We start from the raw sequence: 60,948 nt of genomic DNA, 5'->3' as shown, positions 1-60,948 counted from the left end.
CAATCTTTGAGGGTGTCTGTCTCTCCAATTTGTACAACTGTTTAAATTGGTAGTATTTAGTTTAGTCATTCAGAGTTCCTCTGTTTTAGCACATTTTCCTAACCGAAACTTGAATTTAATCAGAATCTTCAGCTATTTCTTGTGTCATGTAATCAATTCAAGGACAAACTCTAGTTGCGGACCTTAATCAAAAGTGAAAGTACTGTTCATCTTCCTCCTCACCTCTGCCACTAACACATTCAAACTGTTTTTTTTTGGGGGGGTGGGGGTTTGTGAGTACCTTTTTTGACAGGTACCTGCCCCCGCTCCCACTTTCTCAATTCTTGTCTAGGCGAGTGACATCTATATATGACTGTTTATAAATATAATCAGTGCAATCACCTTCAACTAAATACGTGTAAAATCGTGTAAAAAAACTAAAACATATGCCTCACAATCCAGGCTGAGATCGCCGCTATCACTTGATTGAATGTGTCCACAAAATTCATAAACATATAGTGCCTAGTATAAGTGCAGCGCCATCACATATTAATTTTACAACATTGCAATACCAAAATATGTGAATCAAACTCAATAAAAAGTGTAGTTCTAAAACAGCATAAAAATAGTGAATCAGGATCTAAATCCTCATGAGGACTCCACCACAGTGTTTATAATTGGTGACAGTTCATATAACGACTTCTAGTGTGTCCAGTGCCCATCACCTCCAGATAAAGTGCCTGCTCACCTAAAGTAGCTGACCCCACTACAGAGTCATAACAGCCTTAGTGAACCCCCACTCTGGATGGTACAGCAATACTCCTCTTGTTCATATCACAAAGGAAACTTCCCCTTTCTCCTTGCTCCTCAAGCGTCAATGGGACATATTATAAAATAAACAGAAAGACCATAGTGCTCTCTGCTACCAATCATTTATTAAAAACATCAAGGGATTAAAAACACTCAGGGAAATATATGAGAAACATGCATAGATTCAGCTCACCATGCTGACATAACACCAATAGCTAATGTATGATGTCACTGGCTTCGGCTCCTCCCATACGTGTTACGCCCACCCAATGGGCTTCATCAGTAGGTAGGACATCTATATAGGACTCCCCCCCCCCCTTTCCCCTGCCTGCAGCCTGACAAATCACACATCCCAGCTTGCTGCAGGACCAGTCCCACAATTTGGCCGTGCCTTGTGCAGACATCAGGAAGTCACAGCCGGCTCCTACATCTGAAAACAGAAGCTCTGCATAGAGTCAACTCCATGGGCTTCATGGGCTGGTAAGTATTTCTTTTTTTTTTAATCAAAAGAAATCTTTATTGTGCCGATAATTATACATCACTGGTTACATAAAAATAATTAAAAAAAAAAAAACTTTTTGTTAACACCAGCAGGTATGTAAAGAACCAGAAAAAAGAATAAAATTACAGCACAGTATAAAATACATCGTCATGTCTTATAGAAGGAAATATAGGCGATATCCTAGCATTAACATCCTATTACTACAATCCATGATCAAGTATTTCTTTTTAAAAGTCAGCAGCTGCTGAATTTAATTTTTTTTTCCAACAAGAGTGGAGTTCCTCCTTAATCTGTCTTTTTATTTATCTTTATTGTAACACAAGAGCAAAGGCAAAGTCTAAAAACATTTGAAGTGCATTAGTATTTTTGTTAAATCGAGGAGAGATTAATGCCACGCCTGCTCCTAGAGGCTCTTCTTGGATCGCATACTTGGATTACAATAGTGCAAATCACATTGGCACCTGTGGACTGACACAGAAGATAAAATTGCACTTTCACTTCTGAATGTACAGTATATACATCCGTCTTCATCTCTCTTGGCTGAACTGTATAAGTGCCACACACGTTTTATTTCACGCTTCTTCTGTCATGACACTAATACATAATTAGTGCATTCCTGGATGTGATGGGGTTACATTGTGACACGGGTACTTTAGGGGGGGGGGGGGGGTGATGTGGTCTTAACAAAAGACCCTGATCTGGACATCTGTGCCTGAAGCCTTTCAATAGAGAATTAGAAGGGGGAGCAATTCACATGCTAATAGAGGCTTGTATAAAATGCTAGAGCGGGAAAGTGTTGAAGAGGCACAGCAATAAGAGTTCAGGCAGTGTGAGGATAGAGAAACACAGTGCAGTTACTGCTGAACACCAACACATTGCAATGTCTGCAGAAGCCAAGAACACCCTGAAACCATCCATGGCCAAACAGGAAAGGAAGGTAAGAGAGGCTTTCCACTGCTCTATACGATCAGAAATGTCTCATTCCCAGATATCATCACAATTCAGATGCACAGTCATTTATTTGTAATTCTATAGTGTTTTCACCATGGAGATTCAAAGTAGAGTTTACATGTGTCTTCACTCTAAGCTATTGAAAGCTGATTTCTGAGTGGTCCCTGTGGGTTTCTATACTTAACACTCAATTCAAACACATAGTTAACACTATGGGATAAGGATACTTAGTTTAAAAAAGTGACAGTTACAGTTTGAGAATTACAATTACATGACTAAAAAAAAAGATTCATGCACTAAACCTTTGTGAACTGAACCTCATGCATTGAGAGTAAAAAGGAGAACATGATAATAACTGGAAAAGTGAAGAGTATCCAGTAGCACCTCATTTCCTGATGAGGCAGTACACACTTTGCTGTTTCCGGTGATGTCACACTTCATTGCGGTCTATGAGCGTTCCAGCCCTCCTCCCTGGATCTACCATCACACACAGAAACAGTGGACGACTCCTACAGGGATACGAGCGGCACAGCCTGCCGAACCAGCGTGCTAAGAGACACACTGCTGCAGGACTTCTTCCACATGCTGACACATATTTACCTCAATGTGAGTGTTTTTATCCTTTGTACCATCAAATTCTACATTGTCTGCACTTAGAAGGCACCTCTTCCTTTGATTTTTTTTTCTACATGTTTGGAGTGTGCTTCCGCTTCCTTCAAGAGGCCTGCCCTGAGCTGTGGACTGTCCACCCATTCTGCTGGATATCATCATCCATCCTACCCAGTTTATGAACTATCCCTTTCTTGCCCCATGCCAGTATATCCCTACACTGACTTATGGTTTCTGGCATCCTTGATTGCAGTTTGCGCCATTACTACTCCCTCCTTTCACATTTTGCTGTTTGCATGTTATCATTTCACCTTATGATATTTTCACAAACATAATTAGGGCTTGTTCACACCAGCCTGCATGCTAAAACACATGTGGGTTGGCGTCTGTTGTGTGGAGGTCCTGCTATCCAGGAAATCTCATTGTACTGAGTTTATCCCCCTCCACAGATACCACTTTTGACATGTCTGGCGGCAGTTATTATATTATAATGCATAAAGGTCCCTGGACGCCGCAGAAACCCTGCCCTGCCTATCGTCAGCCTGTTAGCAAATCACATGAAGTGATTGTAGATTCCCATATGGAATACCAGTGAGCGCACACGTGGTCGGTGACAGACATCCCAGTGTCTGTGCTACTGAATGAAGTGACAGCAGTCTATGACAGGAAGGCTGGTCTAGAGTATCTGAGGAAAACAACCAATCAGATTCCAACTGTCATTTTTTCAAGTGTAGTTTGGAATAAGTAAATGATCATTTACTTCCTTTAATTTACTATGTATATAGTAGAGATATACCCAGACTAAGAATTCTACCAACTTTTATCCAAATCTTCTAAATATTATAAAGGGCAATGATGTCAGCAACCAATCAGCTTTTTGAAGAGAACTGCATGACCCAAGAAATTGTTAATTACACAAAGTCACCAATCAGGTTTCCCCAAAATGGCAATTACAGTCTAATGCCCCGTACACATGAGCGGAAATTCTGCCAGCAAAAGTCCGATGAGAGCTTTTGGGCCGAAAATGTGATCGTGTGTATGCTCCATCGGACTTTTGCTGGCGGAATTCCAGCCAGCAAAAGATTGAGAGCATGTCCTCAATTTTTCAGTCGGAAAAAGTTCCGATCGGAAATTCCGATCGTCTGTACCAATTCCAATGCGCAAAATTCCTACGCATGCTCTGAAACAATTCGACGCATGCTCAGAAGCATGGAACATTTTCTCGGCTCGTCGTAGTGTTGTATGTCACCGCGTTCTTGACGGTCGAAAGTTCAGCGAACTTTTGTGTGACCGTGTGTATGCAAGGCAAGCTTGAGTGGAATTCCGTCGGAAAAACCATCCAAGATTTTTCTGACGGAAATTCCGCTCGTGTGTACGGGGCATTAAACTTTCATTTCATTTAAATTTGTGGCTACAACAACAGATCTTTTTACTGACATTTTGATATATGAGGTCAGTGTAAGGATACATGCATTGTGTATTGGAGTATTTTTATGTACATTTGTAAAAAAGTTCAGTTTTGTAAACTGTACTTGGCTGAGCTTTACTTTATACATGTTGTCTCTGTATGGAATGGCATTGCACTGAGTGTATAGGCGAAATGCAGAATGAAAGGTAACCAGATATAACCTATGACCTTCCACCCTGTGCTGAACTTTGGTGCAGGGTGGTAATTGTCTCACATATGCTCTTCTTGCTACTCTTTACACTACTATATGGATGTAGGTGTAAAAATTGTATGGAACATTATGCATATTTATTTATTTATTTTTTCCTTATTTTCATCTTTTGATCCAACCAGTAAGTCTGTTATTTCTCAACTTCCTCCAACAGACCAAGCTGTCCAGAAAAGGAGCAGTTACAGGATTCAGACAAACCATTTAACACTGACAGGGGTGCTTACAATGATCAAACTTACATAGTTACATAGTTACATAGTAGGTGAGGTTGAAAAAAGACACAAGTCCATCAAGTCCAACCTATGTGTGTGATTATATGTCAGTATTACATTGTATATCCCTGTATGTTGTGGTCGTTCAGGTGCTTATCTAATAGATTTTTGATATTATCGATGCTCCCCGCTGAGACCACCTCCTGTGGAAGGGAATTACACATCCTTACCGCTCTTACAGTAAAGAACCCTGTACATAGTTTAAGGTTAAACCTTTTTTTCTTCTAATTTTAGTGAATGGCCGCATGTCTTCTTAAATTCCCTTTCGCTGAAAAGTTTTATCCCTATTGTGGGGTCACCAGTATGGTATTTATAAATTGAAATCATATCCCCTCTCAAGCGTCTCTTCTCCAGAGAGAATAAGTTCAGTGCTCGCAACCTTTCCTCATAACTAAGGTCCTCCAGACCCTTTATTAGCTTTGTTGCCCTTCTCTGGACTCTCTGCAGTTCCAGCACATCCTTCCTGAGGACTGGTGCCCAGAACTGGACAGCATACTCCAGGTGAGGCCAGGCCAGAGTCTTGTAGAGTGGGAGAATTACACAGTATACAATGTACAGCACAGTGTATAGATTTGAGCCGTGTGGAATATAGAATGTATACTACAGTGTATAGAGTGGAATAATATAGGAGCAATGTATAAATGTACAGTAAAGTGCATAGAGTGGAGCCACGTGGAGTATAGAATTTATAACAGTGTAAAGAGTGAACTCCTTTAGAGCAGTGTTTCTCAACTCCAGTCCTCAAGGCGTCCCAACAGGTCATGTTTTCAGGATTTCCTTCAGATGAAACGGTTGTGGTAATTACTAAGGCAGTGAAACTGATCAAATCACCTGTGCAAAATAATAGAGAGCCTGTAAACATGACCTGTTGGGGCACCTTGAGGACTGGAGTTGAAACACTGCTTTAGAGTATAGAATGTACAGCACAGTGTACAGAGTAGAGCAGTATGCCGTTTAGTGTACAGTTTACCAATTTTCCTTGAACCCTTGAAATGTTCACATGACTATTCTTTAATATCCTCTTCACAGCTCAGAAAGCCACTCATAGAGCGCAAGAGAAGAGAGAGAATCAACTCCTGCCTGGAACAACTGAAGGAAACTGTAATCCAGGCTTTCCATCTTGATGTAAGTATTTGGGTATGCATGTCATACTGCTGCATCTGATGCATACTGTATGATTTTTATGTATTTACAATATTCCTGTTTTCACATTGCCAACATATTACACATATGGAGTGCCCACAAGAGACATTTACAATGAAACATAGATAATAATACACATAAAAGCCGGGGCAACCATTGAAAAGCACACAAATGCATGGAGATAAACATAAATCTAAAACATGCCCCTAGTTAGAAATAAGAAAAGACTGCAGCAACATAAAGCAAGAGTGCTACCTGTACCACCTTGCTGCACATTTGAAAATAGAATTGTGCTACCCTAGACATTGTCAGTGCCTCATTTTAGAAAGTAATACCCAAATAAAGTAATCATTTTCTAACCAATAAAAAGGACAACACTGCCCATAAGTTTTTATACTCTTGGGACAGATTTAAGAAAAGTAAAAAAAAAAAAGCAAATCTGCATGTATTCAGGCAGCACGTTCCAACACTCTTCTACTGCAGATTAAATGTTGGTTAGTGTTAGGTAAAATAAGGAAGTGTTTGAATCTCTAACAGGTTTTATTTATTTCTGCCAGCTAGGGAGAATTTGCTTCTCCTCCTATATAGTCACTGGTAAGGAGATGAGGGGAATCTCACCAATGTGGACAGACAGTGCAATCAAAGCTTTTTTTTTTTTTTTTTAAGTATAGTGGGGAAGGGTTAGACCCTCTGTCAAGTGTTTATTCCTGCTCGTGTTCCTGTTGGCAAGATTACAATTTGCCTCTATATGGTTGTCCAGAAAAAAGTCAAAGGAAGATTTCTTCAGAAGGGACACAGACAACAATAAGAACCTGACAAAGGTTTTAACTCTTACCCACTTTATCCTAAACTAACAATAGGTTGTGGCTGGAGTTTCAGTTTGAGGAAAAAACAGTGAACATAATCTACAGCTTGCAGCCATATACAGTGGGAACGGAAAGTATTCAGACCCCCTTAAATTTTTCACTCTTTGTTATATTGCAGCCATTTGCTAAAATTATTTTAGTCCGTTTTTTTCTTCATTAATGTACACACAGCACCCCATATTGGCAGAAAAACACAGAATTGTTGACATTTTTGCAGATTTATTAAAAAAGAAAAACTGAAATATCACATGGTCCTAAGTATTCAGACCCTTTGCTGTGACACTCATATATTTAACTCAGGTGCTGTCCATTTCTTCTGATCATCCTTGAGATGGTTCTACACCTTCATTTGAGTCCAGCTGTGTTTGATTATAGTGACTGGACTTGATTAGGAAAGCCACACACCTGTCTATATAAGGACTTACAGCTCACAGTGCATGTCAGAGCAAATGAGAAGCATGAGGACAAAGTAACTGCCTGAAGAGCTCAGAGACAGAATTGTGGCAAGGCACAGATCTGGCCAAGGTTACAAAAAAATTTCTGCTGCACTTAAGGTTCCTAAGAGCACAGTGGCCTCCATAATGCTTGAATGGAAGACGTTTGGGAAGACCAGAACCCTTCCTAGAGCTGGCCTTCCGGTCAAACTGAGCCATCGGGGGGAGAAGAGCCTTGGTGAGAGAGGTAAAGAAGAACCCAAAGATCACTGTGGCTAAGCTCCAGAGATGCAGTCGGGAGATGGTAGACAGTTGTAGAAAGTCACCCATCACTGCAGCCCTCCACCAGTCGGGGCTTTATGGCAGAGTGGCTCGACGGAAGCCTCTCCTCAGTGCAAGACACATAAAAGCCCGCATGGAGTTTGCTAAAAAAACACCTGAAGGACTCCAAGATGGTGAGAAATAAGATCCTCTGGTCTAATGAGACCAAGATAGAACTTTTTGGCCTTAATTCTAAGCGGTATGTGTGGAGAAAACCAGGCACTGCTCATCACCTGTCCAATACAGTCCCAACAGTGAAGCATGGTGGTGGCAGCATCATGCTGTGGGGGTGTTTTTCAGCTGCAGGGACAGGACGACTGGTTGCAATCGAGGGAAAGATGAATGCGGCCAAGTACAGGGATATCCTGGACGAAAACCTTCTCCAGAGTGCTCAGGACCTCAGACTGGGCTGAAGGTTTGCCTTCCAACAAGACAATGACCCTAAGCACACAGCTAAAATAACGAAGGAGTGGCTTCACAACAACTCCTTGACTGTTCTTGAATGGCCCAGCCAGAGCCCTGACTTAAACCCAATTGCGCATCTCTGGAGAGACCTAAAAATGGCTGTCCACCAACGTTTACCATCCAACCTGACAGAACTGGAGAGGATCTGCAAGGAGGAATGGCAGAGGATCCCCAAATCCAGGTGTGAAAAACTTGTTGCATCTTTCCCGAAAAGACTCATGGCTGTATTAGATGAAAAAGGTGCTTCTACTAAATACTGAGCAAAGGGTCTGAATACTTAGGACCATGTGATATTTCAGTTTTTCTTTTTTAATAAATCTGCAAAAATGTCAACAATTCTGTGTTTTTCTGTCAATATGGGGTGCTGTGTGTACATTAATGAGGAACAAAAATGAACTTAAATGATTTTAGCAAATGGCTGCAATATAACAAAGAGTGAAAAATTTAAGGGGGTCTGAATACTTTCCGTCCCCACTGTACATCGCTGTCATAGAATAGTCAAAGTTCTAGTTGGCACACATGATCAGTACAGTTCTTGGTGTGACCTGCGGCTATTAGATAGGCTCATGGTCAGAGGCGGCTCTCTAATTAGGCAAATTAGGCGGTCGCCTAAGGCCTCGCACTCACAGCCTAATTTGCCTAATTTGCCTGTTCTCAATCACTGAAGTTGACGCCAGCGGCTCCGCCTACCCCCACTGGGACTCTGTGGCTTAGGAGCTGACGGACAAATCAGATACTGCCCGCAGCCTGAGGAATAGCGGCCTCATCACGGAGCGTCCCAGTCCGTGGGGCCTCATGTGTAAGTTTTGCCTAAGGCCTCACAAAGCCTAGAGCCGCCTCTGCTCATGGTCCTGGTATGTTAGTAAGGTAATAAGGTGATAGGTAATAAGCAGTAAACTGACAATCTGTGGTAGTCGTTATTAATGTACCATAGGTGCGGAGACCTGTGTTCTTAGTATAAATAAATCTACCTACAAGAAGTCCTATTTGATAAAGGGGGGAATATCAGTTTCTGAGGCCAAGAATGTACTTACTTTTTCCACAGCACAATGATACAACTATTAATATTTTTATTGAATAAATGATTGAAAAGGAAATGTTTAATTCAAATATATCACCTTTTTTTGTAGTCTCTGTTTAAATGGAGGTTACAACACAATTTTAATGGGATGTACTTACTCTTTTTTTACATGACTGTATATTTACTCCAATCAAATAAACATCCGTTTGATCTTACTTTTAGGCCTCCTCATTCAGATGGGTGAATAGGCTGCTGCGTTTGTATATTGCTAATTACCGCCTCTAGACCAGTGTTAATTTAGTCGACTAAAATATTTTTGTTGACTAAATTAATACTATTTTAGTCGACTAAAATACGACTAAAACTAAAACAAGTGAGATGACTAAAATACGACTAAAACTAAAATGGCATTTTAGTCAAAGGACTATGATTAAAACTAAATTGAAACTTGACATCAACATTAACACTACACTACCACATAAGAATATGTAGGGGGCATCTACTAAGCTGCTAAAAAAAGGATTTTCTTATTTTTTTTCTTGATATTTAATGTTGGTAATATACGGTATTCAGGTAATATGTGCAATGGCATTACAGTCAATAGAGTTTACAGTTTTTTTTAAATATTTTCAACTTGTACTTCTTTTTGTCAAAATGCAATATTTCTGTTTGTTTATGAGCCTTGATTTTATTTATAAAGACGTTATTTATCACAATGGCTAAATATATGTCCGTTGTGCATGTTCAAACCTTAATACTATAAATAATATGTTATTAGATTTTTACTCCAGGAGTACATAATGAGTTTGGCAATTCTAAAGAAATGCTTAAAAGAGAAGTATGTTTTTTGTTTTTTTTTTCTAGATTCATACTTGCCTAGATGGATGCAGCATCAGACCGATGCTGCAGCTGTCTCCCGGCATCTCTACACTTAGAACCGAGCCACCGAACATCGCCGATGGCTCAGTTCTCCTCCCCGAGCGGAGAGCTGCTGCCTGTCAGTCATCATCTCTCTTGTTCTGCTCCTCCATGCTCATTGGAGCGCTGAGCTGTGGAGGGGCAGAGAGCGGCCGTCTCAGCGGCTTGCTGAGAGGCTGAGACAGCCATCAGTCCAGACAGCTGGCGGATCCAGACTTCGGAAGTCGGGATGATGCGGTGCCTGGACTGATCTTGGTGATGTCAGCAAAGAGTGGACTTCAGACCTCTCTCCGCTGAAAACGGGTCACAGGAGTGCAAAACTAATGGAACTCCTGTGACCCTTAGGAGAAACCCAGCCTAAAAAGCTCAGGCTGGACTTCTCTTTTAAATAATGCATTACAATTCAACTAAACCCATTTGATTTTAGTAGACTAAAATGTACTGGAGATTTTAGTCCACTAAAATACGACTAAAACAATTCAGATGACTAAAATACAACTAAAACAAAAATGGCATTTTAGACAAAAGACTAAGACTAATTTGCTGCCAAAATTAACATTGCTCTAGACCCAGCAGCACTCTTCGTTATGGCGGCATACAAACCGGGCGATTACCTGCAGCCAGTTTGTATGCAGCCAGAATGCTGTCCTTGAATGCAAACTGCCTGTGTCCAGGGTCGGTCAGAGTATCTAACCACATGTATCTGCTCAGAAAAGCTGTTACATCTGAACAGCGGCAATGCTGGCTATTGATCTGAGCAAGGTACTGTGCGCATGCAGCTAGTCTCTCTGACAGCAAGAATCACTGATACTTGGCCATATGCACCCACCTATTTGAAGGAAGCCTTAATGTTTACCGCAGCCCTAAAGTAAGTTCCAGAGTGTGTTCCAGATGACAAAAGATTAAATTGAAAGTGTGATTCAAATCCCTTCCCAGAGTTTGCATGTTCTCCCTGTGCCTGCATTGGTTTCCTCCAGGTACTCCGGTTTCCTCCCACACTCCAGAGGTACACTGGTAGGTTAATTGGTTCCTGTCTAAATTGGCTTCACGCTGGAGGCGTTTTTCAGGCGATTTAGCGCTAAAAATAGCTCCTGTAAAGGCAGAAAGTCAAAAAAAGTTCTTCAAGCAGCTTCTTTGAGGCGCCTTAGGAGTGGTGTATACACCGCTCCTAAAGTGCTCCTGCCCATTGAAATCAATAGACAGCACCGCCAAGGCGATTTGCGGGCGCTTTTAACCCTTTATTCGGCAGCTGAAAAGCGCTGCAAAAATGATGATAAAGCGCCGCTAAAACTAAAAGGGCTGTGAAAGGGCTCTGAGGAACCTTAGATTGTAAGCTCCTTGAGGGCAGGGACCGATTTTAATACACAATATATAAGTAATGTGCTGCATACATTGATGACGCTATATACGTACCTGTAATAAATAAATAAGTAAGATAAATAGGCATTAAGCTTGAGCAAGGGAAAAAAGGTGACACTGTGTTGAACATGAAAACCCAATTATGTGCAAGGGAAATTTTAAAAAAATGATCTAGATGACTGAAATGAACAAACATTCAACCTTTAAAAAGAGAAAAAAATCAGCTCCTTCTGTAAATCACCCAAACTGTGAGGTTGATTTTATAAAATTGGAGGGTGCAAAACTTGGTGCAGCTCTGCACAGAAACCAATCAGCTTCCAGGTTTTTTTGTCAAAGCTTAATTGGACAAGTTAGAAGCTGATTGGCTACCATGCACAGCTGCATCAGATGCTGTACTATCCAGTTTTAGGAAATCAGCCCCAAGGTGCCATGTTGTGTTTAGATATAGCAATGTACTAGTACAGTATGTGCATTTTTGTGTTAGAGACAGACACCTATAGAATAGTGACTTCTGTTCTGAGAATCACTTGAGTTTTACTAATATACATTTTTGGACACTAGTATACACTAAAATTACACAGCAATGACAGACAACAGTTATGGGAATTCTTTAAACATTATAGAGTTAGTAACACGATGTAGCAATATAAATACAGACAAGCTTAGTAATTATGACGTACTTTAGAATCTTTTAAAATGGTCCTGAAATAGTGTATGGGGTGCATTACACTCCATAATAGGTTATCTGTAGCCTAGTCCCAGGGTGCTTTGAAACAGTAATATTTTTTTACACCTTATTATATTGGAAGTACAGAGTGACATTGGCTCTACTGTCTGTTGTCTCTTCAGCAGTCCAAGTTGGAGAAGGCGGACATCCTGGAAATGACTGTGAGACATCTGGAGAACATTCAGAGAAGCAGAAGCTCAGGTGAGTGTCTGATCATGAGTTCTTCAGCACTTTTCTTTTTTGTCACTAGAGGGAGCTCTGCAACAACTAAAGACAGATGTAATATTAACTACTGGTGACTGTACCAAAGTGGTGCAGTTCATAATCATGCTTTTTCCTCTGTTCTATACACAATAACGTCCTTCTGCAGGCAGGAACGACAGTTCATTTTTTTTCCCCATCTGTGTAAAATGGAATTGCAGCATACCACCTACGCTAGCTACTACTAAGTTTTATGCTAATGGGGCACATAAACTGAATTTCACATTTCATGTGTGCAATGGAGTCTTGCTCCACTAGGTGTCACCATTTCAATGTCACTGCCCCTCTAGAGCAGGTATTCCATAATTGTTTTTCCTCTGTGTACAACCATCATAAACCAGACCTGGGAACTAAAAGCATAGCTCACCTTTACCAAAACACTGCCTATGCAGATAAGAAAAGAACAAACTGTACAGCTTTGACCTTGCTATAGGAGTAGGCCATTTACGTACCACATAAAGCCTGACTGAAATACTCCCAGGACGTTGCTAAGTACCCCCAGGACGTTGCTAAGTGAGGCCTAGTCATCACTGCTCACCTCCATCATCACAGAAGTCAGCTCTTTCTCTGATTCAACCCCCCTCACATCTGCTTTCTCTCCCCTGATGCAGTAGCTGTAAGCTCAGTGTAGATGAGCTCACTCCTGTGATGGTAAAAAGTGAACAGTAGTTTTTCAGTCAGGCTTCATGAGATATGTAAATGGCCTACACCCATAGCAAGAGCATTATTCAACTTTGGTCAAAGCTGCACAGTTTGTTTTTATCTACAGACCTTCCTTGTCTGCATAGGCAGTTTTTGCTGAAGGTGAACTATGCCTTTAAAGAACTCCTTGAGGGAGGTTGGAGTTTCAAACACCGTGCATGTCATGCTATATCAGTTGTAGGGAGCATTATTTATTAGGCAGATACAAGCAACACATTTAAGGGTTGAGTTTATGTGTGGGGCCAAAATATTGCAGTTTTTATGGGTTTGGTGTAATATTGACAGGTCTGCATAGTATTAAATCATAGTTAAATGGTCCCTTAGAGAAACAGCACTGACTCAATAATATGTAGGCAAAAAGCTGGCAACCCTGACAATATATGAGCTACAAGCAGGCAATTATTGCAATACCTGGTCAAAAAATTCTAGTCATGGCAATATATAGAAATCCAACAGGCAATTACTACAAAACATGGGAACAAATGGGTAATTGTTAGACTTTACATGGAAAACATACAGGCAATCCTTAAAATTCATGGGCAACAAACAAGCAATCTGTAAAATACATGGGTTACAAACAGGCAATCCTTACAAAACCCGGGTTACAAACAGACAATCCTTATAATACATGGCCAACAAACAGGCAATTCTTACAATAGATGGCCAACAAACAGGCAATTCTTACAACAGATGGCCAACAAACAGGCAAATCTTACAATAGATGGCCAACAAACAGGCAATCCTTACAATACATGGCCAACAAACAAGCATTTTTTAAAATAGATGGCCAACAAACAGGCAATTCTTACAATACATGGCCAACAAACAGGCAATCCTTACAATACATGGCCAACAAACAGGCAACCCTTACAATACATGGCCAACAAACAGGCAACGCTTACAATACATGGCCAACAAACAGGCAACCCTTACAATACATGGCCAACAAACAGGCAATCCTTACAATACATGGGCTACAAACAGGCAATCCTTACAATACATGGGTCACAAGCAGGCAATCCTTACAATGCATGGTCAACAAACAGGCAATTCTTACAATACATGGGCAACACACAGGCAATCTTTACAATACATGGCCAACAAACAGGCAATTCTTACAATACATGGCCAACAAATGGACACGCCATACAATGCACAGGCAACAAATTAGCAATTTTCACAATACATAGGCAACAAACAAGATTTCCCACCTATCAGTATATACTTAAAGTGTATAAATGCTGTAATCACAGCAATTATTGAGGGCATTACTGTCTCCAAAATATCAACTGGAACCAATAGCGGCCCATGCTTCCACTGGTATCTCATACTGTTAACTAAATATAGGTTGCATATGTCTACCTGTGGAGCATTTCTGTAAAGTGATGCTGATCCCTACATTGAGGGCAACTCCCACCAGTGGTGTATGTGCAATACTTAGGGAAACACTATTCTAGGGGACTCTCCATAGTACTGAACTTTCATCACTCAGGTGTCACAACCAAACCAGGGGGCAAGGAACCAACACTAAACCAAGCAGGAGTTCAAACTCTGGCCCACTCCATGAAAAATTGAAAAAAAAAATGTCTGGACTTATGCATTACTGTTTTATATATTGGTGAGTATTGATCTATATTTTTATTCACTGTACTGTTTTCCCTTAGGTGAAGGCTCTCAGTGTGTGGAATCCCAGCAGAGATTCAGCACAGGATACATCCAATGTATGCATGAGCTCCACAACCTGCTTCTTAACTGTGATTGGATGGACCAAGCTCTTGGTGCGCGTCTTCTCAACCATCTGCTGAAATCCCTTCCTAGGGTCAAGGATGCCAACCCTGAGCTGCCCATAAGCTTTGAGGAGAATGCTGGGGGGACCCTGTCACCAGCTCTGAAGCCTGATCCTGACCCAGAGCCACATACTGATGTCCTGAAAAAACACTGTCCCCTTGTGGGCTCCCTACAGATGTGGAGGCCCTGGTAATCATACCACTTTAGCGACTCAATCGTCATAGTGCACACTTGGGTAACCCATAGGCAGACTCGCTCTGCTCACCTCTGTCTCCTTAACATATATTCACTGTTACTATGTATGTCCCCCATCTTCTGCAGTTACACTGCGTGTAGGAGCAGAGAGTGACGCTGCTGTCAGTCCTAGCGTTTCTTTTGTACCAATATGTATCTTATAGATATGCTTTGTTTAACACATTGGGGTGCACACCCCTTTAGGTGTACTAAAGACCCAGTGCTCCTGGCTGGAGACCCGTGTTTGTAGCCTGCATTGTAGAAGGCTTCTTCTCCCCCTATTTATTACAGATCTCTTCATGTAACATTTCTATTCATTTAAAGTAATTTACACTATCTTATTACAAATAAATATAATATATACAGTAAACCTTTCCATAGTTTTATTTCTGGTAAAGCTTATTATTACTTAACAGCTGACATGCTACATCTTCATGTTATTTATGTGAAGGAAATGTGTTTGTAAGTGTGTGTATATCTATAATTAAAGTGAAACACAACTGTTTTCAAACTCTTTATTTTAGTTTTATACATGACAATACATTATGTAGATACACGTAGCAGAAGAAAATGCAAATCATTACAATATTAAAGCAGTATTAATCCCAAAAGCAAACACTTATTATTTTGCAGCTTACCGATTCTTAGATGTTGTGGCTGCAATTGTTTTATTTTTTAGGCTTTCTAACTTTTATTTTCAACTGGTGATCCTGACAGTAATTCTGTTGTTTTCAAACAGTACAAGCTCTCCTGCAGATGTGTCAGTTTAGAGTGTTGAGACAAACCATTTACCACTGACAGGGGTGCTTATAATGATTTTATTTATTCAAATTGTTGCTGTAACCACTTGTGTAACTGCAGTGTGAGCTGGAGTTGGCTTCAATTTGTTAGTGTATCTAAAACTGCTGATACATTTACACCCCCTCCAGCCCCCAGATTCACAATGCTGCTGTCCAAAGGTGCGCCTGTGCTCCTTCATGCAAAGTGGAAGCACTCTAACACAAGAGGTGTGTTACCGGCCAAATCACTAGAAGAAAATAGAGAAAAAACCTGGAAATAAGGGGAAAAAGAGATAATATAAGCTGCAATTCATTCCATTTTTGGTTTCGGGGTTTAATATCACTTTATTAAGAGGCTCAGATGATTGCAAAAACAGGTACAAACAAATCTGGATACTGAGTACAATAATGGTAAGGCCATTAATATTTTTTTTTTCTTTTGCTTTTGTTTTAATATACTGAGTACAATAATCGTAAGGTCATTAATATTTTTTTTGTTTTAATATTACATGCAATAATAAGTAACTAATTTGTAACATTGTACTAGAGGCAGATTGTTCTGTTAAAGTGGTTCTAGATTCTAAAGGCATACTTTTTTTTTACCTTAATGCATTTCCTGCATTAAGGTAAAAAATCTTTCTGTATCAGCTCTCCTAGACTAATTTGAGATAAATACTGCATTTACTTTTTTGCAACAAAGTGAAACAAGTTGAGGAGTTGTCAAGCCTGTAAATGTAAGAAGCAAATACAGCTGCCCTGTATACATACACAAGAAACAAGGCTTTAATACATAATGCAATTTGATAAGACTATTTGCATAAATCAGAAAGGAAAACAGTTCACATGCAGTAAATAAATGACATCCTCCCTGGAATTGATAAGGACTGATGCAGGCAGATTTAGCAAAAGTGTCTTTCATGCATTCTAAAAGTGGTGCAGACTGTGCCAGATTCATGTACCTGTCTAGAACTTTGAATACCACTTTAAGGCTGGCCATACAGTATACAATTTTCTTCTACAACTTTCCTTTAGATTTACCAAAACCATATAATATGAGGTCACACCTAAACACTTTCAATTGTATGCAATCAGACAGGCTCTTCCACTACATAGTTGAAGGTAAATCTAAAGGAAATTGAGCAAGAAAATTGTATAATGCATGCAGCTTTAGAATCCATGGGAAACACATTCACAAAATCTGTCTCAGTACGCCAAATGAAAGTTGGTCTTAATTAGCTCCACTTTTGTACGATACGAAGTATCGGTATTTTCGTTTGAATTTGGCTCATTCATTGTGTCACAATGTAAAAGTGATGCATTTTAGAACTACCTTAATTTATTTATTTATTTATTTATTTCAGGTACTTATATAGCGCCGTCAATTTACGCAGCGCTTTACATATACATTTTACATTCACATCAGTCCCTACTCTCAAGGAGCTTACAATCTAAGGTCCCTAACTCACATTCATACATACTAGGGACAATTTAGACAGGATCCAATTAACCTACCAGTTCAGTGCAAGAATCGCTGTCAGAACCAAAGGAGTTGCAAATGCTTCATGAATTTGGTGCAATACATTAACAAGAAGGAATAACGCCAGAAAAGTGGTGCAGCAACTATTGAATTCCCCCCTATATTGGAAATGGTTAGACAACAGCATATGAAATGGAGCTTGAAGGTCCAGATTAAAAATGTTGGCTGCCTAAGTACACTTAGTTATTATTATTATACAGGTTTTATATAGTGCCACCAGTTTGCCTAGCGCATTACAAAAAGAAGGCAGACATTACTGTTACAATACAATTTGGTACAAGAGGAATCAGAGGGCCCTGCTCTTAAAGAATGACCATGAATTATTTGTATACTAGGACTTTATCAAAATCACACAACCAGAAAAAAATATCCAGGACATTAGGATCAAACTCAAGCTCTAAATAAAAATGACCAAAACCCTATCCGCTCTTATCATAGTGTAATAATGTTTACTTTCTCTTAGCACCACTTTCCACCCTAAAGCTAAAGTAAGGATAGTCAAAAGTAAGGACAGCCAGAAATATTTTTTACATAAAATGTGCAAGAAGGATTTTTTTCAAATATATATATATATATATATATATATATATATATATGTGTGTATATATATAAAAAAATATATATATATAGCCAAAACACCTCTTTTATGTTATACAATAGGAAGGGCTGTTTTTTTTTTCCCCGCTAGATTCACCAGTTTACAGCATTGTCAGCCTCCTACAGATAATGAGTGAATATAAGCAGCGCTGCACAATCATCAGGTTAAAAACTTAGGGAAGTGAGAAAGGTTCAAATAACTTTGGGGGTTATTTACTAGAACTCAAGAGTTCAAAATCTGCTGCAGCTCTGTATAGAAACCAATCAGCTTCCAGATTATATTGTCAAAGCTTAAAGTGGAGGGCCACCCTGAAAAAAAAAAAATTACACTAAAATCCTAAAAAAAATTTGAGAAAAAAAGAAATAAAACTTACCTAAACCCTTGTTGCTAGGCAGTCTTCCTAATCTGTCTCTTCCTTTTCCGCTGCGTCTTCTGATCCTCGGTGAGCGGCCCCGTTGTCTTCTGGGAACTGTGTGTGTTCCCAGAACACCACGGGGCCATTCACAGAGCACCGCGCTGCTCGCGCATGCGCAGTAGGAAACTGGCAGTGAAGCCGCAAGGCTCCACTGCTTGTTTCCCTTACCTAGGATGGCGGTGCCGGGACCCGAGGGACAGGTCGGCCTCGGGCGGCCGACATTGCGGGCACCCAGGACAGGTAAGTACTTATTTAAAGTCAGCAGCTACAGTGTTTGTAGCTGCTGACTTTTAAATTTTTTTTTTTTTTACGGCCGGAATCCCGCTTTAACTGAACAAGCTGAAGTTAGAAGCTAATTGGCTACCATACACAGCTGCACCAGATTCTTAGTGCTCCAGTTTTAGTAAATACACCCCTTTGTGACAACTAAAAATGACTGGTCTCTTAAAGTTCACATGTGCCCAGACTACACATATTAAAGTGTTTTCTTAGTCTTGTGAAGTAGCAAAATAACTTTTAAAAAAAGCCCCTGCTGAACCTCTGTATCAGGAGGAACTGTTGAGAAATTCCCCTTTAGAGCCCATTCACACCATTAGAGTCAGGGTGCACTGAGCAGCATTGCTCAACGCAGTCCCAATGCAAAGACAGGGTAAGCTTGTTTCCTATGGTGTCAGTTTATACCACTGCAGTTGTGTGTACTCAACAGAATTAGAGATTGGCACTTGGCACTGTGGCCTGGCTGTGCGCACCAGTGAATGGCTGCTGGTGGGAATGGAACTTAAAAAGTGCACAACAGAGGCACTAAAATCATGCCTCTGACAGAGGCATTATTTTGCCTTATTTTCCGTTATTTTCTATGACAGCGGGGACCTAGCAACCTGCCTGCCTTCTAATGTAACCAATCACCATGGGGCTGATTTACTAAAACTGGAGAGTGCAAAATCTGGTGCAGCTCTGCACAGAAACCAATCAGCTTTCGGGTTTTTTGTCAAAGCTTAATTGAACAAGCTGAAGTTAGAAGCTGATTGGCCACCATGCACAGCTACACCAGATATTGCACTCTCCAGCTTTAATAAATAAACCCATTGTGCAAAACCAACTGAAACCAGACTTCAGAGTTGCTTTTCTGGTATTTGAGTGTAGCACCCTTGTCCCTAGAACAAGGCTGCAGGTAAATTTAGTTGTGCTGGATGGTAACCAGTCTGGCTAATTTGTAGTGTTTAGTGATTACATGACTTCTGTTAATTCCATTTATTTGTGGCTTCTCCCTTCTGTCAGTAGGTGGTACTGTTGCCTTTGACATTAGAGTGATGAGTTACAGTGAAGTTCAGGTTATGATAAACATACTTTTCTCAGTCAAGCATATTTACAGCTGAGCATGCTGGGAAAAGGTATTTAATGGAATGAAGTCAGGTGATCAGACAGAATGTTCTCGCCCAGGGCTTCGGCCTGGGTGGATGGTGTATGTAGAGTTCCTGGCTGCTTGGCCCACAGTCTGGGGCCTATCAAGGTGGCTGCCGGCTGCTAAGCCTGACCGAGGCCTATCCAGGTGTTCACGTTTATGCAGAGGAAAGCCTGCCAAAGATCCAGTAACGATTCTAGAGGGATGGAGTGCTAAGGAAGCACCACAGGGGACTTTTCATGAGCTGGAGGCTATAAACTAGCTGGGAGGACTTCAGAGAGAACTCATCCAAGGGATTTGGTGCATAGAACAGTGAGTAAAGTTCAATTACTAGAGGAGACAGCATGTCCTACAAAGTACAGATGCGCTGGTTCAGCTTAAAGGCTCTTATTCCTGTACTGTCTAAGGCAGTGGTTCTCAACTCCAGTCCTCGGGACCCACCAACAGGCCAGATTTTAAGTATTACCTTGGGGAGATGCAGACTAGAATACTGCAATCACTGAGCAGCAAGTGATATCACCTGTGATGTATTTCAGCTATCTTGCAAACCTGGCCTGTTGGTGGGTCCTGAGGACTGGAGTTGAGAACCACTGGTCTAAGGAGTCTGCCAATCTGCCTGTTGCTGATCGCTACTAAGGGTGCCCTGTGCCATATTCCCCTCTCTCCCACATTTTTCCTGTTTAAGAAATAAACCTCTATTGTTTAAAGCATAAAAGTGACTGGCGCCAAACTTCTTTCTTGTTCATCATCTACCATGCCCACAAACCTGCACCCTGAGGATGTATGTCAGCCCTCCCTACCCCTGGTAGTCACCATCGGGCTCCCAGAAAGTCGGGGCCATGGCTACATGAGTATGAATTACTCCAGAGTTCCTTCAGCTACAGAGGTCATGGATGGCTTGCTAAAGATCTTTTACTGTTTGCAAGGGACATTTAAGGATCTTATTGTCCATAGTGTGAGTTCAAGTACACTTTAAGAGAAATGTGACTTTTTGCATTCAGTTACAATAAAATTGTTAGTATGCACTTTATCGTTAGGAATAGGTTAAGGAAAGGACTCTTGGGAGACAGTTGTATTATTTGTACTTGGTTTGGGGCATATTTAGTAAAAGCAGACAAATATAGGCTCATTCCCCAGTCTAGATTCACATGCATTTGATTTCCATTGAATTTGCCCTGCACATTTGTGGAAGTTGTAAACTTTCCCGACGTCTGGTACATGGGGAGAATATAAATGAGGACTTCAGTCTAAAATAGTCATTTGCAGGGCAATGAATGTCTGGTGTATGTGTGCAATGATGAAAAAAGAGGGCAAGCAGAAAAGAGCATGGCAGATCGTCCAAAGGGAACAAAGCTAAATCCCAGATAAAATTAATGTTTCACCATCTGAAAACAGAAAATGTTAACAACAGATCGAGTCCATCAGTAATGATCCCTCTTTATAAATATGCCGCTTTAATCGCGCATATCTGTGAGAACAACAGATGTCCCATGTCACCGCTAATGAATCAGGAGTGCAGTCATTTTCACCAAAGGTTGCATGTGCAACGGAGACAGATCTATCCACCAGTAAGGGCAGTTCTGGGGTAATAAAGGAATGGTGAACTGAGCAGGCTGGGTGAGTTGTCATCATTAATGAATGTGTTTTAAAAAATCTAGCTTAAAACCTAACTTCAGTCAATTCTATTCTGTTTTTAGTTTTGGATAGATTGGGGAGGAGTTAAACTTTCTGACAGGTTTTTCTTTTTGTTTGTTGACCCCCTTTGGGGAGATTTCCCTTCACTTTTTATACCTGTGACACCAGGATAACAAACTGGCAGAGTGGTTGTCACCAGGACAAAATGGCAGAGACAGCAATATAAATACTGCCAATGTTTGAACCCTTACATGCCTTTCAAAAAAATGTTTTGTTTTTTTGTCTGTGTCTCAGTAGGAAAGATTTTCCATCACTTCCTGTCTTGACATAAGTTAAAAAAAATCTATAAATGTAGAAAAAAACATTAAAAATATTTAAACCATTATACTTCCACCTTAACATTAAAGTAAATCTATAAAACATACACTAAAACTCTTGGTAATTATGCAATGAAGGTCCTTTTTTAGCCAATTCCTGTAATGGGATGACAACCATTCCCCAACTGTTCCCTTCTGTGACACATGTTCCTGGCAGAGACTAAAGTGACTGTGCCAACACACATTACATAGGCATGGTCCATTGTGACTTTTGAAAACTGATCTAGAGCAATGATGTACAGCCGTTGCTGAAGTGCATGTATGTAAATAGGAAGAGGTTTAAAGGTTTACTTAAAGAGGAGCTACAGTCTCCCGCCCCCCCTAAACTTTTTTTTTTAAAGTCAGCAGCTACAAATACTGTAGCTGCTGAGTTTTAATATAAGGACACTTACCTATCCAGGGATCCAGTGATGTCCTTACCTTAGCCATTCTTCAATCAGCTTTGGGTCCAGGCGCCAGCATCTTAGGTAACGGAAACCAGCTCCATAGCCAGTTTTCTACTGCGCATGTGCGAGCCACGCTGCGCTTTGTGAATGGTCCCTCAGTCTTCTGGGACTCGTGATGTGTTCCAGAAGGCTGCGAGGGAAGGAGGGAGGGCCAAACTTCCGCACTGATCTACCTGGAAGTGGGAGTGGGTACCTGTCAAAACCAGGTATCTGCTTCCCCCATTCCCCCCCAAAAAAGTGCCAAATGTGGCAGTGGAGGGGGGGGGCAAACTTCCCTTCCCTAGCCCAGAGACGTTACTAACCTAAGGTGATACACAGAGATGAAACAAATCCTTCTACATAAGTTGTACCTGTTTATCTGCTGTCTTCACTTCTATTCAGCCGCTCAAAGTGCTGAATTTATAAAGCTTTGCTGAGAATTCAGGAAAAAGGTGGCGGAGAGCTGAAGTTACACTCTGCAGAGCTCAGTTAGGAGAGCTCTGAGAGCTGATTGGAGGGAAGAGACACACCCACTCTCACACAGGAACAGAGTTGAGGCTGTCAATCAGCTGGAGGTCCCTCCCCTGTCACCTTTTTTTCTCTTGGTGTCAAGAAAACTTGTCAGAAGTGATTCATGCTGATAGCAGAGTAAAGAAGCAGCAGACAGAAATGACACTTAGTGCTCTTAATTTAGAGCACTACACACTCTAGAGGGAAATGCGTTGTTCATATATCATGTTTGAGGTTTCAATGGGATTTCAATGGGTAAGTCTAGAAATGTGCAAAAACATGTATATTGTACATCTTTTCCCTAGTAACTAGCTTTCTATTGGCTTAAAATTATTTTTAAAAAATGTTCAAGCCTGAGAAGACTGCAAAGTAAAATGACTAAAGATACTCAGTGCTAAAGTGTGAATGCAGCCCTGAAGTGTACTGAGATGCAACAAAGGATGAAAAAAAAATGAAAGCAAGTATTTAATGGGAAAACTGGCAATTATTTATGATATGTGGCGCTTTAGCAAACTAAATATCATCTAGGTAGGGTTTAGACCTACGGTACTTTAAATTTGACAGCGAAGTATATGATTCTTGAAAACCCTTCTCTCTTTAAAGAAGCTTCTCCTGCTTCTAACTAATACACTGTTTTACTTTCTGCATCAGCTCATCCCCCACAGCTATAACCTTTTGTATCAATTGACCCTCCCTCTTAGATTGTAAGCTCTAGCGAGCAGGGCCCTCTGATTCCTTTTGTACCAAATTAGAATGTAACTGTACTGTCTGCCTTCATTTTGTTAAGCTCTGCGCAAACTGTTGGCGCTATATAAATCCTGTATAATAAATAATTATAATATGTACTACAAGAAAATGTCTTCTGCTCTCTGAGTAGTAGCAACTCAGCTCATGACTGCACAAAGACATCCTAAGACCCGGTTCACACTGCCACGACTTCAAAGTCGCCTGACTATGTGTGACTTTGAAGCCGACATCCCAGCGTGACTTTGGAATGCCTTGTATATGACTTCTTTAACAGAAGTCAATGCAAGTTGTGCCAAAGTCGGACCAATTGACTCGCTCCTATTAGAATGGTTCCATTGAACTTAATTATCATGCTACATGTGCTCTCAAAGTCGGAGCGCATGTCACACCAGTGTGAAATGGGCCAAAAAAAAAGACTTGTCTAAATTTCTTCCCTAAATTTTTTACTTTGCTAGTGGGGCAAACCCGAGGGCCATAGGTTGGAATTTACCAATGCCAATCAATAATTGAATAATATAATACTTTACAGTGTACAAGGTTGAGGACTACACATACTATAAATGTGGCTTGGCATGAGTCCACTCACACCACTGGTGACACACATGATTCTCATTTATCCATGACACCCACAATAATCGTGCTTTTGGCAAAACAGCTAACTTTTCTATGGTAAAATATTAGTCTGTGATTATACCAATTTGAGTGAATCTGTCAGAATACAGGAACTATTATTGCGATATATATATATGAACTGTAGCTCCCCAGTGCCAGCAGCACTCATGCAGCCCCAGACCATGACACTTCCACCACCATGCTTGACTGTAGGCAAGACACACTTGTCTTTGTACTCCTCACCTGGTTGCCGCCACACACGCACCATCTGAACCATATAAGTTTATCTTGGCCTCATCAGACCACAGGACATGGTTCCAGTAATCCATGTCCTTAGTCTGCTTGTCTTCAGCAAACTGTTTGTAGGCTTTCTTGTGCATCATCTTTAGAAGAGGCCTCCTTCTGGGACGACAGCCATGCAGACAAATTTGATGCAGTGTGCGGCGTATGGTCTGAGCACTGACAGGCTGATCCCCCACCCCTTCAACCTCTGCAGAAATGCTGGCAGCACTCATACATCTATTTCCCGAAGACAACCTCTGGATATGGCCCTGAGCACGTGTACTCAACTTCTGGCGAGGCCTGTTCTGTGTGGAACCTGTCCTGTTAAACCGCTGTATGGTCTTGGCCACCATGCTAGCTTTCAGGGTCTTGGCAATCTTCTTATAGAATAGGCCATCTTTATATAGAGCAATGATTCTTTTTCAGATCCTCAGAGAGTTCTTTGCCATGAGGTGCCATGTTGAACTTCCAGTGACCAGTATGAGAAAGTGAGAGTGATAACACCAAATTTAACACACCTGCTCCCCATTCACACCTGAGACCTTGTAACACTAACGAGTCACATAACACCGGGGAGAGAAAATGGCTAATTGAGCCCAATTTGGAGATTTTTACTTAGGGGTGTACTCACTTTTGTTGGTTGCCAGCGGTTTAGACATTAATGGCTGCGTGTTGAGTTATTTTGAGGGGACCGCAAATTTACACTGTTATACAAGCTGTACACTCACTACTTTACATTGTAGCAAAGTGTCATTTCTTCAGTGTTGTCACATGAAAAAATATAATAAAATATTTACAAAAATGTGAGGGGTGTACTCACTTTTGTGAAATACTATATATATGTGCATTAACCAGAGCTGTCCTAGTTCTTTCACTATTTAGTGAGTCACTGACCTAGAACAATCATATGTGTATCATTTGTCTGTTTAGCTCTACTTTAAATTTGACAGTGAAGTACTACAAGAAAATGTCTTCTGCTCTCTGAGTAGTAACAACTCAGCTCATGACTGCACAAAGACATCCTAAGGCCCAGTTCACACTGCCACGACTTCAAAGTTGCCTGACTATATGTGACTTTGAAGCTGACATCCCAGCGTGACTTTGGAATGCCTTGTATATGACTTCTTCAGAAGAAGACCACTAACTCAAGTAGCAAAGTAAGAATAAGGATGAAAAACTGGTGGCACTATAGAAAATCATATAATAGCCTTTTGCAGTTCCTCAGTGTTAGAGGAAGAATCAGTACAAAGAACCAATCAGTTCATCTGCTGACAAGAAGCATGTCACATGTTGGTGTGTTGCAGTGCCATTCATTTTGAATGCTACCCCAAAGCATTGTTACAATAGTGGCGACACACCTCGACTGCAGCGTATTACAATCCACATGCATGTGTTTTGTGGTGCACTGCATTAAAAATTGGGTCACCTCAAGTGTTCTATATGTTTAAAAAGGCTGGCACCCTTTAAAAAACAAATAAGGTGCCCTACGCAGTGAACCTTACAGCACTGTAATGCAATGATTGACTGCAGCCCATGGAATAAACCTTTAAGCACTTGACCTCTGGAAAAGATTTACCCCCTTCATGACCAGGCCATTTTTTACAATACGGCACTGAGTACCTTTAACTGACAATTGCGTGGTCATGCAACGCTGTACCAAAATAAAATTTATGGACTTTTTTTTCCCACAAATAGAGCTTTCTTTTGGTGGTATTTGATCACCTCTGCGTTTTTATTTTTTGCGCTATAAACAAAAAAAGACCAACAATTTTGAGAAAAATGTATATATATGGAAAGTATTCAGACCCCCTTAAATTTTTCATTCTTTGTTATATTGCAGCCATTTGCTAAAATCATTTAAGTTCATTTTTTTCCCTCATTAATGTACACACAGCACCCCATATAGACAGAAAAACACAAAATTGTTGACATTTTTTCAGATTTATTAAAAAAGAAAAACTGAAATATGACATGGTCCTAAGTATTCAGACCCTTTGCTGTGACACTATTTAACTCAGGTGCTGTCCATTTCTTCTGATCATCCTTGAGATGGTTCTACACCTTCATTTGAGTCCAGCTGTGTTTGATTATACTGATTGGACTTGATCAGGAAAACCACACAACTGTCTATATAAGACCCTATAGCTCACAGTGCATGTCAGAGCAAATGAGAATCATGAGGTCAAAGGAACTGCCTGAAGAGCTCAGAGACAGAATTGTGGCAAGGCACAGATCTGGCCAAGGTTACAAAAAATTTTCTGCTGCACTCAAGGTTCCTAAGAGCACAGTGGCCTCCATAATCTTTAAATGGAAGACTTCTGGGACAACCAGAACCCTTCCTAGAGCTGCCCGTCCAGGCCAAACTGAGCTATTGGGGGAGAAGAGCCTTGGTGAGAGAGGTAAAGAAGAACCCAAAGATCACTGTGGCTGAGCTCCAGAGATGCACTCAGGGGATGGGAGAAAGTTGTAGAAAGTCAACCATCACTGCAGCCCTCCACCAGTCAGGGTTTATGGCAGAGTGGCCCAACGGAAGCCTCTCCTCAGTGCAAGACACATGAAAGCCCGCATGAAATTTGCTAAAAAAACACCTGAAGGACTCCAAGATGGTGAGAAATAAGATTCTCTGGTCTGCTGAGACCAAGATAGAACTTTTTGGCTTTAATTCTAAGCGGTATGTGTGGAGAAAACCAGGCACTGCTCATCACCTGTCCAATACAGTCCCAACAGTGAAGCATGGTGGTGGCAGCATCATGCTGTGGGGGTGTTTTTCAGCTGCAGGGACAGGATGACTGGTTGCAATCAAGGGAAAGATGAATGCAGCCAAGTACAGGGATATTCTGGACGAAAACCTTCTCCAGAGTGCTCAGGACCTCAGACTGGGCCGAAGGTTTACCTTCCAACAAGACAATGACCCTAAGCACACAGCTAAAATAACGAAGGTTTACCTTCCAACAAGACAATGACCCTAAGCACACAGCTAAAATAACGAAGGAGTGGTTTCACAACAACTCCGTGGCTGTTCTTGAATGGCCCAGCCAGAGCCCTGACTTAAACCCAATTGAGTATCTCTGCAGAGACCTAAAAATGGCTGTCCACCAATGTTTACCATCCAACCTGACAGAACTGGAGAGGATCTGCAAGGAGGAATGGCAGAGGATCCCCAAATCCAGGTGTAATAAACTTGTTGCATCTTTCCCAAAAAGACTCATGGCTGTATTAGATCAAAAGGGTGCTTCTACTAAATACTGAGCAAAGGGTCTGAATACGGTACTTAGGACCATGTTTCAGTTTTTCTTTTTTAATAAATCTGCAAAAATGTCAACAATTCTGTGTTTTTCTGTCAATATGGGGTGCTGTGTGTACATTAATGAGGAAAAAAATGAACTTAAATGATTTTAGCAAATGGCTGCAATAGAACAAAGAGTGAAAAATTTAAGGGGGTCTGAATACTTTCCGTCCGCACTGTGTATATATATATATATATATATATATATATATATATATATATATATATATATAGTCAGGTCCATAAATATTGGTACATCAACTCAATTCTAATCTTTTTGGCTCTATACACCACCACAATGGATATGAAATGAAACAAACAAGATATGCTTTAACTGCAGACTTTCAGCTTTAATTTGAGGGTATTTACATCCAAATCAGGTGAACGGTGTAGGAATTACAACGGTTTGTATATGTGCCTCCCATTTTTATGGGACCAAAAGTAAGGGACAATTGGCAGGTCAGCTGTTCCATGCTCATTGGTGTGTTATTCCCTCATTATCCCATTTACAAGGAGCAGATAAAAGGTCCAGAGTGAATTTCAAGTGTGCTATTTGCATTTGGAATCTGTTGCTGTCAGCTCTCAATATGAAATCCAATGAGCTGTCACTATCAGTGAAGCAACCCATCAATAGGCTGAAAAAACAAAACAAACCCACCAGAGAGATAGCAAAAACATTAGGTGTGGCCAAATCAACTGTTTGGAACATCCTTAAAAAGAAAGAACGCACTGGTGAGCTCAGCAACACCAAAAGACCCGGAAGACTACGGAAAACAACTGTGGTGGATGACCGAAGAATTCTTTCCCAGGTGAAGAAAACACCCTTCACAACAGTTGGCCAGATCAATAACACTCTCCAGGGAGTAGGTGTATGTGTGTCAAAGTCAACAGATAACTGCACCAGAGTGAATACAGAGGGTTCACCACAAGATGGAAACCATTGGTGAGCCTCAAAAACAGATAGGCCAGATTAGAGTTTGCCAAACAACATCTAAAAAAGTCTTCACAGTTCTGGAACAACATCCTGTGGACAGATGAGACCAAGATCAACTTGTACCAGAGTGATGGGAAAAGAAGAGTATGGAGAAGGAAAGGAACTGCTCATGATCCAAAGCATACCACCTCATCAGTGAAGCATGGTGGTGGTAGTGTCATGGCGTGGGCATGTATGGCTGCCAATGGAACTGGTTCTCTTGTATTTATTGATGATTTGACTGGTGACAAAAGCAGCAGGATGAATTCTGAAGTGTTTCGGGCAATATTATCTGCTCATATTCAGCAAAATGCTTTAGAACTCATTGGACGGCGCTTCACAGTGCAGATGGACAATGACCCGAAGCATACTGCAAAAGCAACCAAAGAGTTTTTTAAGGGAAAGAAGTGGAATGTTTCGCAATGGCCAAGTCAGTCTCCTGACCTGAATCTGATTGAGCATGCATTTCACTTGCTGAAGACAAAACCGAAGGGAAAATGCCCTAAGAACAAGCAGGAACTGAAGACAGTTGCAGTAGAGGCCTGGCAGAGCATCACCAGGGATGAAACCCAGCGTCTGGTGATGTCTATGCGTTCCAGACTTCAGGCTGTAATTGACTGCAAAGGATTTGCAATCAAGTTTTTAAAAATGAAAGGCACAAAGTCCCATTACTTTTGGTCCCTTAAAAAGTGGGAGGCACATATACAAACTGTTGTAATTCCTACACCGTTCACCTGATTTGGATGTAAATACCCTCAAATTAAAGCTGAACGTTTGCAGTTAAAGCACATCTTGTTGCAATACACTGTATACTGCCGCCGGCCGGCACTGCACAGTGTTACACTTGCAGGGCTGCAGCGGAGCGGTACACTGTCACTTCCCTGTCAAGAATCTCTGCCCAGCTTCCTAGTCCCCACCCAGCGTGATGTCAGTAAGAGGCCGGGAGGTGGGATGAAAAAGAGGAGGAGTGCTGCCACTTCGACCTGCAGAGAGCATCCACTACTGTGACAAAGTGAATGAGGCTGATAAAAATGCTGCACTGCTTTGTCTTAAATGTGTGATGTTACTGAAGTGTTTTTTTTCTTTGGGGCGGGGGGGGTTAATTACTCTATATGCTATATGCTATTTGTAATATGCAGCATGCAGGGGGTTAATGTACTGCCATTGGCCACTGGTGCATCACTGGTGCATTAGTGACCAGTGGCAGTTGATTAACACCTTTGTGTTGCATTAGTGGCAGTGGTGTCACTGTTTATTAACTCCTTCATGCTGCAGCATAAAGGGGTTATTAAAACACTGACACCACTGCCAATAATGCAGCACAAAGGGGTTAATTAACTGCCACTGGTCACTAATGCACCAGTCACCAATGGCAGTACATTAACCCCCTGCATGCTGCAAATTACAAATAGCATTATAGATTAATTAACCCCCCCAACATATCAATGTCCATCAGTGGAGCGTATCAGTGTCTATCAGTGGAGCGTGTCAGGGTCCACCAGCACCTCTTACCAGTGCAGTCTCATCAGTGCACTGTATCAGTGCCCATCAGTGCAGCATATAATTGCCCATCAATGCCAACTTATCAGTGCAGCCTCATTAGTGCCTCTTCTCCAGTGCCCATTAGTGCAGCTTATCAGTGCCACCTTATCAGTGCCACCTCATTGCAATCTTATTACTGCCCATCAACGCAGCCTCATCAGTGCCCATCATTACCACCTATCAGTACCCATCATTGCCACATATCAGTGTCACCTATCAGTGGCCATCATTGCCACCTATCAGTGCTCATCATTGCCGCATATCAGTGCAGCCTCATCAGCGCACTTCAGTGAAGGAGAAAAATTACTTATTTACGAAATTTTATAACAGAAACTAAGAAAAACTTTTTTTTAAAAAAAGTTTGGTCTTTTTTCGTTTGTTTAACAAAAAATAAAAAACCCAGTGGCAATTAAACACCACCAAAAGAAAGCTCTATTTGTGTGAAAAAAATATATAAAAATGTCATATGGGTACAGTGTTGTTACCATGCAATCTTTTACTGTTCTGGATTGTTAATTTTTTGTTATTGTTGAACCAAATTTCTTTGGTAAAAATAACATACAAAATATGCATTGAAAAGTTTTTTCTCTATTTTCTTTTCTTACATTTGGCAGTCATATCCCAAAAAAATCCAAGAAGCATCTTTTTTTTTTTTTTTTCTCTCATGGACGAAATGTGAGAAATAACATATATATCAAAAAATCATTCCATAAACACCTACCACATACACTGCATATATAATTTGAGGAAAATATGCTTATAAAATAGTTTACCATTTGGCAATAAAAAAAAAAAAAAAAAAATATGTCCCTGGATTTCATTTTAAAAATCTGGTCACCTTAGTTTACATAGCATAGCACAGTGGGAAGCTGACTGCGAAGCTGCAAGGTGTCACAGCCAGCTTCCCACAGCAAACATGCCGCGCCAGGGGCCTGAAGAATGGCAAAGAACAAGCCTGGTTGAGGACACTGCTGGATCACGGGACAGGCAACTGGCCTTTTATTAAATGGCATCAGCTACAGTATTTGTGGCTGCTCACTTTTAATTTTTTCTTTCTAGGGTGAAGATCCTTTTTACCATACACTTTGTGAAGTGAAAATGCTCTACACTATTTCAAGCTCAAGCCCATTTTTTCTTGGCATCACTCTATTATATCTGCACTCCGCTGATATCCAAGCCTCCGTAGACACCATTCTACTGAGAATACGTCACCACTTTGTACAGGTGCCATATTTGTCAGAAGCTGATTTAAGCAGCATCAGTGCCTGTTGCAGATCTTGTGCTCAATGTTTCAGAACTCTGTCTTCTGTGACCCTTTTGCAAGTGCCTAAAAGGCTCACTATCCAATCTGCATCTCTACAGGCATGATTGGACCACATTACTCTCCTTGGGGCTTCAACAAGCAGTCTATATTTTACCTTTGCTCTGATAACTTCCCTCATAATAACTGCCTTAGGATGCTACATTGACAGTAGAGCTCAATAAAAGCATTTCCTGTAATGACTGGGCTGTATAGGTGACTGGGCAGTGCTAAAAATGGCTTCCAAGAATCAGAAACACACTGAGATTTATTATGTGTTGGAAAACCTCTGCGACTAATAGCTGTTAGTTTCCTTTTTTCCAATGCAATGCATTCATTGTGAATGCATTACACTGTACCATTAGACTATCATCAGTACAGTGTTAGGCATCTGTCCATAAAAGACCATTATTATTGTTGTAAAACAGAAAAATTCTCTGAAATGGGAATCCCTTTATGATGGAGATTAAAAAGTCAAGTGGGCTCATGAGATCAAAAAGTCAAGGGATATTGCTATCGAGTAGCAATATTCCTTCTGTACTGAACTGTGTTGTAATTGTACTGTCCCCCTTTATATTGTAAAGCTCTGCGCAAACAGTTGGTGCTATATAAATCCTGTATTATAGTAATTATATAAAGTCCCTCCCCTAAATGTAACCTTCTACACATTTGACATTTTTGCATGAATCTTATATGGAACAAAATGCCTATTAGAGAATCTCTGTATGATTAGGTAAAATAGCAAGTAATGCCGCATACACACACGGGTCCGACAGACTTTCCAGCGGACTTTCGACGGACTTTTGGCGGACTTGCGGCGGACTTTCTAACGAACGGACTTGCCTACATACGATCACACAAAAGTCCGACGGATTTGTACGTGATGACGTACACCGGACTAAAATAAGGAAGTTGATAGCCAGTAGCCAATAGCTGCCCTAGCGTCGGTTTTTGTCCGTCAGACTAGCATACAGACGAGCGGATTTCTGAGTCCGGCGGAGTTACGACGTAAAGATTTGAAGCATGTTCCAAATCTAAAGTCCGTCAGATTTGCGACTGGAAAAGTCCGCTGAAGGTCCGGTGAAGCCCACACACGATCGGATTGTCCGCCGGATTTGGTCCGTCGGCGTTCGTCAGACCAGTCCGGTCGAAAAGTCTGACCGTGTGTACGCCCCATAAGAGAATCCCTGCATGTTTGTTGAATCCCTGCATGGTGATGGCCTCAGACCTTGCACATTCAAGTCAGTCTCCAACTTTCTATCCTTTCACAGTCCTGTTGAATTTTTCTTTTGGTTTGATATACTGTATCTGTTACTTTGTGATTTATTTCTACTTAAAAATAAAAATCATTTAAGCAGAAGCTTCTGTCAATCTTTAAAAATATTAAAAAGAGCCTCTTGGAAACTTGGGTTCCACATGTTAAACAATCAAACTGCAACAAGGCATTTACAATTTTATTTTTTTTTATTTATTTTAGTTTTTTGTGATATCACATATGTGGAGACACTTTACTTTTGTCCTGACCTTAACAAAATCAGCCACAATTGTGTTTTTTGGGCTTATGGCGTGTTCTAACCAGCATAACGTGGGTTATAACACAAGCATTACAGCTGTAGTAAATCGTTGTGTGTGTTTTTTTTTTTTTTTTTTTGCAGCCTGCAAGATAAAACCATAATGTGCTAGTATGCATCACATACTGGCACACTATGTGAAACTTACCTAAAAACTAAGCCCTCCAGTGCCGCGCTGTTACCGCTAAGAGGGCTTCCATCTTCACCCAGTCTTCCTTCCGGGTTCGCGGACTCCGGCTGTGTGAGTGGCTGGAGCTGCAATGACATCACTCCTGCGCATGTGCACAGGAGCTGTCGCTTACAGCACAGGACTCTGAAGGAACGGCCCGGGTGGCCGTTCCTTCAGAGTGTATGCACCGGTGATGTCACTGGTTGCATGTACAGTAAATATCTCCTAAACGGTGCATGTTTAGGAGATATTTACAGTACCTATAGGTAAGCCTTATTATAGACTTACCTATAGGTAAAAGTCAGAGATGGGCATTTACTTCCACTCTAAGAAGATGACTACATACTGTATGCTAGCAGCCTCACTCTCTCTAGTAGCAAGTTCTCCATCCTGGGTATGTGACATCTAAACAGATATTAATTGTCTGTGGTAGACCATTTCTTCTGATACTCGGACCAGCAAGGATAGCACACTTTTATTTATTGTTTGGTTGGAGGTTAGAAAACCTGTTTGATGCTACTTTTCCCAAGTATAGGGTTATTGAACTCCAAGTTCATGCTTGATCAAATAAACATTTATTCAATAAATCAGGAGAATGAAACACTGTACAGCATCATATCTCCCAACTTTTTGAGATGGGAATGAGGGACACCTATTAGCAAAAGTATGTAGGCATAGGACACACCCATTGCCATGCCCCTTTAAAAGAGAACTGTAAAAAAAAAAAAAGATTGGTTATACCCACAAGTGCTTTTCTGCTACTGCTATTCCTTTATATTGGCTTTTGGAATTTACAAATGCAGCATATTAGAAAGTGGATGTAAGGTTTAGCACAGTAAAACCCTTTTTGATAGATAAATAGTCAATTTTATATACAAATATATAGATAAGACCAAAATGAGGGACAAAAGAGAAGGAAATGAGGGACAGTCCCTCAAAATCAAGGGCCTATGCTGCATGTTTGTATTGAAGTTAACAAAAAACAAAAAAGAAAAGTGAATTCTTCAATGAGGAACGCGCAATGGTCAGTATGGTAAATATAAATGCTATTTTATTGAAAAACTCACTATGAACACCAATCCAAAGATATACTGTAAAAACAGGTACCATCACCAGTTAAAAAGGACAACATTGTCATGGACAGACGCAGATGGCCACCTCTCACAGCCAGCCTCTCACACCAAGCACATAGACTTCATTCAGGAAGGTTATACATTAATAATTGCATAAGTAAATTAAATGCACTGATATGCTGAAAGTCCTTATATGTCAGTAAAGAGCAGCAAATAGAGGCAGATGAAGATTGCTTAGGTGGTGGGGAATATGGTGACAGACCTGATTGACAACGTGGGAGACTCCTGAAATCAGGAGACCCAGAGCGGGGAGGGAGGGGAGGAAGGGGGGATGAAGACGGAGGGGCCCGTGGTGGGGAGGCCACAGACAGGGGGACCCAGGACTGATTCAGCAGCAGCTTGAGGTGTTGTAGGTATACGGGCCTGTATATTGAGTGTCTCTCTGGGCCAGTAATGGCTCACAATGTTAAAGGCCAAATACACATGACTGCGGCTGGTATATCTTGAGCTGAGCTGGGTGGCTGTCTCTGTTAGCTGGATGCAGTGTGGTGGATACTGGGTGCTAGTAATGATAACTGTCCCAAGGCTGGGATATAAACAGGTTTAATCTCACCCAGTGTCGGCTGCAGTCCACTTCAGGAACAGGAGTTGTAGCTGTCACCGTCTCCAGCTAGTAGATTTGCAAGATTGCAAGTTGTTTTATCCTCCATAGGGCCGTTCAATGTGCATGTCCGTTGGCGGTCCCGTGAAGGTAGGGATAATAGGGGGTAAGCCTGGAAGGGTACCGCAGCGGGGCCGGGTTTCCTAACACCCTCTGTCCTCCCCTCGTTCTGTTTTCGCGGGTAAGTACGAGCGGCCGCTGTGCTTGCAGGCCAGTAGTTTCAGGGCTGGTAGGTGGGTCTGCGAGTCTGCCGGGACGCTATAGACAGCGTGATGGCGTCATGCTGACGCGTTTCATCCGTAACTCAGATTTCATCAGAGCATGCGCAGTAGCAAATAACATCGTCTTATATAGCATCAAGACGGAACCACGTAAGGGCTTCAGCGTCTGGTTGTCAAGGCTACGGCGTAATTCACTGACAGCCACACACATATAAACAGGACTTGAAACATAAATAGCAGAGCGGATCCGTGAGTACCAATACCCTCAGGGGGGATAGACAAGACTATAACCCATATACCAGAGCCGGAGTGGAAAAGATAAAAGAAAGAAAAAAAAAAAAAAACAGAGGAATTAGGGAGGAGAAAGGACAGCGGGAAATAGAGGAAATAGTGAAAAGAAACAGAAAAGACACCAAAAGGGAGAAAATTAGAAAAAGGAGAAAGGAAAAGAAAGGGAAGGGGAACAAGAAAGGTGAAGGAGGAGGTGAGGGGAGGGGGGGGGGGAGAAAAGAAGGGGTGGGGGGGGGAAAGGGGAGAAAGGGGAGCGAAAAAAAAAAATTAATGCACCGTCAAGAGGACACTTATGAGGATGATAAAGTTAGTCTTAATATTCAGACCCGGGTTCAGTGGATATCTGGGATATCCCAAATACTATGACACAGGGATTATGGTGTAAGGAATACAGCAAGGTTGCACTCATTATTTAACCCCTGTGGATGCATACTGTTGGTATTGTATATCCACATTTTCTCCTTTTGGTACAGTATCCTGTCAAAGTCACCTCTTCTTTGTGGAAGGTTGAGTCTGTAAATGCCTTTGAAAGTGAGCCCATCAGGATTTCCACCGTGGAATTGGAGGAAATGTAGTGGGATAGGTCGCTCGTCGTCCTTGCTAAGGATGCTCTGGACATGTTCACCGATTCTGACCCTCAACTGTCTCTTGGTCTTACCAATATAATGTTTCCCACATGGGCAAGTGAGCATGTAGATCACTCTGGTAGTATTGCAGTTGATGAAATTGTCAATTTTAAAGCATTTTTTGCCTTCAGAGTCGGTGAACATGTCCGTACGTTCAACAAATTTACAGAACGAACAGCGGCCACATCTATACATCCCCTTTAGGGGAGGGAGTTGAGTGAGCCAGTTAGGAGTGGGAGATCTTTTATACTCTGAATGGATAAGGCTGTCTTTTAAATTTCTGGAGCGACGGGCAGTCAGGAGGGGTCTTGTACCTACAATTTTACCCAAGATGGGCGAATCTGCCAGAATGTGCCAGTGTTGATTGAGTATGGAGTAATGGGCACCAAATTTGGTGATAATCCTCAGGGGTCCCTGTGGCTCTTTTAAGAGCTTGGGGTCTTTTTTCTTAAGGAGTGTTGGCCGATCTGTCTGATTCGCCCTCCTTCTGGCCGCCCTAATACAGGAGTGAGAGTAGCCTCTCTCTCTAAATCTGTTGTAGAGCTCCTTTGACTCGGCAGAGAAGTCATCTTGACTAGAGCAATTTCTACGAGCTCTAAGAAATTGGCCTACTGGAATTGCCTTGATCAGGGATTTGGGGTGGTCACTGGAGGCCTGGAGCAGGGTATTTGCTGCTGTGGGCTTTCTGAAGGTCTTAGTCTTGATCATACCATTATCAACTTGTATAGTTAAATCAAGGAATGGAAGGGTGTGGGAATGAGAAGTGAAGGTGAGTCTAATGTTCCTATCATTAGTGTTCAGCTCATTCATAAACATCTGGAGCTCATGTTCGGAGCCCCCCCAAATCATCAGGACATCATCAATGTACCTCAGCCACATATGACAGTGGCCTAGGTACATTGGTGCGGGATAAACGAGCTCCTCCTCCCACATACCTAGATGTAGGCATGCGTACGAGGGCGCCCAGGGGGCTCCCATGGAGGTCCCCCTTATTTGCTGATAAAAGGTTCACAGGAATTGGAAGCAGTTATGTTCGAGTAGAAAGGCGAGGATCTCGCCTATGAATTCATTTTGCTGTCCAAGAGATGGGAACCTCCTCTCAAGGAAGAATTGAACTGCCCGTAGACCCCATGTGTGGGGTATTGATGTATATAACGATTCAACATCAATCCCCACCAAGAGTGCCCCAGGTGGCATGACCACAGCGTCAAGTCGCCGCAGTACGTCCCTTGTGTCTTGCACGAATGAGGGTAAGTCAGATACTAAGTCCTTGATAAGGGCATCAATGAACTTACCGATTTTCTCAAGGGGACCATTGACGGCGGAGACTATGGGTCTGCCGGGTGGGTTCTGCAGGGACTTGTGGAGCTTGGGGATAATATAAAATGTTGGGGTATTGAACTGTTGTATCCGCAGATAATTAAACTCTTTTTTAGTAATCAGTTTTTCTTCCAAACCTAGGCTTAGAAGGTGGTTAAGGGCATTGACAATGGCAGTGAAGGGGTTGGAGTGGAGCTTCCGGTAAGTGGATTCATCCATGAGAAGTCTTTTAACTTCATTTTCATATTGGCTCTCGGTTAGGAGGACCACATTACCCCTCTTATCACTGCCCTTGATGACAATGCCGGGAGCTTCTTCAAGTTCCTTCAGAGCTTTTCTTTCTTCACGTGCGATGTTATCCAGTCCCCTATATTTCCAATTTACTTTTGAGAGATCCCTCTTGACTTGTGTCAAAAAGAATTCAATGGGTTTATATTTGGAGAGTGGAGGCATTTTAGTGGACCTAATAGGTAGGTTTGCCGAACGTGTCAATGCATGTTGGTGATTTGAAATCTCTGTGTCTGAGTCAAACTCGGGGTTCTCTTGTAGGAGGGAAACTAGAGCATCAAGGGCCTTTCTTTCTTCCGCAGCTACTGGTGTCAGTTGGGACTCATCCTGTTGTGATGAGTGCCAGTATTTAAATATTACCTTTCTGAGGTAGAGTGAGATGTCTTTGTAAACCTCAAACTCATTCATCCCAGATCTGGGGGAGAAGGAGAGGCCTCTTTTAAGTAATGATAAATGATGTTCGTTTAGGGGAAATTGAGTAAAATTGACCACTTTCATATCCAAAGGGGAACTCAGGGAAGTTGTTTCGGATATATTACTAGGATACATTATGTTCTGTGTGATCTGTTCCTTAGTTGTCGCTGGCTCCTGCGTGTTTCTCTTGCCCTTCCCTGATGAGGTGGGGACTGATGTGTAGTTTTTTGTCCCTTTAGATTTGGCTTCACTTTCCCCGTGGTTATGGTGGGATTGTCTGGGGGAAGTGAATCTTTGTCTAAAAAAGTCACTGAGAGTTCTTTGTGTTCATTATCGCTCTCAGAAGATGAAAAGTAATTACGATTTGTTTTAGAACTATTGTGTCTTTCCCTGCTTCTACGGGATCTGCTTCTACCTACATGGATCGTGGGATCAAAAAGATCACCACGCTCCAAGTCTTGTAGATTCTGTTTGAACTTCTCCTGTTTATGATTTTTTAGATTTTTTTGTGTTTTTTCTACTTCTTTTTTAAGGAGTTCGTTATGTTTGTCAAAGGCGGGGTTTGTTTTAAAGGGTTCAAGTAACCCAGCGCTTACTTCTATATCTGCCTTGATCTCATTCAATTGAATTTGAGTGAGTACCTACCCCTTCACATCTATTGTATTGAAGTTAGACATGTGCGCCGTCAATAAATTTGTTTTGTTTCGTTCCATTCCATTTCGTATTAGAATTAATTCGTATTTCGTAATTTGTGTCCGAAATTTCGTACAAAATACGAGTTTTCATTAGGTTCGTTAACTTTTCGTAACAATTACGAATGTTCGTTATGATGAATTTATCATTATGAGGGGCTCCCGTACGAATTTTCGATTCGTACGAAACTAATCGCACATGTCTAATTGAAGCGCGATCATGCTATACTTGTGCTTTGATGTAGTGGTTGTGCTCGGGGGATATGGGTCTCTTCATCTGGAGTAGTGAGTTTTTACCTTATGTAATTGCTCCTCCCTGAGATATAACATGTCATTTGCATTAGGACTGGTTAGAAATTGTCAGTAGCGGCTTCAAAATGATGACAAAAAAATTATGAAGATCTTTGAAATCCCATGACATATTCTAATGTGTGTAGAAGAGAACTCATTTCTGTATTCATCAGAGTTTTAGCAATTATTTAAAACTTCTAAAAAATTATTTATCTCTGATTCCTCCTGTATTGAATTGTATTGTACTGTACTGCCTGCCTTCGTGTTGTAAAGCGCTGCGCAAACTGTTGGCGCTATATAAATCCTGTATAACAATAATAATAACATCTATATAATAATATCTATGATTATTGGAGATAACAGATCTGCCCCTGTATGGTCAGCCTTTCCCTGCTACATGTGATCAAATTACACAAACAAACAGCCCAGCATCAGACACAAGCAGAGGAAATGATTTATTTAACATGGGGCCATTCAAAGTCCTTCTTCATCTACAGAGTGGCTGTTGTACCCTGTGTTTAACCATCTGCTCCCTCTTCTCCCCATCTGCCGCTTTCAGCATTGTTCCTGGTGTGAGAAATGCCTCCACATTGTTCTACGCTGCTGTGTCTGCCATATTGATCACAACCAGGAGGGAAGGCAAAATACAGACATTTCCTTCCACAACCATTTCTATACCCAGTGATACAAATATTTCATTTTTAATTTTTAATCCTTCCACAACCATTTCTATACCCAGTGATACAAATATTTCATTTTTAATTTTAAGGCATTATTATTGATATTATTAATAATAACAGAATTATATGATAAATGTGACATTGTGTAAGTTGAGTTTCACGCTATGCTGGTTTACTGGCGGCTGCAGATGCATGGGTACACAAGCCTATTCATTGGCTATTAATGTCATTATTTTGGACAGTGGTGTAGTGGGTAGCACTTTCACCTAGCAGTAAGAAGGGTCGCTGGTTCGATTCCCAACTACGACACTATCTGCCTGAAGTTTGCATGTTCTCCCTGTGTCTGCGTGGGTTTCCTCCAGGTACTCCGGTTTCCTCCCACACTCCAAAGACATGCTGGTAGGTTAATTGGATCCTGTCTAAATTGTCCCTAGTATGTATGGATGTGAGTTAGGGACCCTTAGATTGTAAGGTCCATCAGTCAGGGTAGGGACTGATGTGAATGTACAATGTATATGTAAAGCACTGCGTAAATTGATGGTGCTATATAAGTACCTGAAATAAATAATAAATATTGATAAGATTACAATTGATCTTTTACTCATTTTAATAGATTTTTATACCATTTGCTTTATTTGACATTTTATCAATTTACGTATCTGGTTTGCCTGTTCCGCACATAGTGTGTGTATGCACACATTGTCTGTGTTTTTTAAATGCATACACATCATTTGTGCAGCCCGTGCATTTCTATGGTGCAGAATTATTTTTGCACCTTCAGCTTCGGTTTGGGCACGTGCATATAGCTTAGCAGTGCATCTGGATAGTGAGCCTTTTAGGCACTTGCAAAAGGGTCACAGAAGACAGAGTTCTGAAACATTGAGCACAGGAGCTGCAACAGGCACTGATGCTGCTTAAAACAGCTTCTGACAAATATGGCACCTGTACAAAGTGGTGATGTATTCTCAGTAGAATGGTGTCTACGGAGGCTTGGATATTACTTGTATGGTAAAAAGGATCTTCACCCTAGAAAGAAAAAATTAAAAGTGAGCAGCCACAAATACTGTAGCTGCTGCCTTTTAATAAAAGGCCAGTTGCCTGTCCCGTGATCCAGCAGCGTCCTCATCCAGGCTTGTTCTCTGCCATTCTTCAGGCCCCTGGCGCCGGCATGTTTGCTGTGGGAAGCTGGCTGTGACACCTTGCAGCTTCGCAGTCGGCTTCTCACTGTGCAAACACAAGCTACTTCGTGAATGGTCCCACAGCCTTCTGGAACCTGTGACATCTTCCAGAGGGCTGCAAGCAACGAGAGGCAACACAGAGGCTGCGATTATGGGCACAAAGAGAGAGGCTGAAACTATGGGCACAGAGAGGCTGCGATTATGGTCACAGAGGCTGCGATTATGGGCACAAAGAGAAAGGCTGAAACTATGGGCACAGAGAGGCTGCGATTATGGGCACAAAGAGAGAGGCTGAAACTATGGGCACAGAGAGGCTGCGATTATGGGCACAGAGGCTGCGATTATAGGCACAAAGAGAGAGGCTGAAACTATGGGCACAGAGAGGCTGCGATTATGGGCACATTGAGGCTGCAATTGTGGGCATAGTGAGGCGGCATTGATGGGCACATCGGTAGGCTGCATTTGATGGGCACTGGTGAGACTGCATTGATCTCTTGTATCATGTCTGCAGTCTCTGAGGGGAGTTTGCTTAATTAGCAATGGTATTGGTAATATGCAGCAGGAAGGGGGTTAATGCACTGTCACTGATGCATTAGTATAGATCCCATCATCTGTAGGCGCTGTAGCTTTTCACAGGGGGGGGGCGCAGTTTTTCATCTTCGCCCTGGGCACCAGATGACCTTGTCCCGGCACTGCCGTCCACTGCCCTGCTGACACTGTCCACTGCTCTGCTGATTGACACTGTCCACTTTTAAGGTAGGCTAAGTTTATATTATTACAGAGACATGTGTTTTATTATATTTTTCTAAGTTTTGTATCACTATTTGGTTAGTCCTTGCTAGTTAATTTCTTACTATTTAGTTGGGCCTTCCTATAGCGCCAAACCCCAGTAATCTTTGATCTTTTTCATGTTTTTTAGGTAGATCTCCACCTTTTAAAGGTTGCCTATTCCTGGTGTAGTGTTTATAAAACCATCCAGCTTTTATTGTGCATAAAATGTACTCACAAAATACATGAAATAAGATAAGCTGAAAGAAACACTGCGCCGCTGTAGTTTGCCTCTATCCTTCCCTATGTCCTTGGAGGTTACCTCTGATCCGCTGTGTTGATTGAAGAATGCATTGAAGCTGCTCCATAACCAATGTCCATTCATCTATGCTCTTATTGATCTCCTATGATTTGGAGATCAATTTTATCCGGGTAGAAATTTGGACAATTGGAATATACTGAGGGAGCACTGGACTGCACACCTCAATGTTTGCAGTATTTTACACAGACTTTATTGATTTTTATGCACTGTGTAGTATGTTGTCAGAAAAGGGATACGCACTGGGGCTTATTTACTAAAGTTGGATAGTGCAACTCTGCATAGAAAACAATCAGCTTCCAGGTTTTATTGCCAAAGATTAATTGAATAAGCTGGAATGAAAAGCTCATTGACTACCATGCACAGCTGCACCAAATTCTGAGTGCACCAGTTTTAGTAAGACTACCCCACTTTTTTTTTTACTTTTTTTAAAATTCTGATTTGTGGATGTTTATACATCTATGGGAATATAATTGAACAAGCATTCCAAGATGTGCTTAACACGGTCTTAAAGGGACACATTGAATATGGTTATAAATGTGGGATGTTGTTGGGCACATTTTGGGCATGTGTAGGGGGATGCTCCATGTAGGTGAGAGGCAGGGGTTCCGAAGCAGGAGATATATGCCCTATGTAGAATCTTAAAGTAGAACTATAAGCAAAACATTTTTTTCATCATGGATAGAGTAAGGGCAGGTTATAACCCATATTAGGTTTTTTTTTTTCTGCCATCTGTGTCCCATTGCGGATGTTTCCCTTCACTTCCTGTCCAATAGCCAAACAGAAAGTGAAAGGAAATCCCTGCAAATTAAGGTAATCCCTTGGGGACCCAAGATTTCCCCTCTGGGGACAACCCAAAACTTGTAATTTTCTTTGGTAAACAAGACAAATAGAGATGGTGAACCTCTCTAACGGGGCACAGACAGCAATAAGACCTGACAGGGGTACTAATCCCTCTCCACTATGTCCAAAACAAAAAAAAACAGAAAATTGTATCATACTTACTGTAATTTTCTTTTCCTGGTGCCATGGCAACATACCCATGACAAGCTCTGCCTTGGCTCCTCCCTCAGGATCAGTGAATATCTTTAAGAGAGAGGGTTAGAGACCCCCAAGCATTCTTACGTAATATAGCATATCATGGGTGGGTTTGTATGCAGCCATGGATAAGCACCAGGAAAAGAAAATTACGGTAAGTATGATACAATTTTCTGTTTTCCTGGTGCCTCCATGATAGCATACCCATGAGTGAGATAATGCTTAGAAAGGAATATATTTAGAAGAGAGAGACGAACATTTAGCTTTAGATAATGCTGTTTTGATGGCTTGTCTGCCAAAATCAACAGATTAGAGAGCTCCTGTATCTACTCTGTAGTCTCTCATGAAGTGTGTTGAGACGACCAAGAGGCTGATCTGCAGATGGTTTCAACTGATACGTTCACCCTTGCCGCCCAAGAGGCAGAGACCGACCTGGTGGAATGAGCTTTTATCGAAGTGGGTGGTTCCAGCCCCTTTGCCCTGTACTCCTTCTGGATCAACTTAATTATCCACAACACGATCATCCTGGCTGTCACCGCCTTGCCCTTGTTTTTTCCCCAAGGGATAACGAATACCTTTGGTGAGCTTCTGAAGGTGGCTGTGGCTTGGAGGTAGTGTCTCAGAATAATTGTTATATCCAGTTCTTGAAGTGATTCCGAATCTTGATTGGAAAAGGCTGGTAGAGTTCAGGGTTCAGAGAAACTGGCAGAAGAAGAAGTTTTGGTGACAAATCCGCGAACTGTCCCCCCTATCCGGGTAGAAGACAATGTGGTTGCCATCTGCTCCTAAAGCTTGAAGCTCTGATACCCTTCTGCCAGATGCTACTGCGACTAAAAGGATAGCTTCAGCATCAGGTTCCATAGTGATGCGGTTTCTGAAGGAGCAAATGGTTTGCTGGACAAGGCATGTAGGACAATGGAGAGATCCCAGGATGTATTTTCTTGACTGCTTTAAAAAAATTGTACTACCAGTGGGTCCTCTGCCCATCTGTTGCCGGTTGCAGCAGAAATTGCTGCCACTTTTACCTTTAAGGTACTTAGTCCTAGACCCAAGTCTAGGCCTGCCTGAAGGAATTCTAGAAGTTGGGAAGAGGAGTGTGCATTGGGATTGAAGCTTTTGCCAGTGGCAAAAAATAGAAATTTGTTCCAGACCCTATCGTACATGGAGTTTGTTGAGGGCTTGCGTGCCTTGAGCAGAATTGAGATAAGAGTTGCGGTACATCCTAGGAACTGGAGCTTTTGCCACTCAATATCCAGACATGAAGGTTCAACTTCTGGGGGTTCAGATGGGTGTGATGTCCCTGTGATAGAAGAAAGGATACTGTAGGTATCCTCACTGGAGGACTAATGCTCAGGTATCTTGCTGTTGAGAACCATAGGCGTCTCGGCCAATATGGTAGGACCGATATGATCGTTGTCTTCTCCATTGCCAGTTTTGAGAGGAACCTCTGTAAAAGAAGCCGCGGGGGGAAGGCATAGGCTAGGTTGCATAGACAGGGTCTCAACAGGGCATCCGTCACTACTGCCAGAGGATGAGGCAGGCGGGAGATGAACCCTGGCAGCTTCGTATTGGTTACTGACCCAAATAGGTCCAACTCAGAAAGGCACCATTTGTGCACTATCCACCTGAATATTTTCGGGTGTAGCGACCACTCGTTGGGGTCTAAGAAACTCCAGGATAGGAGATCTGCCTTTGTGTTTAGACAACCCCGAAGATAAACTGCTTTTAAGTCTTTTAGGTTTCTTTCTGCCCAGATGATGATGGGTTCCACCTCCCTCATTGAATGTATGAACACTGCCGCCTTGTTGTCCATCCGAACCAGGACTAATCTCCCCCTGGACCTCCCTCATCTTCCCTGGACCGACACTTGGCTGGAGTGGGCTCCCCATCCTTTGGCACTGACATCTGTAGTAATTGTGGTCCAACAGACATGACCCAAAGGACTCAGCTTTAAAAGCATCTCTTCCCTTTGTCCACCACTTCAAACTCCTGTGCATTGGGGCTGTTATGTGAATGGACTGAGAAAGTAGGTGTCTGTTCCATTGTTGTAGGAACCCTAGCTGGAAGTGCCTCAAGTGCCAATACGTCCATGGGACCATCGGAATACAGGAGGACATGATCCCTATCAGGCTGAGGCAATCCGAGGCTGTCAGGTAAAGATGTGTCATGATTCTCTTTATCCTTTGAGAAATTATTTTTGCCTTCTGGGGAGGTAGGGATACGGTGCCATTCTTGGTATTGAATAATGCACCCAGGTTAGTAAGGGCTTCCTGTGCTCCACTAGCTGGGCTGGATACTTCGCTAGAAGAAGGATGTCGTCGATGGTAATGGAGCACCCTGAGCCCCTGCTTCCGCAGGGGGGCTAGAATCGCAATCTGTACTTCCTGGAGATCCACCGATAACATCCAGTCTTCTGGACGAACCGCTCAGGATTATTGTTTGCAGTGATTCCATTTTGAACCTCTCCAGAGATATATACCGATTCAGTTTCTTGAGGTCTATTACGGGCCTCCATCCACTGCTCTTTTTGTGGACCAGGAAGAGTGGAATAGAACCCCGAAAACCTCCCTGAGCGAGGTACTGAGACTACTGCTTGCTGGTCTTGCAGAGAACAGAGGGATTGAAGCAGTGCTTCTGACTTCTGAGGAGATCTTGGTATTTCCGTAGGCGAGAACAGGTCTCTTGGAGGCTGGTCTAAGAATGTCCAGAAATGACCATACTGCACTGTTGAGACCACCCAGGGATCCTTGCAGTTTTTTTCCATACCCTGAAGAAGTGTCTGAGCCTTGAACCTACTGGAGTCTCCTGGGATGGTTTGGCATCAAAAGGATTTAGCAGGGTCTTGTGGGTTAGGCAAGGTTCTTTGCTTGTGTGCCTTCAGAAAGGTGGATTGTGTACCTCTCCAACTCCTCCTAGTGTCTTTTCCTGGACTGTCTATAATCCCTTGTCCTGAACTGCTGAAACCTAGAAGGCGGTCCCCTAGGGCACCTGTTCCTTCTGTCCTGGGGGATCAGACCTGATTTTCCCCCTGTGACTCGAGATATGGCTTTTTCCAACCTTTCGCCAAAAAGTGCTTTACCGTCAAAAGGAATTTTACACCAGTTTTGCTTGAATGCAGTATCAGCCACCCAAGGTTTCAGCCATAGGGCCTGTTTAGCCATTACGGCATGTAGCATAGCCCCGTGCCAAGCATTTGATGGAATCGATTGCCTCTTCGCCTATGAAGTCTGCCGAGAGTTTTAGTTAGTCTACGGCCTTCACGATTTCTTCTTAAGGAATATCCTGCCGAACTGCTGTTTCTACATTCTCTGTCCACAGGGCATTGGATAATGATGTTAAGGCAATTCCTGGTTTACATGCTTTGCCTGCCGTTTGGTACGCTCTTTTCAAGTCGAGGTCTGGTCGCCTGTCCAGAGGATCCTTAAAAGAAGTTGATTAATCCATGAGGAGAGTGGTATTCTTCGCTAGACGAACCACAGCCACATCTACTGCAGGTGGACAGTCTAGGATCGCTGAGTCTAGCTCTGCAATAGGATAGTTTCCCCAAACAGTTGAGGGAAAATCTCTTTTTGGTCTTTTTCCACTCATCCTCTATACCATCCCTAATTTCTTCCATCAGGCGAAAAAAGGATATTTGTTTCTTTAAGAAAGGAAAATAGCTCTTCGACTTTTTAGAGGTAGTCTCAGCTTCCTCCCAACTTATGGCCGACTTTACGGCTTGTATGTATGGCTGAACCAAAGAAAAGTTGAAGCCGCAGGAGTCCTGGTCACCCGAGGAATCCCCTGAGCCGTCAGACTGTTCCTGTCTGACCAGGATGTTCCCTTTTGGGATGGAGGGATCCGCTGATGATGACCCGGGAACTGGGGGCTCTGTAGGAGGTTGAGCTGAAGGCTGTATGGTATTTACCACTGTTAGCTCCGCTATAGAGTCCTTGACCACTTTTTTAAGAAGGTCAGCCACTTGTTGGCTTTCTGACTCTCTATCTGCTGCGTATTCTCTGAAGCAGGATCTACAGACCAATTTGTCTGGCAGCGGAGTGGCCCCTCAAGCTTTACATCTTGGATTCCTAGAGCTTGGAGAATGCGATAAGCATTGTCTTTTTGCGGCTGGGCCCTCTGAGTGAGTATGATATCTTGATCGTGAGGATCTACTCAGGTTAGGGCTTTTGTGGTGCTCATCGTGACGTAACCCTCTCTTTTAAATATATTCACTGATCCTGAGGGAGGAGCCAAGGCAGAGCTTGTCATGGGTACGCTGCCATGCAGGCACAAGGAAAAAGTTTTACCTCTAGTTATACTTTAAATTCAGTCTCTAACCAGTTATAATAATCCTTCAAACTTAGTTGTTTTCTTGCAGGATTTTTTTTGTGAAGTCAGGAGTAGGAACGTTTTTATGCCACTCTTTCACACTGGTTTGTTCCAAGGGCTGTTGCAGAGAGTCTGTAGGTGAGGGTAAATATTAGCGTCAGAGTAAGAATTACCATTTATTAGGAAGGCTGAAGTAAATAAAATGTTAGGTTTGCTGACAAGGGTTTTCCATAGTTTTATGATTTGATGATAGTGCAGGAAGTATGTTTGAGGAAGATGGTATTCAGTATCTCTGAAGATGATATTATTGTGTATAAAATGGGGAAGATCAAATATTTTTCTGTGTAGAACATCTGTTTGGGACCATAGCTTGGCTAAGGCCTTTTCATAAATAAAGCTGGAATATCTAGATTGACTGGCCAGTCAATCTAGAGCGTGTCTTAATAGGCAGGCAAGATTGTATAGCCAGATGTTACGAAAATTGAGCCCCTGCTCCAGTACCCTTTGGGAGCCACAGTTTTTATAATTGAAACCCTTGGTCATTTATCCGTAAAAAGCAGATCATATCCAGCTGCTTCAGAAGGAAAGGAATCGTTTGTAGAGGATATAATAATTTAAAACTCAACATTTTGATCAAGTGGTATCTCCCAAATAGTGAGAGGCGTAGGTCATGCTATGTCTCCGGTTCCCTAATGATTTTGTCTATCAAAGAAGGATAGCTAAGAAAATAGAGAGAGGAAGGAACCCTGCCAATTTTAATGTTATATTTGTCATTTGTTTATTTATCTGTTTGCTGGAGTTCCGGATTAAACTGCCACTAGAATTTACTGCTAATCTGCTAGTGTCTCTGACAGTTTCAGATAATTTTTATTCAAAGTTTATTCAGGAAATAGGCAAAATAAAAGAGGTATTTAGAGAACAAAATCTGATAAAAGACAAAAAAGAAAAAAGAGAATAAGTAATCACATAAATTAAAGAAAGATGGAAAAGAAAGCTTCCCTTATTTAACACTCTTAAACAAGTTCAACTATGACATTATACACTGCAGACCACTACACCAAGAACTACATTATGTTTAATTACAGTTTGGGTGGCTTCATGCTGCCCCGGTGCCCTGGGTTAGCTGCATTTACCCATGGACTTCTACGAGGGCCTGTGATTTTTGGTGCAGTTTCAGAAAAAGTACCAAAGGTGTAGCATGCAGGAGTTTCGGTGCGCTTTCTGAAACTGCACCAAAACCGCCGGACCTCATAAAAGTCTATGGGAGAACGCAGCTAACCTGCATGAAAAACTGCAGGTTATCTGCACTTTAGCAGAAGTGCAGCGGGGCAGTGTGAAGCCGCCCTTTGTGTTACCAGAAGTTAAGTTCTAGGAGGCACCTTTTAAAGTGTCACTAAACCCACATTGTAAAAACTATCAGTAAATGGTGTATTACATGCTATTTATACTCACTCTGTCACTATGAGATTCATTTTCTGTATTCTGCAAAAAACCTGGTTGATCCTGCTGTTTTCTATTTTTCCCTTCTGTTTAAGTCCCCAATTCAGCTAGGGATTTTGCAGAGCAGTGTTGGCAGCTCTGCACATGCTCATTCCTCCCTATCACATCTGAGCAGCCCATGTGACCATAGAGTCACACATGTGGGCCCACTAACCAGCTATACACAATGGGGTGGGATATTACATATAGATTGATGGAGGCTTCACCTTACTCTTATTCTAAGATACAGGCTGGAGGGGCGTGACACAGCCTGTGGCTGGCAGAAATCCACCCACACCATGTAATTGCCAAGTAATAATAATGATTTGATTTTAAATTATATATTTGTATAACAATTTAAAACAGTTTATTGATATTAATTATTTATTTTTACTCTGTATTCCTAAGGCTGTTTTTTTTTTTATTTTGAACATGTGACCAGCAGCAGAGGACTAGAAGCTCCTCCTGCTTATGTTTCCCAGCAGACAAGATGGGAAAGAGCTGGGTCACGTAACAGCTGTATATCGATTAGGAAAAAGGTACTTCGAATTTTTACAGTGCCATCATCCATATACAGAAATAGGAGGGACAATGTAAATTAAACAGTGTGTGTTTAGTATGACTTTCCGTAAAGATAACATAGATACACAAAATTATCGCATAGACTTTTCTGGAGAGCTATAATTGAATCAATTACATAGCTTTTAAAAAGCCTAAAATATATTTAGTGTTAGTTTGTGGTAACAAGTGTGAAATTAAAAATGTCTAAAGGAGGAAATATTTATTACATTTTGCTGATAATATGCTTCCTGAAGAGATGTCATTACCAGGGTCACATATGGGAATTCTCTACTGGCAAGTCTCCCACAAGAGAACTCGGCAGACAATTTACTGCAGCTTGTCTTTATTTAAATGTTCTTTATTTTAACAGTAATGTGATCTCAGTGATCCCAGCAAAGTGCACTTAGTACAGGTTTAGGATGGGGTGCTTAAGCTAGTCATACATTGTTGGATTTTCGTTTGAACATTCGAACAGAAATTCTGAAAAGACGTTTGTCAGAACATTCCTTTTAGCCATAATTGAGTCATTCATTAAGACCTGTTATTTGAGGAATCTCCTTACTAAACAGATTCCATTACAGTATATAGGATTTTTCCAAATCAAAAACCACATTCACTGCTAGGCCCGCTACACGGGCAGTCCGCCTACTTCATCAGTTCAGTCACCTATTTTCAAAGACACACAGATTCAGTTTACATTAGTTTTTCATCAGTTTTTTTTTTATCAGTTTACATCGGTTTTTAATCAGCTTTTCATCCTTTTACATCAGTTTTTCATCCATTTTTACATTAGTTTTTTATGTCCACCAGCTGGAGTCCTTAACAACCAGTGACTCATTTCTGCTGTCAGCAGGGTATCACCACTGACAGCAGAATGTCAACAAAAGTTGCCGGACTGAACATTTGTTGGCTCCAAATGACATGTACACCTCCCAGCTCCAAATGCAGTGTGTCTACTGTAGATAAATATATGTATGCATATCTATGTGATTCGTGTTTGAGTTGTGCATATATGTCCACGGACTGCATAATGCCTAGCTTCGGAATGGTTCAGCCCCAAGTGTCGGGAGAAAGAGCTGTCATTCGGCCCTGCCGCTATAGTAAACCAAGGAGCGGGGTTGTCAGTGATTTCACAGGGTGACCACGCCCCTTTCTCTACTTTAGCGGCAGGGCTGAATGACAGTTCCCTTCTCCTGGCGCTTGGGACCGGACCATTCTGAAGCTAGTCATTATGCAGTCACTGGACATACAGTGTCTCACAAAAGTGAGTACACCCTCACATTTTTGTAAATATTTTATTATATCTTTTCATGTGACAACACTGCGGAAATGACACTTTGTTACAATGTAAAGTAATACTAGTGAGTGTACAGCTAGCATAACAGTGTGAATTTGCTGTCCCCTCAAAATAACTCAACACTCAGCCATTAATGTTTAAACCGCTGGCAACAAAAGTGAGTACACCCCTAAGTGAAAATATCCAAATTGGTCCAAAAGCGTCAATATTTTGTGTGGCTACCATTATTTCCCAGCACTGCCTTAACCCTCTTAGGTATAAAGTTCACCAGAGCATCACAGATTGCCACTGGAGTCCTCTTCCACTCCTCCATGATGATATCACGGAGCTGGTGAATGTTAGAGACCTTGCGCACCTCCACCTTCCGTTTGAGGATGCCCCATAGATGCTCAATAGGGTTTAGGTCTGGAGACATGCTTGGCCAGTCCATCACCTTTTCCCTCAGCTTCTTTAGCAAGGCAGTGGTCATCTTGGAGGTGTGTTTGGGGTCATTATCATGTTGGAATACCACCCTGCAGCCCAGTCTCCGAAGGGAGGGGATCATGCTCCGCTTCAGTATGTCACAGTACATGTTGGCATTCATGGTTCCCTCAGTGAACTATATCTCCCCAGTGCTGGCAGCACTCATTCAGCCCCAGACCATGGCACTCCCACCACAATGCTTGACTGTAGGCAAGACACAGTTGTCTTTGTACTCCTCACCTGGTTGCCGCCACACACACTTGACACCATCTGAACCAAATGAGTTTATCTTGGTCTCATCAGACCACAAGACATGGTTCCAGTAATTCATGTCCTTAGTCTGCTTGTCTGATGGGCACAAGTGGCTGCATATGATGGGCACAAGTGGCTGCATATGACGGGCACAAGTGGCTGCATATGACGGGCACAAGTAGCTGCATTTGACAGGCACAAGTGGCTGCATATGATGGGCATAAGTGGCTGCATATGATGGGCACAAGTGGCTGCGTTTGATGGGCACAAGTGGCTGCAAATGATTGGCACAAGTGGCTGCATATCATGGGCACAGTGTCTGCATATGATGGGCACAGTGACTACATTTGATGGGGCATAAGTGACTGGATATGATGGGAACAAGTGCCTGCATATGATGGGCACAATGGCTGCATATGATGGGCACAGTGGCTGCATATATGGGCACAGTGGCTGCATTTGATGGGCACAATGGCTGCAATTGATGGCACAGTGGCTGCATTTAATGGGCACAAGAGGCTGCATATGATGGGCACAAGTGGCTGCATTTGGTGAGCACAAGGGGCTGCATATGATGAGCACAAGTGGCTGCATATGATGGGCACAAGTGGCTGCATATGATGGGCATAAATGGCTGCATATGATGGGCACAAGTGGCTGCATTTGATAGGCACAAGTGGCTGCATATGATGAGCACAAGTGGCTGCATATGATGGGCACAAATGGCTGCATTTGATGGTCACAAGTGGCTGCATTTAATGGGCACAAGTGGCTGCATATGATGAGCACAAGTGGCTGCATATGATGGGCACAAATGGCTGCATTTGATGGGCACAAGTGGCTGCATTTAATGGGCACAAGTGGCTGCATATGATGGGCACAGTGGCTGCATTTGATGGGCACAGTGGCTGCATTTGATGGGCACAGTGGCTGCATTTGATGGGCACAATGGCTGCAATTGATGTCGCAGTGGCTGAATTTGATGGGCGCAATGGCTCAATTTGATGGGCACAGTGAGGCTGTGGGGTTGATGTTTTTTTTTCAGTATTTTTCAGTCTGTTTGCACCCCCCAAAAAATTTTGAGCACCAGCCGCCACTGAGAGCAACAATTCTTTTTTTCAGATCCTCAGAGAGTCCTTTGACATGAGGTGCCATGTTGAACTTTCAGTGACCAGTACAAGAGAGTGAGAGCGATAACACCAAATATAACACACCTGCTCCCCATTCACACCTGAGACCTTGTAACACGAACGAGTCACATGACACCGGGGAGGGTGTACTCACTTTGTTGCCAGCAGTTTAGACATCAATGGCTGTGTGTTGAGTTATTTTGAGGGGACAACAAATTTACACTGTTATACAAGCTGTACACTCACTACTTTACATTGTAGCAAAGTGTAATTTCTTCAGTGTTGTCACATGAAAAGATATAATAAAATATTTACAAAAATGGGAGATACTGAATATGCACAACAATGAAAGCTCTTTCTTCTGGTGCTTGGGAATGGACCATGCATTCGGATGCTAGGCATTATACAGTCAGTGGACATATATGCAAAACTCAAACATAAAGCACATAGACTTGCATACATATACTATATACGCACACTGCATTTGGAGCCGGCAAGTGTACATGTCATTTGAAGCATACAAATGTTTATCCGTTGTTTTCTTTTTTAGGTCTGTTCTTTACATTCCGCTGACAGCAGAAATGAGTCCCTGGTTGTTAGGATGCCGGCTGGTGCCAGCTCTTAACAACCAATGCAAAAATGGACTGTTTGTCTGTTTACAACTGTTTAGGTTGGCTTACGTTTTTTAAACGGACCAAAAATAAGGCTATGATTCATTTCAAAAACAGATCTTAATGGATGCAGATGTAAGCGGATGAGCATCCGTTTACATTCGCTTGTCCACAGGAATGTATTACAGTCCATTTTTCATCCGTCAAAAGGATGGATGGAAAACAGACAAACGTTTCCGCTGTGTGAAAGGGGCCTTAGAATTTCATGGATTCAAAAAATACTTATGATCTACCGAAACACCCATGTCCTTCTGCGCCATTGACTCCCCCTGCTCTTCTCCCCCTAGTATGTATGATGCATGCATGTTTTTAGCCCCCAAGTGCATAACTTTACATTTATTAACATTAAACCTCATTTGCCACACAGTTGCCCAATGAAACAGTGCACTGAGGTTGGCTTGTAAGTTGGAGACATCCTGTAAGGATGTTATTTCACTGCATAACTTGGTGTCATCTGCAAAGACTGAAATGGTGCTTTTAATCCCAGACCCAATATCATTTATAAAGATATTAAAAAGTAAGGGTCCCAAAACTGAACCTTGGGGTACACCACTAATAACCTTAGACCATTCAGAGTAAGAATCATTAACCACTACTCTCCTCTTTTAGCCAGTTTTCTATACATTTACAAACTGATTTTTTTCCAGGCCTATAGACTTTACCTTACACATTAGCTGTGTGTGGGGAACTGTGTCAAATGCTTTGGCAAAGTCTAAATATACCACAACCACAGTCACCCCTCTGTCCAAGGTTTTACTTACCTCCTCATAAAAAGAAATCAGATTTGTCTGACAACTACTGTCTTTCATGAATCCATGTTGTCTGTTACTTATAATATTTTTTTCTAGCAACAACTCATCTATGTGGTCTTTTATTAAACTCTCCAGTATCTTCCCGACTATAGAAGTTAAACTAACAGGTCTTTAGTTACTTGGTAAAGACTTTGATCCCTTTTTAAATATAGGCACCACATTGGCCTTACACCAATCCAGTGGTACTATTCCAGTCATTAACCACCTCCGGACTGCCCACCGTCGTTATACATCGGTACTTTGAGGAGGAGTATCGTTGTTATGGCAGCAGCTCGCTGCCATAACCCCGGTATCCTCTTCTTCAGCGGGCGGTCCGCTTCAAGATAAAAGTGCGGCGGATTCCCCCCCACCATGCTCCGGTGCCCTCCGCCACCGGTAGCAGCAGAGGCGATCGGATCCTTTCCTAGCCTGACATGGAGACGAGTGCAGGGAAGATGGCCCCCACCCGTCTCCATATCATTGCAGGGCAGAAGCGACGTCAAAACGTCACTTCCGCCCATAGCTCTTAAAGGGCCGTTTTTTTTATTGCATTTTAGTGTAAATATGAGATCTGAGGTCTTTTTGACCCCAGATCTCATATTTAAGAGGTCCTGCCATGCTTTTTTTTTATTACAAGGGGTGTTTACATTCCTTGTAATAGGAATAAAAGTGACACCATTTTTTTTAAAGAACAGTGTAAAAATAAAAAATAAAAGGTAAAATAAATAAGAATTTTTTTTTTTTTAAATGCGACCCGTCCCGTGTAGAAGCAAATGCATACATGAGTAGCGCCCGCATATGAAAATGGTGTTCAAACCACACATGTGAGGTATCACCGCGATCGGCAGAGTGAAAGCACTAATTCTAGGCCTAGACCTCCTCTGTAACTTAAAACATGCAACCCGCTCCAGATGACGCCCCATTGACGAAACACGTTGGGCGGGACTATACAGCGTCATTGCATCACTTCCGGTTTCGAGCCGTGGAGCATAGATCGCTCTGGTTTCCTGTTTTTAAACAATGTTTTCGCTTTTAATGATTTTTATTAAATGTAGTACCCATTAGTATTATTAATACATTTTTGGATATTTGTATGGTATCACACTGTTGAGTCTCTTTCCTCTCTACATGTGGGCAACATCTAAGAGGTTAACAGTGAGGAGACCACTTACATCGCAGACAAGGAGGCACATGGAGAACACAGGACAGGAAGTTTCCTCCCACTCCACAGGCTACACAGTGGCTCATAATGTGAAGGTGAAATATCTCCTTGTGGGGTGAATAATAGTGGTGAATGTGTTTTTTATGGGGCACTAGTTTCCAAGAAGCACAGAACAATTTGAAGGAGCACATTGTCACTTTATTGGACTTTTTTTATACACCAAGGTTTAAGGACAGTATATGCATATTTCTGAACCCAGTTTCACAGCAACAATATACACCAGTCATATATGTTTTTTTTTTTGCACGGAAATGTCACTTTGAATTGCAGGGTTTGCACAGGATTGCATCTATTCTATTTTATTTTCGTTTGAACATAACAATATATATTATATGTAAGTGGTTAGGAAGTTTACACAGTAGGATTTTTTGTGGATTCTTGTGAATATACAAATATTTATTATCTGCACTTTTATTGTCACTTTTTGCACTTTTTGCACTAAATGCACCTGTGACACACACCTTAATAAGAGCAGCGTCATACCTATCCTCTATTTTTCACATTTCTTCTAGATTTACCTTAGGGTGAATTGATTGATAGAGGCTGCAGCTCCTCATTTTTCATTTTCACCATAAGCGCGGGGGTCTAACAATTTTTTCACTGTAGAATTTTTTAAATATCACCTATGGAGATTTTTAAGGGTGAAAGTTTGTCGCCATTCCACAAGTGGGCGCAATTTTGAAGCGTGACATGTTGGGTATCAATTTACTCGTCGTATTATTATCTTTCACAATATAAAAAAAATTGGGCTAACTTTACTGTTGTCTTATTTTTTAATTCAAAAAAGTGTATTTTTTCCAAAAGAAGTGCACTTGTAAGACCGCTGCGCAAATACGGTGTGACAGAAAGTATTGCAACGACCAGCATTTTATTCTCTAGGGTGTTAGAAAAAAAATATAATGTTTGGGGGTTCTAAGTAACTTTCTAGCAAAAAAAAAAATTTTTAACTTGTAAACAACATATCTCAGACAGAGGCTCAGTCCTTAAGTGCAGTGGTCATCAACCCTGTCCTCAGTGCCCACTAACAAGCCAGGTTTTCAAGATAACTGAAATATATCACAAGTGATATAATTTGCTGCTCAGTGATTGCAGTATTTTAGTCTGCATCTCCGCAAGGTAATACATAAAACCTGGCCTGTTAGTGGGCCCTGAGGACAGGGTTGATGACTACTGCTTAAGTGGTTAAAGAGTTACTAAATACAATGAGTGAAATTTCTGTATAAATGGCCCAATATCAATATAGTAAAATTGGTAACTTGACAGAGAGATGCCTCATACTCGGCATGTTTTGCATCAAAGCTTCATCAGGAGTTGGGTAATGGGAACAATATGTCAACAGTAAAATATGGAATCACTAAAAGCACACTTGTCAGAGAGTTTGGCTATGGCACAGGTGCCCCACATGTAGCCCACAGTGTCAATAAGGGGAACCACCCACAGATTTGGGATCCACAATAGGAACAAGATTGGAGCACTGGCATAAACATACCTACGATGGAAGGAGGACAGAAATAAACAATAAAATCCAAGGGATGAAAGCTCACTGAGATCCAAAGTAAAACTAAACTGATATCAGACTGTGGGATGCCTACCTCCAAACCAGCCAGCTTTGGTTTGGAGGCAGGCATCCCACAGTCTGATATCAGAGTTTGCATCCCCCAGATTTTGTTTATTTCTACCCTCCAAGTGAGGTGGATGCAGGAATTCCCCTTGCCAAGACATTGTATTCTGACAGTGAGACCTGCTGCTTTCAGAATACGTTGATTAGCAGCTGCAGCCGCTGATTAACAAAATTTTTTCAGCATGTCCCTTTGATAGAAGTCTGTTGAGCGGGGGCGATAAAACACGCTGATCGAATGTCGACCAGTCCCTGCTGAGCCGGATGAATTTTGATCAGTGTATGGTCAGCTTTTTTCTCTCCACTAATTTGGCTAGATAAAATCTTTTTGGGTAATGTAGCCTTGGTTTCATCAAAGGGCCAAATCACATTTTTTCCTTTTTTAATAGTAATAATAATGATGCCAATAAAAATAATAATAATTATTATTTGTTTTTTTATTGCAGTGTGTATCCCTTTTAGGGAGACCCCTCTCAGTTCAAGTCCCAGTGACAATGCCCACCGGGACTGTCTGTGAGTGGAAATCCACCCAATTGTAAGTCATACTGCAATAAAAACTGACATGTTCCAATTCCACTCAGTCTATCAAACAAAACAGTTTAGACAGGCCCAGAAACAATGTATAAAATCTGCCGTCTGGCCACATCCTCTAAAGCATTCTGCTGTGGGTGCCAATCCTAATTTAAATAACCTGGCAGGGGTTAAGTGTGATTGATGAAAATTTTTTACATTAATGACCCGATCTATGGATGCTATTACTGACGTCTTATATGTTTCACTGAATTCTGTCCAGTCCTCCTCTGTCAGTGTGGAGTCTATAAGGGTCCATTTTCTAGGGTTGTTATCAGTCATGAGGGTAGCGTAGTATGTAGAAATAAGTTTAGTGGGGTCAGGGTGCCGTAATACATTCTCTAGCTGAGGTGTAATTATAGGGTTGTCTAAAGAGCCGAATTGGGTACATATGGCATTTTGGAGTTGGTAGTAGAAGAACATATATGAACGTGGTAGTTCAAAGTCAGTACACATTTGTTGGAAGGACTTAAATCCCTGTGCGTCATATAGGTGGCACAGGTACTTAACCCCTTTAGAGTACCACCGTTTCAGGTCAGGTAGAGAGTATATTTCCTTATAGTTAGGGTTAAAGCACAGGGGGTTTTTAGGAGATGTTGACCATGGTTCTTTTTGATTTTGGATACAGTCGTTTTAAACAGATATAATAAGGTGGTTAGCATAGTTGTGCCTTGGCTGGGTGGAGCCCGGCCCCTGTATATAAGATTATGGAGTGTTTCCAGAGAGGAGGCAATGGCCCCTTCGGTAGATGTGCAGACATTTGCCACAGCAGGGTGGAGCCAGTCATGGATATGGACCAGTTGGGAAGCCAAGTAATATAAGTAAAAGTTGGGGAGTGCCAGCCCCGCCAAATGCGTCGGTAGCCGTAGTGTCTCCAACGCCACTCTGGGGGATTTACCACTCCATAAAAACATTGTGCAGATCGTATCAATCTGTTTAAATATAGACCTAGGGATCCTGCATGGTGCATTGGCTAGTACATACAATAATTTTGGTAAATAGATCATTTTTAGGACATTAGCCCTTCCATTAAATCTAAGGGAAGGTCCATCCATTGTTTAGTCTGTGTCAGTAATTGATCTAGTAAGGGGCACAAATTTTTTTTAATATAGGAGGACGGAGGTAATTGCACTATGACCCCCAGGTATCTGAAAGAGGACACCACTTGTAGTCTGGAGTACGGGTGTATCTGCACAGTGGCATCTGGGTCTAGTCGAAAGAGATTAGATTTGTCTCAGTTCACCCGGAATCCAGAGTATTCGCCAAATTGATCTATTTCTAGTAGCAGTGTCCTCAGGGATTCCTGGGTGTGAGCTAAGTATACCAAAATGTCGTCCGCATATAGTGAGATCCGCTCTTCTATATTGTGGCGATAGGGAGGCCCTTGATTTGCTGGGAGCAACAAATACGTATTGCCAGTGGCTCCATAGCCAGGGCAAATAGGAGGGGTGATAACGGGCACCCCTGCCTAGTGTCGTAATTGTGTCTGTAGTATAGAAGTTGACTCGTATACGAGTCTGTGGAGAGGTGTAGAGGAGTTTTATTCAGTACCTGAAAAAGATAGGGCCATTCCACACTGTCAAAGGCCTTACATGTGTCTAAGGACACAATACCTCGGATATGTGTACAATCATGTGGGTATTGAAGATTTTGGAACAGTCTACAAATGTTCATTCTTGTAGATCTACCAGGTATGAAGCCCCCTTGATCGCACCTGACCAGTTTCGCAACCACGGTGTTCAGAAGGTTGGCCAATGTTTTGGCAAGGATTTTAACATCCACGTTTATAAGAGAAGTTGGGCGATATGAATCGCATTTAAGTGGATCTTTGTGTGGTTTTAGTAATAGAATAATTAATGCTTCCCTCATTGTGGGGGGAAGAGTCCCAGCTGCTAAGGCTTCATTATATGTTTTCAGAAGAGAGGGGCAGAGTAAGTGCTGAAACTGGGAGTACCATTCAGCAGGGAAGCTATCTAGCTCTGGTGTCTTGTGTGCCGGTAGTTGCTAAATGGCCTGCGCAATTTCCTCAACAGAGAGTGGTGCCTCTAAATCTTCACTGCTCTCAGCCTGAGAGGGAGGGGAGTGACACCTGATTCAAGTAGTCACTTAGTTGGGAGTCTGTGTATTCTGCTCTTGAGGAATACAGGTTTTTATAGAAAGTAAAGAACGTCTCCATAATGTCTCTAGGGTTGTAACTAATCTGTCCTTGTATAGTCAGAATTTGGGGGATAGAGATGGGAGAGTGTTCAGGTCTGGTCAGGTAAGCTAAGAAACGGCCAGCCTTATTACCATGCTCAAATGATTTTTGCGTGGCATGTAGCATGCGTTTTTGTGTGAGGTCCAGCAGGCGGAGCTCATATTTCCTGCGGCATAGCAACCAAGTGTCTCTATTAAGAAGACTAGGGTCAGAGGTACAGGTATTTTCTGCAGCCGTCATTTCAGCCTCCATTTCCACAGTATGTTGCTGGGTATTTTTACGCAGAATGCCAGTGATAGACATAAAAGTACCCCGCAATGTGGCCTTAAAGGCTTCCCATTCTGTAAGTGGATCTGTCGTGCCAGTATTTTTCTTCCCACAGTCACCCTGTACTATATCGTCCTCCAACCAGTAAGAGTTCAGGCGCCACACACTCGGGCCTGAACCTGGAAGGAGAAGGAGATCCACTGCCAAAGGAGCATGGTCTGATACTCCTTTAGGTAGGTAGGAGATGAGAGATACCACCGGGAGAATGTCCCATGTCCCGTGTGCCAAATGCCATGTCTATGCGGGACATGGTGTGAAAAGAGTCCGAATGGCAGGAGAATTGGCACCCATCTGGGTGTTTCCACCTCCATATCTTGGTAAGCCCATGCACCTGGGCCCCATCAGTAAAGGAGTGGTAGGATTTGCCCCCACCCCCTAGACGGTCCATGGCCGGCTCATCACTGCATTAAAATCACCCACATACAGCAATGGGCCCGGGGGTCTAGTCAGTAGCATAAGTGACAGTTTTATCACCACATCTGTGGAAAATGGGGGAGTCACATAGACTGACACCAAAATCAGAGATATCGAGGCAAATTGTATCATAAGTACGACATACCTGCCTTCTGGGTCTGTTTTGATTTGCAAAACCTCCGCATGCAGAGACCTAACTAACAAAACCGAGACCCCTCTGGAGTAAGCCGTATGAGTGGCATGATAAGAGTGAGCCAGCCTGGGGGCGTTTAAGGGACCTTGTTTTAGAATCAACCAGATGTGTCTCCTAGAGACAAATAATGTGGGGACGCTGCTTTTTCAGGACTGAGAACACTAGGGATCGCTTCTGAGGTGAGTTCAACCCTCTAGTGTTCCAGGAGATTATTTTTAACGCATTAGCCGTGGCACATCAAACAGTGTAGGGTATGTATCCCGAGAGCCTGCCGCCGAGGAGCATCTATGCATGTCATGCCTCCCGGGATACACAAAATCAGAGACATGTAATAACAAGTATAAGGCACTATGCAAGTTAAGGCTGCACAAATACAAATGGAAAACCAAAGTACA

The 60,948-nt window shown here is 42.0% G+C and overlaps 1 protein-coding gene across 2 annotated transcripts; it reads left to right on the top strand.

Annotated features, from left to right (window-relative positions):
* Window positions 1–2,095: 2,095 nt before the first annotated feature.
* LOC141141429 (transcription cofactor HES-6-like) lies at window positions 2,096–15,454 on the top strand. 2 transcript variants are annotated; one of them, XM_073629071.1, is made up of 4 exons: window positions 2,096–2,228; window positions 5,832–5,927; window positions 12,179–12,257; window positions 14,684–15,454. In XM_073629071.1, exons 1-4 carry the CDS (start codon window positions 2,172–2,174, stop codon window positions 14,998–15,000), a joined length of 549 nt encoding a protein of 182 aa, XP_073485172.1. In that variant the 5' UTR covers window positions 2,096–2,171; the 3' UTR covers window positions 15,001–15,454. The 2 variants fall into 2 exon arrangements, with proteins under 2 accessions (XP_073485172.1, XP_073485173.1); XM_073629072.1 differs by lacking the exon at window positions 2,096–2,228 and adding an exon at window positions 2,651–2,848.
* The last annotated feature ends 45,494 nt before the right edge of the window (window positions 15,455–60,948 follow it).

This window comes from Aquarana catesbeiana, linkage group LG04 (assembly GCF_042186555.1).
Source record: "Aquarana catesbeiana isolate 2022-GZ linkage group LG04, ASM4218655v1, whole genome shotgun sequence".
Classification (NCBI taxonomy): Eukaryota; Metazoa; Chordata; class Amphibia; order Anura; family Ranidae; genus Aquarana; species Aquarana catesbeiana.
This window is presented reverse-complemented; position numbering and strand designations above follow the sequence as displayed.

Excerpts from the sequence above, each read along its gene's own strand:
- LOC141141429 (XM_073629071.1), top strand. The coding sequence starts at position 2,172 with ATGTCTGCAGAAGCCAAGAACACCCTGAAACCATCCATGGCCAAACAG. Across the intron at positions 2,229-5,831 it reads TGGCCAAACAGGAAAGGAAG|CTCAGAAAGCCACTCATAGA; the intron begins GTAAGAGAGGCT and ends TCCTCTTCACAG. Across the intron at positions 12,258-14,683 it reads TCAGAGAAGCAGAAGCTCAG|GTGAAGGCTCTCAGTGTGTG; the intron begins GTGAGTGTCTGA and ends GTTTTCCCTTAG.